The sequence below is a fragment of the Oncorhynchus tshawytscha genome, linkage group LG07 (assembly GCF_018296145.1).
Source record: "Oncorhynchus tshawytscha isolate Ot180627B linkage group LG07, Otsh_v2.0, whole genome shotgun sequence".
NCBI classification, from domain to species: Eukaryota; Metazoa; Chordata; class Actinopteri; order Salmoniformes; family Salmonidae; genus Oncorhynchus; species Oncorhynchus tshawytscha.
In genome coordinates this window covers 74300229-74372317 of record NC_056435.1, presented here as the reverse complement: position 1 = coordinate 74372317, position 72089 = coordinate 74300229, and the positions used below count along the sequence as shown (strand labels likewise).

Here is a 72089-nt window from a genome sequence, read left to right as displayed (position 1 = left end):
CCATAACATAATGTGCATTCCCACACGGAGTAGCTTGCATACACAAACAGACACAGAAAACTCGAGAGGAAGTTACTTACCCTCCAAGCAAACTACTTGATGCAAGTATGGAAAGTATGTACATGTCATGATGAAATCAATTGAAAATGTTCTGCATACCACCTCCTCTGGGTTAGACCTGAGGGACAAAGACATTTTGAGCAGTACAATAACACACAATTGTCTTTGAATAAATATTTACAATAAACCAGGGTCTATTCCTTAAAATCTGAAAACCGATCTTTAAAATCACTGGAGTCCATTCCACTGGAAAATAGTTCACTGTGTACTTCCCTCTGGCTTCAGTCTGTGTTTTCCGTCAATGATGCAGCTCGAGCTCCACCCCCTTTCCAGTTTCTCTATGTTTGTCTGAGATCCTTCCTCATTGGCTCCTCAAGCCGCCATTCCTTCCTCATTGGCTCCCCACATTCTGCAAGGCTATTGCTGCGTTCAAAACAACTGGGAACTCTATCTCTGACATCCGACTTCAGCGAGTTCAAAACAACTTGTAATGAGCTCCGCGTGGGAAAAATTGATTTGAACTGTTTATCCAACTCGGAATTCCAAATCGGGAACTTGGGCCTCTCTCTAGAGCTCAGACCTTCCAACTTGAAGATCACTGACGTATATGATTTGATATCGTATTTTTCAGAGATCCCAGTTGTTTAGAACGTGGCATGTAAATAGAGTAGCACAGTTGAGTCATAATACCCATGTGTTTCTAAAATTGCTAGGTTTTTATAGGTATTATGAAACCTCAACTATGAGGCTCTATACAGGCTTTAAAATGCAGTGAACAAATGGGAATACATCTGAATGATTGTACCTGCCTTCTCGCAATGGTGGTTCTGCCAATCGGGCCTCGAGTTGCTCCGGTTTCCTCCTGTTATTGCACTACAGTGATTATCGGCAATGCTCCTATGAATCCACATGGTGACCCTCCAAAACTAAACGTAAGCAAAATCACACAAAATACATGTAAAAAAGAGTGAGAGAAAGCCATTTCCTGGTAAAATGCATAACATTTTCATTTGATTTAGTCATATCATGACATACTTAACAAAAATGACAAATCAACTCAAACTTTATTTGTCACATGCACCGAATGGAACAAGTTTAGACCTTAACGTGAAACGCTTACTTACAAGCCCTTAATTAACCAACGGTGCAGTTCAAGAAGAGTTAAGAAAATATTGGACATGCGCATGCACTCCTTATTCAATCTGTTCAGAAACACTGTAATATTGCTTATTTCTCCACATTTTGCCTTGGTAATTAATGTGATGCCTTCACTTCACTCTGCCCCTTATTTCTTCCTTCCATCCATTTGGGTTACAACAATCGTACTTTATTCACCTATGTTACCATTAGAAGTATCAACTCTGTTACCATCAGAAGTATCAACTCTGTTACCATCAGAAGTCACAACTATGTTACCATCAGAAGTCTCAACTCTGTTACCATCAGAAGTCTCAACTCTGTTACCATCAGAAGTCTCAACTCTGTTACCATCAGAAGTCACAACTATGTTACCATCAGAAGTCTCAACTCTGTTACCATCAGAAGTATCAACTCTGTTACCATCAGAAGTATCAACTCTGTTACCATCAGAAGTATCAACTCTGTTACCATCAGAAGTATCAACTCTGTTACCATCAGAAGTATCAACTCTGTTACCAACAGAAGTCACAACTATGTTACCATCAGAAGTATCAACTCTGTTACCATCAGAAGTCACAACTCTGTTACCATCAGAAGTCTCAACTCTGTTACCATCAGAAGTCTCAACTATGTTACCATCAGAAGTCTCAACTCTGTTACCATCAGAAGTCACAACTATGTTACCATCAGAATTATCAACTCTGTTACCATCAGAAGTATCAACTCTGTTACCATCAGAAGTCTCAACTCTGTTACCATCAGAAGTCACAACTATGTTACCATCAGAAGTATCAACTCTGTTACCATCAGAAGTCTCAACTCTGTTACCATCAGAAGTCACAACTATGTTACCATCAGAAGTATCAACTCTGTTACCATCAGAAGTCTCAACTCTGTTACCATCAGAAGTATCAACTCTGTTACCATTAGAAGTCTCAACTCTGTTAAACTCGGAAAACCAATAACTAAAATCTCAAGTAATTGAGTCAGATAATTAATTAAGTTCTTGAGGGAGATCTATTCTAAAAAGATACTAGAACGAGGAATGGAAGCATGGCGGCAGCTCTACCCCCCTCTCTCTGCAAGTTTCGGCTGAGTCTATGGACCAAATGTCCCCTCCCTTTCCAAACGTCAAATATGTGCACACCTGCTAAATCGTGATTTGTTCAAATAACCAGTGATAAAAATACTGTGCACTTTTAAGGCGGGCACGAGCTCTAGGGGCCCATGCGCCTGTCATCAATGAACCCTACAAAAAAGTAATTCATTCATAAACCTTTTTAATTTCCATATGTACTAGAAGGCTAAGTGTTTGTTTCTTGGGCTTCAGGAATGTGGCTGACAAAGTACTTGAAAAATATGTTATTTTAACTGATTGGCGATATCCCCCTTATACTTTCAAACAAATGCTGTGGTCAAGGCTACGACGGCACCAGTGCAATGAGTGGAGCTTTACTCAGGTGTTCAAAAGCCATTTCAGAACGAGAGCCTCATGCTTCTTATAGTTCTTTATGAGCTTAAGTTTAGAAAACAATCTCTCTGCAGAAGCGATACTTACAGAGGTAAAAGCAGCTTGATTACCGTAGCAATGTCAAGGGAACTAGTCAGAAGGGAGGAGGGCTTCAAATACAGCAGTTCTGCAACATCTTTAATTGAGCCTCTCATTCTCCTTCATTTCCAGCCTAAATACATTATGGAAAGAGATGAACTGCAGAGGAAGCTTTGGGGACAGGTAGTCTGGATACTGAACAGTCAATACATTTCCATATGCAAACAGATTATCATATTTAGCGGACAACAGTTCTTGTCCCTTATCTCTGGTATTTCTTGGCATGCATCATTCTAGACTAATGCTAAATTGTGTTCATCGCAATGGACATATAATGCACAATGTCTCAGGAAAGACTGTCTGGGTTGGCAGTACTCAGTATAGAAAACAGACGGGCCTGCAAGCTGGACCTACAGGCCGTTGTGAAAACATTTGCAACAAAAAAATGGTCAACTTCGGGAGACCAGTGGAGTCTCTCAAGTTAGATTCAAATTGATTCGGCCTAATTTAATTTACCTTGAACATTGCAGCCCATTTATGTAGGCTATTAGCCAGAAAAAAAACCTGCTGAGTTTAACAGTAAATAGTGGCTGAATTTATCGTCAAGCCAACACATTTTTCCTCATTGTTAGGGTATTTGATGTGTAATTAGTTTATTTTTAATTTTTATTATAAATAGCACCTAAATCGCAGCTAAAGGCGGTATATACCTTCATATGGTACATTGCATAATGAAACAATCCCTAGTAAGCTAATGTTTTGAGGGTGTACTGACTATTATTTGGCATTAATAGACTGGTTTTACGCACAACAACATTTTAGCCAATCTGGGAGAGAGTGCGTTAATGGCTTGTTCAGGTAGCCTATACAGGAAGCTCTGCTTATTTTTAATTAATTTTTTATTTTTAAATGTAACCTTTATTTAACTCGTCAAATCAGTTAAGAACAAATTCTTATTTACAATGACGGCCTACCAAAAGGCAAAAGGCCTCCTGCAGGGACGGGGGCTGAGATTTAAAAAATATATATAAATATAGGACAAAACACACATCACGACAAGAGACAACACAACGCTACATAAAAAGAGACCTAAGACAACAACATAGCAAGACAGCAACATATGACAACACAGCATGGTAGCAACACAACACGACAACAACATGGTAGCAACACAACATGGTAGCAGCACAAAACATGGTACAAACATTATTGGGCACAGACAACAGAACAAAGGGCAAGAAGGTAGAGACAACAATACATCACGCAAAGCAGCCACAACTGTCATTAAGAATGTCCTTGACTGAGTCTTTGAATGAAGAGATTGCGATAAAACTGTCCAGTTTGAGTGTTTGTTGCAGCTCGTTCCAGTCGCTAGCTGCAATGAACTGAAAAGATGAGCGAACCAGGGATGTGTGTGCTTTGGGGACCTTTAACAGAGTGTGACTGGATGAGGGCTGCAGTAGATATCTCAGATAGGGGGGAGTGAGGCCTAAGAGGGTTTTATAAATAAGCATCAAACAGTGGGTCTTGCAAAGGGTATACAGAGATGACCAGTTTACAGAGTAGTATTGGTGGTAAATCTGATGGCCGAATGGTAAAGAACATCTAGCCGCTCGAGAGCAACATTACCTGCCGATCTATAAATGATGTCTCCATAATCTAGCATGGGTAGGATGGTCATCTGAATCAGGGTAAGTTTGGCAGCTGGGATGAAAGAGGAGTGATTACGATAGAGGAAACCAAGTCTAGATTTAACTTTAGCCTGCAGCTTTGATATGTGCTGAGAGAAGGACAGTGTACCATCTAGCTATACTCCCAAGTACTTGAATGAGGTGACTACCTCAAGCTCCAAACCCTCAGAGGTAGTAATCACACCTGTGGGGAGAGGGGCTTTCTTCTTACCAAACCACATAAGATTTGTTTTGGAGGTGTTCCGAACAAGGTTAATGGTAGAGAAAGCTTGTTGGACATTAAGAAAGCTTTGTTGTAGAGCATTTAACACAAAATCTGGGGAGGGCCAGCTGAGTATAAGACTGTATCATCTGCATATAAATAGATGAGAGAGCTTCCTACTGCCTAAGCTATGTTGTTGATGTAAATTGAGAAGAGCGTGGGCCTAGGATTGAGCCTTGGGGTACTCCCTTGGCGACAGGCAGTGGCTGACACAGTAGATTTTCTGACTTTATACACTGCACTCTTTGAGAGAGGTAGTTAGCAAACCAGGCCAAAGACCCCTCTGTATATTCTAAAACATCAATTGGTAGCTGATTGGTATTATATTGTATTGAAAATGTATTTGACAATCTACAATGTTGAATTTCCAACTTTAATTACTGAAAAAGTTATTACATTATTGCAGGCATTGCTACACCGTGTATAGCTTCATGAAATGTTCATGAAAGACTTAACCTGAGAAAATGACGGCCAAATAGGCCTAAAACACAGTAGGATTATTAAAACATACCTTTATGACTAAGCCTATTAATCTCCTATGAATTCCATTTATTTTTCATGCAGGCAACAGCAAATTAAAGCAATTCAATTCCCAATATCATAATTAAAATCCACATCTCCCTTCTTCTCCTAATCCCCCTCTACTATTTGAGCAGCTTTTTATATGTTATCAGACTTGTTCTTGGCCTCAGATAATGTGTGTCTTCGTGGCCTCTGACAAGCTTCTTTCCTCTGCCATTTGGAGCTTACTTCTCTGATATTTGACGGTTGACATTCAAAGGTGCTCTTTCTACCTGACTGTGGTAGGCTCTCTCGCTTGCTAATGTTATCTGTTTCGCTCCAGTTTAGAGGCGGAGAGGTGTGGAGGTTGGGGCACTGGAGGCAGAGAGAGATTTTCAAAGCATAATGACGGTTTTGCTGGGGCGCCAGCCTGCTTTTCTGCCTCTTCCTTTCACAGAGCACGGGGAAAAATTGCTTTCATTCTTTCAGTCAGACTGCAGAGAGCCTTCCTTGGGCTTGCAATTAATGTCGTTAAAGGGCAATTCCACCATTTTTCAACCTCATTTTAATTATATCTAGCACAATACCAGTGTCAACATATGTGAAACAAAATGTAAAGTTCTACATTATAACATAATCAAACATTTCAAAAACAGTGATTTTCAAATACTATGAGATTTGCGGTGACGCTCCCTTGGGATAGAAACTCAGGTTTTGAAAATCATTGCTTTTTACTTTTAATCCTACCATGTGATGTCACAGAGAAGCATTTTTAAAGACCTTCCTTAGATCATAGAAACACACCATTTTCTCATAAGTAGACACTGGTTTTGTGCTGGAGATAATGAATATTAAAAAGTGGCGGTAATGCCCTTTAAGCTAAGCCTCTGTTGTAGGATGAATATATCCATATTACTGCCGCAATTAGAATAGCACGCTTTTTTCTCTTTCTTTGCTTTTCTTAGTTTCCATTTAGTCAACTTTCCACACCTCTAGGAAGAGGGTAGGATTTCATGCTGCTTTCGACTTATTGCTAGCATGACTCACACACACATACAGCATATTCCCTTGTTTAACCTTGATTTGGTGTGCAGATGCCTGCCTGTATTTATGCATGTCAGTGTGCTTGAGTGCATGTGTACACACACTGTTTCAACATGTATATGAAAGTCTGCCGGACACAGTTTGTGAAGTCGCTCAGGTTGCTCCTCTCTGGTCCACCACCCTCTGGTTTTTAGGCAGGCGACCTCTTGGCCCCGCCAACAGCCTGCGGAGCTGGAAGACCTCTCACAGCCCAGTGGCTCGATGCCTCAGCTAAGGTGAATAAGAGTAGATATCCCGCCCTGCGTGAGGTCTGCACCTCATCAAAAACCGGTCTAGGCTGGTTTGTCCAGCGAATCAAATCAGGACCAGCCAGGCCAAACTATTTCAGTTTTTGAGTGGAATCCCTGGATACGCCTCAGTCATTTCAACACTGACTCCATTCCATATGAAATAGAACCTCCAAAACAATGATGTTTGGACATTGTGCATGAAGCCGACAGGCTGTGTGTGTGAGTCACCACCATGTCGTTACGACATCACCTGCTTCCGTGTGTTTGAGAGACAGAAGAACATGGCCATCGATAATATCATCTCTTCATAGTATTTTAAAGCACACATTCAAATACGAACACATATACAAAAGGTGCTTCATACACAATCGATAGAAATACAGTACAGACAGTGAAACCTTTAAAGTGGACACAAGAAGCACAGGGACATACTGCACAATAGGACAAACTAGAATAATGACAATAACATCAATGCAGAACAAACACACACACTCAAAGACCTGCTGACCATTGTAAGCAAGACAGTACATCACCACCCAAAGACATACCACAAAATCCAAACACATTAGGAGAAAAACAACATTAGTCAAAGACGTAGGTGTGTATCCAGGTGATATATATAGTCTTTAAGAAGTATGAATCAGTCAGTCAGAAGCTCTAACTATGCACCCGGAAAGGAGCTCAGGAGAGTTGATGACATCACTGCTCCCGCTGTGCTTATACCCTGGTCTATGAATAAATAATGAGTGTGTTTCTTCTCCGAGCGATCTAAGTAACGCCGAGTCCTCACAGTACTTGGCCTCTCTGCTCTCTGCTCGCTCTGTGGGCAGGCACATTTAACATTCATGAGGCTGATGTCATCCTTCTAACATCGCCACGTTACGTTAGACTACATCTGAAGCATCTTACGCAGAGCACGTCATCCAGACACAAAAAAAACACTTTTTGAAAGCATTCACCGCAAGTCTAGATATTTACAACAATAATTGATCCTGTGTGTTTTTTGCATATCCCAACTCCACCTGAAACACCCACAGGGAGTGGGGTCACAATTGTCCAGCACCCCTGGAGCAATTGGGGTTAAATGCCTTGCTCAAGGGCACAGCTTGTCAGCTTCAGGATTTGAACCAGTTAACCTTCAGTTACTGGTTCAGCACTGTAACCTCGAGGCTACAAGCCACCCCTCTTTCAGTACCCTTTGAGCTTTGAGTAGAGGGACACTAAGCAGGTTCTGAGTGAGTGCCTGTTTGCTTGCTTGTTTAATGTGTATTTGGAGACAGCAGGTGAGTCCACTTCAGAATGATTTCAGTCAGTTAGCTCAGTCAACTGCAGCTACTCTCAGCATCAGTGTGTGAGTGCTGACCTATAAGCTGATTGTGAATTAACACAGCCTCCATCCTTGGCCTTTGAAGGTTACAACACTAACACCACTGATTCTACTCACCGCTGCACTACCTGTAAACATCAACCTTGGTGGGGAAGAACAAAAAGGTCTATGTTCCTATGTTCCTCTCCAACGCACAACCTCCGTCCATCTCAGCATAGGTATCGGACTGTGGGGCTCTCGCTGTCTCTGTCTCTGTATCTGTGTCTATTTCTCTTCTGCCCCCTCTTCCCCTCTCTCTCTCTCTCTCTCTCTCTCTCTCTCTCTCTCTCTGTCTCTCTTTGTGCTCCATTGGTTTCCCTTTTCTCATGGCAATGGGCCACAAATATTGCCGCTGTGACCCTCTAACCCCTTCCGTTTGCCTTTGGGGCGGGGTCTCCATTTTCCATCAGAACCCCTCTCTGATAGAAAATAGGGATGACAATCAAACTGAAAATGATTAGCAAAACAATTAGAAGTGCTGATGGGACAGTGTGTGGTAATGAGATGGTGCGTGTCATTGTTGTGTATAATGGAGTGCAGTTTAAAGCTAGTTGAGGGACACATAGGACACTGGGTGGTCTCTGCCATGGTATTTTGCTAGGGAGCATAGGGATTATCAGGGAAATCACTGAACGCAGTATATTCAATTCCTTATCAGATTTAACCCAAACATAAACCAATATCAATTGGTTTAATAATGAATTTCATATTTCTTTCATTGGTTTAAATATGCGATTATTGGCATGAAGGGTCTTGCTGAGTTAAACTCTTCCTCTGCAGATTGCATGTTTCTAAAGTTTATAATGTAGCTAAAGTACTATACCCTCATTCCAGCTGAAAGGCTCCGTTGTAATACATGTATATTTATTCAACACATTAAGTTTGCCACTATGCATCTCTACAGTAGCAGGGACAGATCATTTAAGGTTTGTTTCCATTCTGTTGTCAGTGGGATAATTCCCACTGCCAGACTGAGAACATTTGCAGTTTCATGTCTCTGATTGTTTTCTTTCTGAGAGAGAAAGAGCACCACCCTCTGGCTAAATGATAAAATGACCTCCAAAAATCCCTCCGCTGGTGAGTCATTCTAGAATCCACGTGATATAGTCAGCAAACAGAGAGAAATATGAAAACACAGTGAAAAAATGTATGCATAGAGACACGCACACACATACACACACATAAATGCACAAGCAGGTACACATCCACACAAATAAGGATGCATTTGACTAGAACACACCATAACCTTCGGTCCACACCACACATACTATCCTATCACGCTTTAGCACCTTAAAAAAGGGCTTGCTTGTCGGGCTGTATTTCCTATTCATGCATGCTAGGCTAGTGGAGATGGGGAATACATTACATTGTGTTGAGCATGCTCTAATTCTCTCTTTCTTTCTCTCTCTCGGAGGACCTGAGCCCTAGGACCGTGCCCCAGGACTACCTGACATGAGGACTCCTTGCTGTCCCCAGTCCACCTGACTGTGCTGCTGCTCCAGTTTCAACTGTTCTGCCTTATTATTATTCGACCATGCTGGTCATTTATGAACATTTGAACATCTTGGCCATTTTCTGTTATAATCTCCACCCGGCACAGCCAGAAGAGGACTGGCCACCCCACATAGCCTGGTTCCTCTCTAGGTTTCTTCCTAGGTTTTGGCCTTTCTAGGGAGTTTTTCCTAGCCACCGTGCTTCTACACCTGCATTGCTTGCTGTTTGGGGTTTTAGGCTGGGTTTCTGTACAGCACTTTGAGATATCAGCTGATGTACGAAGGGCTATATAAATAAATTTGATTTGATGAACAGAAGAAGACTCGAGACAGAGCCCTGAGGGGCCCCTCTCCTCTCCTCAGAGAGAAGCTCAGTGTTTAAAAAAGACAGTTAAACACTACTACTGTATTGATCATGTCTCCCTGATAGGCAGTGCTGAACCACTGTACCTGTATTCATTACATTACCTGTTCAGCTGGGAAGGGGTGATGAGGTAAAGCGCTGATTGTGAAATGAAGTGCCATGAGCCGAACACCTTAGAATCACCTTAGAATTCAATGGAAAAGTGCCAATGTAGTGCTAAGTCACTAGGGAGGAGAAAGTGTATGTTATGACCTATTTGGAAGAGAAGAGGTGTTTTGGCTGATGACCAACATCACATTAATAGGAAACTGGCTCTTACCAGGCTATATATTATTATTGAATGAAAATCAATGTGTTCTAGCGCTTTATTTAAGCAATAAGGTATGAGGAGGTGTGGTATATGGCCAATATACCACAGCAAAGGACTGTTCTTAGCACGACGCAACACGGAGTGCCTGGATACAGCCCTTAACTGTGGTATATTGGCCAAATACCACAAACCCCCGAGTTGCCTTATTGCTATTATAAGTGGTTACCAACATAATTAACCCCGATTTGCCTTATTGCTATTATAAGTGGTTACCAACATAATTAACCCCGATTTGCCTTATTGCTATTATAAGTGGTTACCAACATAATTAACCCCGATTTGCCTTATTGCTATTATAAGTGGTTACCAACATAATTAACCCCGATTTGCCTTATTGCTATTATAAGTGGTTACCAACATAATTAAAGCTGTAAAAACAAATGTTTTGTCATACCCGTGGTATACGGTCTTCATAGCTCGAACCACCCAGTTTGTAATGCTTTATAACCGCCAAATAACGTATTCACCTTCAGCACTTCAAACTGTTGACACAGTCAGACCTGTGGAATAGAATACAATTGTCTTGTCTAATAGTAAGATGAATAGTCAATAACAGAAGTTAAAAGTTTAATGTCTTTTCATTTGTAATTATTGAATAGTCTGACTTTATTTATGTTACCGCCGATTTAAACTGTTTTGTGATTAGTTGACTTGGTCTACACTTCTACATTCTAGAGAGGTGCAGTCTGTCATCCTCCCTGGGCAGTGTTTTCTGATATGAGCAACTGCTCTCTTTTTTTCAAAATGAGTCTTTCATTGAAAAATAGGCCATTTCTGCAGTAGTAGAAGGATATTAAATGGTGAGTTCTGCAATATGTCTTTATAAATGTTGCAGTAACTTTAAACTTTTACTGTAGGGGGCTAAATAAACAGTCCATCTATCTACCTCATCCCCATACTGTGTTTATTTATTTATCTTGCTCCTTTGCACCCCAGCATCTCTACTTGCACATTCATCTTCTGCACATCTACCATTCCAGTGTTTAATTGCTATGTTGTAATAATTTTGCCACCATGGCCTATTTATTGCCTTAACTCCCTTATCTTACCTCATTTGCACTCACTGTATATAGACTTTTTCTTTTCTTTTTTCTACTGTATTATTGACTGTATGTTTTGTTTATTCCATGTGTAACTCTGTGTTGTTGTATGTGTCAAATTGCTATGCTTTATCTTGGCCAGGTCACAGTTGCAAATGAGAACTTGTTCTCAACTAGCCTACCTGGCTAAATAAAGGTGAAATAAAAAATAACTAAAATAAATTAGGGTCACACAGAGTGTTTCTTGGTAGACAAATCTACTCTATACTGTATGACAAAAAGTATGTGGACACCTGCTTGTCAGACATCTCATTCTAAAATCATGGGCATTAATATGGAGTTGGTCCCCCCTTTTCTGCTAAAACAGCCTCCACTCTCCTTGCAAGGCTTTCCACTAGATGTTGGAACATTGCTGAGGGGACTTGCTTCCATGGGGTTGAGGCCAGGGCAATGTGCAGGCCAATCAAGTTCTTCCACACTGATCTCGACAAACCATTTCTGTATGGACCTTGCTTTGTGCACAGGGGCATTGTCATGCTGAAACAGGAAAGGGCCTTCCCCAAGTTGGAAGCACAGAATCATCTAGAATGTCATTGTATGATGTAGCGTTAAGATTTCCCTTCACTGGAACTAAGGAGCCTGAACCATGAAAAACAGCCCCAGACCCTTCCTCCTCCACCAAACTTTACAGTTGACACTATGCATTGGGGCAGGTAGCGTTCTCCTGGCATCCACCAAACCCAGATTTGTCCGTCGGACTGCCAGATGGTGAAGTGTGATTAATCACTGTAGAGAATATGTTTCCACTGCTCCAGAGTCAAATGGCAGTGAGCTTTACACCACTCCAGCCGATGCTTGGGATTGCTCATGGTGATCTTAGGCCTGTGTGTGGCTGCTCGGCCATGGAAACCCATTGCATGAAGCTCCCGACCATCAGTTCTTGTGCTGGTATTGCTTCCAGACGCAGTTTGGAACTCGGTAGTCAGCGTTGCAACCGAAGAGATGCGTGAGCTGTGAGCTAGTGTGGCCTACCACTTTGCGGCTGAGCCGTTGTTGCTCCTAGACATTTCCACTTCACAATAACAGCACTTAAAGTTGACCGGGGCAGCTCTAGCAGGGCAGAAATTTGATGAACTGACTTGTTGGAAAGGTGGCATCCTATGACGGTGCCACATTGAAAGTCACTGAGCTCTTCAGTAAGGCTATTCTACTGCCAAAGTTTTATCTATGGAGATTGCTTGGCTGTGTGCTTGACATTGTATACCTGTCAGCAACGGCAGTTGCTGAAATAGCCAAAAATACTAATTTGAAGGGATGTCCACATGCTTTTTTATATATAGTATACTTTGAAACAAAGTATACACCTCACACATATGATTATGGCTTAAAAAAAGAAGACACCTGTACCATGTCAGATACAGAGTTGAAACGTGATCAAATTTGAATTTGCATCCCAATATTACACTTCATACACATCACGGAAGACTGAAATATAACAAAACGATTTGACAAGCAACACTTGATTTTCAGCGTGATTTTTTAAATGATGTTTATTAAGTATGAAATTAAGAAAAATGTTAATAACATTCCACCCATGAGGCCACTAGAAGGCGATTGGTAATTTGACTGCAGGAAAGGGCTCCAACCATAATGCTATGGATCCACTTTAGCAGTTATGCTAGGCTCAAACATAAATCTGCTGGTGCCTGGGTACAAATATTTGCCTCTTGTAGTGTATAGTAAGGAGCACAAGCCCTCACATGTCAATATTGGGCTCTTTTATTAAGAGCTTTGGGAGTTTTAGGGAATTCTAAATTTGTGAATCATAATATCCAGAAAAAGATGTAGACAAAACAGGAGAAACAAAGCTATCAACATACTGCTTTTAAGTCTTCCCAAACGTCTCCATTTATTCCAGTATTTTGTCTTAGACATAGGGAATAGGGACGAGAATAAGAGAGAAACAAAAAGTCAATAGAGCCAACTAGTAATGTCTGTGACATGAGGGAGAGCTCAACATCTGCCCCTAGAGAACCCACTGTTATCCATCACTCGTGACCTTGACCTGGCAGTGTTCTGTAGGAGTGGGTGTCCCGAGCCCTCTGGAGACTGGAGTCAGCGAAGAGAGAAGAGGGTTGAAGATATCCATATGCCACGCTTGACCTATCCCCAGATGAAAGAATGCTGTCTGGATTGATTTCTTAACAGAGGTGACCTTTTGGGTCTTCGCCTCATCAGGGGGGAGAGAGGAGAGAGAGATAGGGCGGAGGTGTGTCCATTAATGGGCTTGGAGTTTTAGAGAGAGGAGATGATAGAACGAGGGGGGAGGGCACACAGACTTATTATGTTGACATAGGTGAAAATTCACTAGAAATAGACCCCAGAGAACCAGATAAACGACTGTATAATGGTGCCTTCAGCTCAGACAAATACATTCTGTATGGTTTGGATGAGTAATTTCTTATATACAGTATATAAATGCAAAGAGCACTTTACATTTTATAAGGGAAAGTGGGGAAAGTCACACCATCCACTACCTATGAATAGCACCTGTTTTCAACATTAACCCTAACATTAAACTAACTATGGAGTACAACAAGGACAACATTAATTTTTTGGACCTCGACAATAGTAAAAATGACAAAGGTTGTTTGCACACATCAATCTTTAGGAAGCCTACAGATGGGAATACCATTCTGAGGGCAGACAGCTTTCACCCCAAAAGGCTAAAAGAGAATATTCCATATGGCCAATTCCAAAGTGTCTGCAGAATTTGTGATCAGGAAACAGACTACAAAGTCAAATCTGCTGAATTGGTGAATCGCTTCTTGAATCGAGGCTACAGCATTCAGGTCCTGAAAGATGCAGGTATAAGGGCTGGATTACTTGACAGAGAGAACTTGTTGCGAAGAGGAGTGCCTCGTGACACATCAGAGAGAGTGTATTTTGTTACAAAATATAGCACTGAAGCAGAGAACATTAAAAGAATCATTAAAAATAATTGGGGAATCATCCAAAGTGATACGCTTCTACGCCAAGTCTTTCCTGAGCTTTAAGAGATGTCCTGCCCTAAATGACAAATTAGTCCACAGTTATCTTCTGGGTGACTCTCAAAAAACTTGTCTTGACCACAAACCCAATGGCTCTTTTAAATGTAACCATTGCAACCATTGCAGTAATATTGTACAGAAGAAGTATTTTGTTGGCACAGCTTCCAAAATGGAGTATTACGTCAAGCATTTCATTAACTGTAAAACCACTCAAGTCATCTATAGATTGGAATGTCCATCGTGCAAGGTGTTCTACATTGGACGGACAAAGAGACACCTTCAAGACCCCATGGCAAGGCACTACAAGTCCTTACACCATGGCAACCCTGCCTCCCTACAAGCTATGGGTATTGATCATGTTCCGGCCTCTATTAGAAAAGGGGACCGTCTTAAACAGTTAAATCAAATGGAACGTTTTTGGATTTACAAACTACAGGCCACTAAATACCCTGATTTAAATGAAGATATGGATTTCTCACCCTTCCTGTAGGGTCGTGATGGGTCCATTTCCTGTCATCTAGTGGACATTTTGCTCAATTGCCCTCAGCTATGTTTAGACTGTTGTTGTTCATGTTTTGCTGTGTTCTAGTGTACTAGGGAATATATTGCTTTCTTACTCTTGACACTTCTCCCAGTCATATTTAAGGTTGGAACTACCTTTCTAAGTGTTCTGATACTTCTAGCTTGGAGTTGTATCTTTATGATAACATAGCTACAGCATTTCACCTTTTAATGTGTATATTATTGCTTATTAGGTGTGTCCAATCAATTTTGTAACCATTCCTTCATTCAATTAGGGTTAATTGGAAAAGCTGTTCAAAAGAGGACATTGTATTCCTTTTTTTTGTACTCCTTGATGAAGGCCATGCAGACGAAACGCGTCGGTTTTTTAATACTTTGTTTCTATTGAACATGCCATACTAATAAAGGCATTTTAATTAATTATATGAAGAGTGCCTTGGTCCTCCTTTCTTTTTGATGACCAATTTACCCCTTTTACCAAAGAGCACCTTCTACCAAAATGTACTATTGTGTACCTTAGTAGCGCTTCCCTCCCTCCTCTTTCTACTAGCACCTGTTTTCTGTTGGTTTGATTTTTATTGACTGAGTGGAATATGTTAAATTATATATTGCATCTCAAGTGGGTCCAGTTCATAGACTTATATAAGGTCCCATTACATTGAACAGCATGTTGTGTGGTCTTAGGGTGCCTTGTAAAGGAACGAGACATGTGGTACTCTTATCGTTCTGTTTCAATATCTTGTGCATTCCATTTATGTGTGTTTGAAAAGCCACATTCCAATGCCTGCTCGGGTGTTCTACTTTAAGCCTGGGTTGACACATTGTCACCAATGAGGAACAGGTAAATCAAATCAAAGTGTATTTGTGCGCCAAATACAACAGGTGTAGTAGACCTTACAGTGAAATCCTTACGTACAGGCTCTAACCAATAGTGCAAAAAAGGTATTAGGTGAACAATAGGTAAGTAAAGAAATAACAGTAAAAAGACAGGCTATAGACAGTAGCGTGGCTATAAAAAGTAGCGAGGTAGTATATACATGTAGATATGGTTAAAGTGACTATGCATACATGATGAACAGAGAGTAGCAGGTGCGTAAAAGAGGGATTGGCAGGTGGTGGGTGCAGGACACAATGCAGATTAGAAGTCGACCGATTATGATTTTTCAATGCCGATACCAATTATTGGAGGTCCAAAAAAAGCCGATGGACCAAAAAAAAGCCGATGCCGATTAATCGGACAATTTTTTATATTTTTGATTTATTTGTAATAATGACAATTACAACAATACTGACTGAACACTTTTATTTCAACTTAATATAATACATCAATAAAATCAATTTAGCCTCATAAATAATGAAACATGTTCAATTTGGTTTAAATAATGCAAAAGCAAAGTGTTGGAGAAGAACGTAAAAGTTCATTATGTGCCATGTAAAAAAGCTACCGTTTAAGTTCCTTGATCACAACATGAGAACATACGAAAGCTGTTGGTTCCTTTTAACATGAGTCTTCAATATTCCCATGTAAGAAGTTTTAGGTTGTAGTTAATATAGTATTTATAGGACTATTTCTCTCTATACCATTTGTATTTCATATACATATACATTCATATACATTGGATGTTCTTATAGGCACTATGGTATTGCCAGTGTAACAGTATAGCTTCCGTCCCTCTCCTCGCCGACAACATCCACACTCGAACCAGCGTTACCCATCGCTCCACAAAAGCCGCGGCCCTTGCAGAGCAAGGGGAACAACTACTTCAAGGTCTTAGAGCGAGTGACGTCACCGATTGAAACGCTATTAGCGCGCACCCCGCTAACTAGCTAGCCATTTCACATCGGTTACACCAGCCTAATCTCGGGAGTTGATAGGCTTGAAGTCATAAACAGCTCAATGCTTGAAGCACAGCAAAGAGCTGCTGGCAAATGCATGAAAGTGCTGTTTGAATTCATGCTTACGAGCCTGCTGGTGCCTACCACCCCTCAGTCAGACTGCTCTATCACATATCAAATCATAGACTTAATTATAACATAACACACAGAAATACGAGCCTTATGGTCAAATCCGGAAACTATCATTTCGAAAACAAAACCTTTATTCTTTCAGTGAAATACGGAACCGTTCCGTATTTTATCTAACGGTGGCATCCATAAGTCTAAATATTGCTGTTACATTGCACAACCTTCAATGTTATGTCATAATTACGTAAAATTCTGGCAAATTAGTTCGCAACGAGCCAGGCGGCCCAAACTGTTGCATATACCTTGACTCTACATGCAATGTACGCAAGAGAAGTGACACAATTTCCCTAGTTTAATATTGCCTGCTAACCTGGATTTCTTTTAACTAGATATGCAGGTATAAAAATATATACTTCTGTGTATTGATTTTAAGAAAGTCATTGTGTAGTTAACTAGTGATTATGTTAAGATTGATTGTTTTTTATAAGATACGTTTAATGCTAGTTAGCACCTTACCTTGGCTCCTTGCTGCACTCGCATAACAGGTAGTCAGTCTGCCACGCAGTCTCCTCGTGGAGTGCAATGTAATCGGCCATGATCGGTGTCCAAAAATGGCAATTACCAATTGTTATGAAAACTTGAAATCGGCCCTAATTAATCGTCAATTCCGATTAATCGGTCGAACTCTAATGCAGATAGCCCGGTTAGCCAATGTGCAGGAGCACTGTTTGGTCGGCCTAATTGAGGTAGCATGTACATAAATGTATAGTTAAAGTGGCTATGCATATAAGATAAACAGCGAGTAGCAGCAGCTTAAAAAGAAGGGTTGGGGGGGGCACACAATGCAAATTGTCCGGGTAGCCATTTGGTTACCTGTTCAGGAGTCTTATGGCTTGGGGGTAAAAACTGTTGAGAAGCCTTTTTGTCCTAGACTTTGCACTCCGGTACCGCTTGCCATGCGGTAGTAGAGAGAACAGTCTATGACTGGGGTGGCTGGGGTCTTTGACAATTTTTAGGGCCTTCCTCTGACACCGCCTGGTATAGAGGTCCTGGATGGCAGGCAGCTTAACCCCAGTCATGTACTGGGCTGTACTCACTACCCTCTGTAGTGCCTTGCGGTCAGAGGCCGAACAATTGCCGTACCAGGCAGTGATGCAACCAATCAGAATGCTCTCGATGTTGCAGTTGGAGAACCTTTTGAGGATCTCAGGACCCATGCCAAATCTTTTTAGTTTCCTGAGGGGTAATAGGCTTTGTCGTGTCCTCTGCATGAATGTCTTGGTGTGTTTGGACCATTCTAGTTTGTTGTTGATGTGGACACCAAGGAACTTGAAGCTCTCAACCTGCTCCACTACAGCCCCGTCGATGAGAATGGGGGTGTGCTCGGTCCTCCTTTTCCTGTAGTCCACAATCATCTCCTTAGTCTTGGTTACGTTGAGGGATAGGTTGTTATTCTGGCACCACCCGGCCAGGTCTCTGACCTCCTCCCTATAGGCTGTCTCGTCGTTGTCGTGATCAGGCCTACTGGTGTCGGAGTCGTGCCTTGCCATGCAGTCGTGGGTGAACAGGGAATACAGGAGGGGACTGAACATGCACCCCTGTGGAGCTCCGGTGATGAGGATCAGCATGGCAGATGTGTTGCGAACTATCCTCACCACCTGGGGGCGGCCCGTCAGGAAGTCCAGGATCCAGTTGCAGAGGGAGGTGTTTAGTCCCAGGATCCTTAGCTTAGTGATGAGCTTTGAGGGTACTATGGTGAGCTGAGCTGTAGTCAATGAATAGCATTCTCACATAAGTGTTAATTTTGTCCAGGTGGGAAAGAGCAGTGTGAAGTGCAATAGAGATTGCATCATCTGTGGATCTGTTTAGGCGGTATGCAAATTGGAATGGGTCTAGGGTTTCTGGGATAATGGTGTTGATGTGAGCCATTACCAACCTTTCAAAGCACTTCATGGCTACAGACATGAGTGCTACGGGTCTGTAGTCATTTAGGCAGGTTGCCTTTGTGCTCTTGGGCACAGGGACTATGGTGGTCTGCTTGAAACATGTTGGTATTACAGACTCAATTAGGGACATGTTGAAAATGTCAGTGAAGACACCTGCCAGTTGGTCAGCACATGCCCGGAGCACACGTCCTGGTAATCCGTCTGGCCCCGCAGTCATGTGTATGTTGACCTGTTTAAACGCCTTACTCATGTCAGCTATGGAGAGCGTGATCACACAGTCATCCAGAACAGCTGATGCTCTCATGCATGCCTTAGTGTTGTTTGCCTCGAAACAAGCATAGAAGTGATTTAACTCGTATGGTAGGCTCGTGTCACTGGGCAGCTCGTGGCTGTGCTTCCCTTTGTAGTCTGTAATAGTTTGCAAGCCCTGTCACATAAGATGAGTGTCGAAGCCGGTGAAGTGTAATTCAGTCTTAGCCCTGTATTGATGTTTTGCCTGTTTGATGGTTCGTCGCAGGGCATAGCAGGATTTCTTGTAAGCCTTCGGGTTAGAGTCCCGGACCTTGAATGCGGCAGCTCTACCCTTTAGCTCAGTGCGAATGTTACCTGTAATCCATGGCTTCTGGTTGGGGTATGTACGTACAGTCACTGTGGGGACGACGTACTCGATGCACTTATTGATAAAGCCAGTGACTGATGTGGTGTACTCCTCAATGCCATCGGAAGAATCCTGGAACATGTTCCAGTCTGTGAAAGCAAAACAGTCCTGTAGTTTAGCATCTGCTTCATCTGACCACTTTTTTATAGACAGAGTCACTGGTGCTTCCTGCTTTAATTTGAGCTTGTAAGCAGGAATCAGGAGGATACAGTTGTGGTCGTATTTACCAAATGGAGGGTGAGGTAGAGCTTTGTACGCATCTCTGTGTGTGGAGTACAGGTGATCTAGAATTTTTTTCCCTCTGGTTGCACATTTAACCTGTTGATAGAAATTTGGTAGAACTGATTTCAGTTTGCCTCCATTAAAGTCTCCGGCAACTAGGAGCGCCGCCACTGGGTGAGTGGTTTCCTGTTAGCTTACTTCCTTATACAGCTGGCTGAGTGCGGTCTTAGTGCCAGCATCTGTCTGTGGTGGTAAATAAACAGCCACGAAAAGTACAGCTGAAAACTTTCTAGGCAAGTAGTGTGGCAGCAATTTAGCACAATATACTCTACTTCAGGCGAGCAAAATCTAGAGACTTGTTTAGATTCCGTACACCAGCTGTTGTTTACAAATATGCACAGACACCCCCCCGTCTTACTGGAGTGCACTGTTCTATCTTTTGACATCACATTGTTGTTTTTAGATTATGCATTTACAAGGTTTTCAGTATTTTTTATGTTTTCAGACAATGCGATTAATCACGATTAAGGGCTGGATTCAATCCGTATTGCAGAAGATCCACGTTAAAATGTAAGGTAATTTCCAATTGAGCTAGTTAACGCTGATATTCCTCGGTGGTTTGAATCCAGCCCTAATACAAAAATAGTGCACTAAAATTACAAAATGTTAACGCAAATTAACTGATCGATATGATCATGATGAGATTTCATTTTGGGTTATCAATTGATTCGATATTCAGTTTCACAATTACATAACAGTAATTGTATCTTAAACATTTTTATTCAGATGAATAGATTCAGATTAATGGGCAGAATCATTTGTAAAATATTATAAAAACAGTATGTACTTTTGAGCTTTCATTTAATTTCATATCAGAAACTATGAATGTTTGCTAGAGGGACTAATTAATCAGAGTCAGTATAATTAATACAAATAATTTCGGTACGCATACCTCACAATTATATTTCAAAGACTGTAACCCCATCTAAAACCATACCACGCAGCAGAAAACATACTGTATCTGTACAGTCAAAGCTTTCCTTACATTTCTGTGCTGCACCAATTAGTAATGGATAAGAAATGTAGCTCACATTAGTGGCTCACTTCCTGACACCAATAACAATAATAATAACAATAATCAATTATCCTTATTCCCAGTCTGGTCCACACTTCAAGCATGAGAATTTGCGTCATACAGTCATCAGAGTGCCCTCCACCTGATTTGCTAGGTCGACTTTATAACTTGATAAAGAGACTAAGAAGACGGTTCAAGGCAGTGCTTGTCATGACTATTTGGTCACTCAGACCCATATCGATTGACAGCCAACACCCTTCCAAGGCATTAAGACTGGGCAAAGGGCAAGATTTGGCCGTTTTACCGTCAATCCATGGCCCAAATCCAGTAGTAAAATAGGAGGTGAATAATTAATTGGCTATATTGACAATATCATAATTACAAAATAGAAACTAAATTGTTACGTGGTTCCAATGACCAACAGATCTAAGTGGTCTCATGCAGGTAGAACCCAGTCAAAAGAGAATGTTCTAGATTTAAAATATCATGCTCTCTTGCTGTACTATTTTAACATGCTACTGTTCCTTACAACCAACAATGTGTTGGCATGCCTTAGCAACCATTAGGCTCCAAACTACAGAAAAATGCAGCCAGGCCCCATTAAACTACAGCCAGGCCCCATTAAGATGCTGGAATGTATTCTGATAAATTCCTGAGGAGGACACACCTAAAATGGATGTGTAGATAATCTGTGATCCATCTGTTGAGAACCATTATAGATTTCATTGATTCTTATACTGTACATACAGTCAAATCAGACTCTCTCTCTCTGAGGCGCCAACACACACATGTTATCAATGGAGCAGTTAAGAACAGTGTCAATATTTGTTTGTATTGAGAGAGAGAGAGAGAGAGAGAGAGAGAGAGAGAGAGAGAGAATAATTAGAGGGAGCATACTTAAGTTGACACAGGACACCAGATAAGACAGGAGAATTTCACCAGATATAACAGACTGACCCTAGCCCCCCGGGAATAGACTATTGCAGCATTGATACTGGAGGCTGAGACAGGGGGGGGTTGAGGGACACTGTGGCAGGACCAACCAAGCAGGATATAACCCCGCCCACTTTGCCATAGCACAGCCCCCACAACTACAGGGATATCAACAGACTACCAACTTACTACCCTGAGACATGGCTGAGTATAGCCCACGGAGATCTGTCACCGCACGAGCCTGAGGGGCCGCAAAACAGAACAGGAAGATCACGTCAGTGATTCAACTCACTCAAGTCGAGTATAGCGGAAAATGCCTGGCACAACGTGACGCACCACTCCTAGGGACGGCATGGAAGAGCACTAGTAAGCCAGCCCCCATAATAGGGTCAGAGGCAAAGAATCCCAGTGGAGACAGGGGAGAGAGAGGAGCCTTTTAGGCAGAGACAGCAAGGGCATTTCGTCACTCCAGTGTCTTGCCATTCACCTTCGCACCCCTGGGCCAGACTACACTTAATGATAGGACCTACTGAAGTGATGAATCTTCAGGAAAGTCTTAAAAGTAGAGACTTTACTGAATTTAGCTCTGTAGGAGAAAGCCCTGCCTCCAGCTGTTTGCTTTAGGGATTATTAGGAGGCCAGCGTTGTGTGACCGTAGCGTACGTGTAGATATGTACGTCAGGACCAAATCGCATAGATAGGTAGTCCATGTTATGCTTTGTAGGTTAGCAGTAAAACCTTGAAATCAGCCCTAGCCTTAACAGGAAGCCAGTGTAGAGAGGCTAGGACGGTAGTAATATGTTCAAATTTTTTAATTCTGGTCAGGATTCTAGCAGCTGAATTTTAGCACTAACTGAAGTATATTTAGTGCTTTATCCGAGTAGCCAGAGAGTAGAGCATTGCAGTAGTATAATCTAGAAGCGACAAAAGCACAGATTTGCTTTTCTGCATCATTATTGGACAAAATGTTTTAGATTTTTGCAATGTTACGAAGATTAAAAAAAGCTGTCTGAAACACAAACTTGCAGGGTAGGAAATTTTGGAGCTTCAACATGTTTCATTGAAATGTATAGCTGTGTGTCGTCCACATAACAGTGAAAGTTGACATTATGTTTCCAAATGACACCATCAAGAGACAGAATATATAGTGAAAACAATAGTGGTCCTGAAACGAAACCTTGGAACACCAAAACTTACCATTGATTTGTCAGAGGACAAACCATCCACAGAGACAAACTGATATCTTTCGGACAGATAAGATCTAAACCAGGCAAGAACTTGTCCGTGTAGACCAATTAAGGTTTCCAATCTCTCCAAAAGAATTTGGTGATTGATGGTGTCGAAAGCGGCACTAAGGTTAAGGAACATGAGGACAGATGCAGAGCCTTGGTCTGACGCCATCAAAAGGTAATTTACCACAGTGCAGTCTCAGTCCCTATGATGAGGTATAAAACCAGACTGGAGTGTGTTGTATACATTATTTGTATTCAGGAAGGCAGTGAGTTACTGCACAACAACTTTCTCTAAAATATTTGAGATGAATAGGCCGATAGTTCGATATAGGCCAATAGCTTTTTTTAATTTTCTGTGTCAAGGTTTGGCTTTTTCAGGAGAGGCTTTATTACTGCCACTTTTAGTCAGTTTGGTGCACATAGGAGGGCCAAGCACAGAAGTAGCTCATTCAGTAATTAAGTTGGAATAGCGTCCAGTAGGCAGCTGGAAGGTTTAGAGGCCATGACTATTTTAGTGAATGTGTCAAGAGATACAGGATTTTTTTAAACTTGAGGGTCTCCATTGATCCCGTAATTTGTTTTCTAATGATCATGATCTTTTCATCTAAGAAGTTCATGAATTCATCACTGCTGAAGTGAAGGCCATCCTCACTTGGGGAATGCTGCTTTTTAGTTAGCTTTGCGACAGTATCAAAAACACATTTAGGATTGTTTTTCTTCTCCTCAAATCAGGTTGTAAACATTTAGATCCCCGATATTTATTCCACGGGACAAAACTAGATCCAGGGTATGACTGTGGCAAAACCCACCCGAGTCAATGATGGCTCCGAAAGCCTTTTGGAGTGGGTCTGTAGACTTTTCCATGTGAATATTGAAGTCACCAAAAATGTGAACGTTATCTGCCATGACTACGAGGTCCGACAGGAATTCAGGGAACTCAGTGAGGAATGATGTATATGGCCCAGGAGGCCTGTAAACAGTAGCTGTAAAAAGTGATTGAGTAGGCTGCAAAGATTTTATGACTAAAAGCTCAAAAGACGAAAATGCAGTCTTTTTTTTCGTAAATTGAAATGTGCTGTTGTAAATGTTAGAAACACCTCTTCCTTTGTGAAATTTGCGGGGGATATGGTCACTAGTGTAACCAGGAGGAGAGGCCTCATTTAAGAAAGTAAATTCATCAGTCTTGAGCCATGTTTCAGTCAGGCCAATCACTATGGTTATGATCAGTGATTAGTTATTTGACTATGACTGCCTTGGAAGTGAGGGATATAACATTAAGTAGTCCTATTTTGAGATGTGAGATATTATCACAGTCTATTTTAATAATGACAGGAATGGAGGAGGTATTTATTCCAGAGATTGCTAAGGCGAACACCGGCATGTTTAGTTTTGCCCGAACTAGATCGAGACACAGACACAGTCTCAATGGGGAAAGCTGAGCTGACTATACTGACTGTGCTACTGGCACACACCACTAAGCTGGAAAGCTGGCTAACAGCCTGCTGCCTGGCCTGCACCCTATCTCATTGTAGAGCTAGAGGAGTTAGAACCCTGTGTATGGTGATAGATAAGATGAGATCACCCCTCCAGATGGATGGAGTCTGTCTCTCCTCAGTAGGTCAGGCTTGGTCCCGTTTGTGGGGGAGTCCCAGAAAGAGGGCCAGTTATCTATAAATTCTATATTTTGGGAGGGGCAGAAAACAGTTTTCAACCACCGATTGAGTTGTGTAAATCTGATGTAGAGCTCATCACTCCCCTAAACGGGAGGGGGCCAAAGACAATTGCTCGATGCCAACACATCTTTCTTGCTAAATTGAAGGCTTTGTATGGTCAATCCGACATCTGCATATTCCATGCAACATTTACAACATATGGCCTCTGTCAGGGCATTCATACTTCTTGCACTTCGCAGAGCAGCGCAGAGCTGTTGTAAAGGAAGTTGTCAAGGAAGTGAGTTTGTGTTTACACTGGACCTCCTACAACATCCCTATACCATCTACACTCGCCAGTTTTAGCCTCAGCCAGCACCATCTTCAGATGAGCTTTTACGTTAGTAGCCTTGCTCCCTGGTAAACAATGTATGATCGCTGGATGATTCTTTTTAAGCCTAATATTGCGGGTAGAAGAGTTGCCATTGACTAGGGTTTTCAATTTGTCAGAGCTAATGGTGGGAGGCTTCAATGGCTCAGACCCCTTACCTAATGTTCCCTCTAAACTGCGCGTGTGTGGGCATCTCCCCCGGGAATGCCAGCAGAAGAAATATGAGCACGCACAGAGAAGAACGAGATTGAACTTCACTCAACTTTCTAGAGATTTCACCGTTAGTTAACACTATCAACGTTCCCTTTTACTGTGGGAATTGTGATCAAATCAATGCAATATTAGCCACTTTTAGTGCAACATACCAAAACAAAACAAACTATGCAAGACTAACTATGGAAGTGATTTTGTTCTACCTAAGTACAACTAAGTGTATGTAAACTTCCGACTTCAACTGTATGTGTGATGATTGTGAGGCTCGATACAAATTCAATAGTCACAAGACAGGACTTCAAATAGGCCTATAGCACATCAAGGGAGCTGTAACCTACTGTTTAGATGGGTTAAATGGAAACTGAAATCTGGACACTGACTGTAGGTCTATAACCTCTCACATTAATAATAACTCCGGCAGAATTAAGCATTTATTGTAGTAAATTGATACACCAAATGCAGGCAAAATGTGGATTTGGGAACAGGAGTGGCGAAATATGATTCATTTATTTATGCATCTTGATAGAAGGTAATGCTCAGTTAGATACCATCTGCAGAGCTTCTATCTCATCATAAAAGCAACATAAAAGCTGATTGTATTTCAATCACATTTTTTCTACACATAAAATAAGAAATTGTTCTTAACTGACTTGCCTAGTTAAATAAAGGTTAAATAAAAAATCAATAAACATAAAATATGCGTTGAAGCCGAACTGAAATCTTATCAGAAACATGTTGGGTCGTTTTCAGAGCTTTCTTTTTCATTACAACCGATAAAACAGATTTTTTTTGTTGCATTGTTGTATTTTCTCCCCAGTCCCGAAACGTCTTTGCTCCGTGAAAAATGAGAGAGAAAACTGTCCCAATGTCAACTAGATTAAAGCATTCATTCTATCGATCTATTACATTATTCTGTGGAAAAAGGGTTTCTTTATTCTTCTAGAGCAACATATAATGGCAAAAGAAAAACTACATGTATCTAAGTATAGACAAGTTTACTAACACTTAGCCTACCAATGTGTCGGGAATTAGAAGCAGAATCATCTCAATCGTTCTGCTGTCTTTGACTGTAGCATATAGCGCATTTTCTATATTTGCGTGTTAGGGTTGGGTACGGGCCTCAGATTTTCACTTTATCAAATGCAGTCGGGTGGTTGCGGATGGGTTATTAGTGATTGCGGGTGAACAAACAGCTGACCCGTGCACCACTATTGCACATAACCGGTGGAGAGACCTGCAAAGGCTCGGGCTCTGACATCGACTCCTTGCTTAGTGGGGGAAATCGGCTGACAGTTTCTATCCGCTGAATGAGCTGAGCGTGCAGACAGCATTTCTTTCCAGAAGCCATGAGAAAATTGTCGGACTTCAGGGACTGTGCACTACTACCTGTATTTACTGGTGTCACAGACGCTTTATCATCCTTTCCTACACTTAAATTGCCTTTGCCTAACGATTGCGTCTGAAGCTGAGCTTGCAACTCGGCTGTCCTCACCATAAGGTGATAGTTCTCCTGTATACCGCGACTGCAATGAGAAGGCATAATGTCATGGGGGAAGGGGGGGTGGGTCCTGCATATCTATGTCCAGATAAAGCGTCCAGGTTGAAAAAGTCGTGTGAGGAAAAAAACTAAGACCTTGGGAAACTTGTTAGATACAGATATTCATTAAATAGTTATTAAGAGTAAACCTCGAAAACGTTTGGCAGGTAGCCAAGTAGCAACAAACAGTACAATAGTACATCCGTACAAAGACAAGGCGGAAGTACGTTGAGTCACCTGCCACTTTAGAAGGGAAAAAAGTAGGCGTTTATATTATTATATATACAGGGCAAACACTTGGTAACTTTGTTCATTGTGCATGTGATATTGATATAGCCCTATGTGTAAGCACCATATGGATGAATATATGGATAAATATATGGATAAATATGTAATGACACACGTTAGAAAATAGTATTTTGACCAAGTGTTTAAATGTCCATTGCCATTTTGTCGATGTAAAATGAATGTTTTCCAAAAGTAATTTGCTTTTATTGCTTACAGCTTTTCAGCCTAACCCATATGTATATTCAGGACATTTCATCAAGAGAGTTATTGATACTCCACGAATACTTTACTACATGACATATGGGAACATATTATTAATCAGATTAGTCCCTTACATAAAAGTATGAAACTGCAGTAAAAGTGCACTAACTGCAGTAAAAGTACACTAACTGCAGTAAAAGTACACTAACTGCAGTAAAAGTGCACTAACTGCAGTAAAAGTACACTAACTGCAGTAAAAGTACACTAACTGCAGTAAAAGTGCACTAACTGCAGTAAAAGTGTACTAACTGCAGTAAAAGTACACTAACTGCAATAAAAGTGCACTAACTGCAGTAAAAGTGCTCTAACTGCAGTAAAAGTGCACTAACTGCAGTAAAAGTGTACTAACTGCAGTAAAAGTACACTAACTGCAATAAAAGTGCACTAACTGTAGTAAAAGTGCACTAACTGCAGTAAAAGTGCACTAACTGCAGTAAAAGTGCACTAACTGCAGTAAAAGTGCACTAACTGCAGTAAAAGTACACTAACTGCAGTAAAAGTGCACTAACTGCAGTAAAAGTACACTAACTGCAGTAAAAGTGCACTAACTGCAGTAAAAGTACACTAACTGCAGTAAAAGTACACTAACTGCAGTCGACTGGGGTATTTTGGACGCAGTAATTGCAGAACAACAGCAATTATACTGCAATCTTTTTTCATAAGGTGCGCCATTATTCATGTCATATCACAGTTCCCTTAATGTGATTTTGTTGTAATTGTAATTGGCTTCCCTTATGGGTGCATTGTTATCTGGCTAGCAGCAGGTTCGCATGGTTTTAAAGGGTAGTGCCACCCTCTTCAGATAGATAAGAATGCATAGATCAATAGAGTAGTGTAGCATCATCTGCCTCCCTTTTGGGAAATGTTCAGTGTCTGGGCAAAGTATTTGCTTACATGCATTTACAGTGATAAGGAGGAGTTTTGTAATTTACATTTATGTCATTTAGCAGACGCTCTTATCCAAAGCGATTTACAGGAGCAATTGGGGCCTCTTACGTATTGTGGTCCCTGTACAGGAACCAAAATCAGCGGAAATTTCAGAGCGCCACCTGTAGTACTCGATAAAACTCAAACTTTCATTAAAACACACATGCAAGGTACTCAATTAAAGCTACACTCGTTGTGAATCTAGCCAACATGTCAGATTTGTAAAATGCTTTTTGGCGAAAGCATGAGAAGCTATTATCTGATAGCAAGCACCCCCCGAAATACCTGAACGAGACCTAAACAAAAGATTTAGCGGTAGCCGGCGCTACACAAAACGCAGAAATAAAATATAAAACATTCATTACCTTTGACGAGCTTCTTTGTTGGCACTCCTATATGTCCCATAAACATCACAATTGGGTCTTTTTCCCGATTAAATCCGTCATTGTATACCCAAAATGTCAATTTATGAAGGCCGTCTGATCCAAGGAAAATTCACCTTTACAAGACGCAACGTCACTTTTTAAAATTAAAAAAGTTGCCTATAAACTTTTACAAATCACTTCAAACTACTTTTGTAAACCAACTTTAGGTATTAATAAACGTTAATAATCGATCAAAATGATCACGGGGCGATCTGTATTCGATAGCAGCAAGTCTTGAAATCATCGTCCATTTTTTTAACTTCCTCGGTGCACCCTAAGACCGGAAGTGCCTATACGTCATCCCACCGAGGATAAACCTGCAATGAAATGCCAGTACTGGCGAAATCGTGTGGAAGCTGTAGGCATTGTAAACGGAACCTCATCTATTTTCTATCGCCTTAGACAATACAAAGACTGGCGGATGAATATTTTTTTTGTGTTTTTGGTGAACAGTTTTCCCTGGGATTTTTACTCCTAAACACGTTCTGTTATAGCCACAGACATGATTTAACCAGTTTTAGAGACTTCGGAGTGTTTTCTATACACACATACTTATCATATGCATATACTATATTCCTGGCATGAGTAGCAGGACGTTGAAATGTTGCGCGATTTTTAACAAAAAGTTGCGAAAAGCTGCGAAAATTTGCATCATCCCTAACAGGTTTTAAGAGCCTTGCATCAACAGATTTTTCACCCTGTCGGCTCAGATATTCAAACTGGCGACCTTCCGGTTACTGGCACAACACTCTTAACCGCCGCTAGGCAACCTGCCACCCTAATGAATGTCATGAATGCTCTCTAGACACACACTCTGTCACATAATATTATTCCTCCTTGAAGTCACTGAACTTTACTTTGCTTTACTCTCACTTGACTCGACTTTAATGAATGCACATGTATCTTCTGTAAATGTGCAATTTAGCTTAAAGGCTCATTTCCATTTGTAGTCCCTGGATTACAGATTAAGTTTTCATTGAGGAGGAAGTGGCTAATATGATACATGTTATAGTGCAAGTCAACAACCTAGAGTATTTCACATTCTGAACTGTTATATAGTACAGATGTAGGATCCTAATTTGAGCCAGTTTGCTAGAGAAAATGTAAATTATTATGTGGATTATAATAAATTGACATTTTTATAGACGTTGATACATTTTTCGTTAGGGAAAATCAAGTCTGACATTTCTAAATGGAAATGACCAATTTTAGAAGCCTTTTTAAACCTCAAATACACTGCAGGTTTGCATTTCCTGCAGTGCAGGAAAATTCTCAGCAACAAAATAATGATTGAATTAAGATCCTACATCTGTACAGACAATTTACCCTTCTGTTTCCAGTATGATTTTGCCAAGACAGCAAGCATTGAGTAAATACACTCCTTTTCTATGACCAATATGCAATAAAGTATGTTTTTTTAGGTTTTGCATGATTTTGTTTTACCATCATTGATTGAATGAACCAGGTTAATATTGATGAATATTGGTTATAAGAAAAGTGAAAGTTGTTAGCTACCAAGCTTGCTTATATCTGCATTGTTTGTTCCTGTTTATAAACAAACCCATTGTCAAACACAAGATTTCTATAAATGCCACCTTGTTTAAGTATTAATCTGCTTTTACTTTCTTTCAGTTTTTTGTTCATAGTGGAACTAAATACACTGCTTTACACTCACCTTTTACTTTTTGGATCATGAGGTATCCGAAATAAGCAAATAAACTCACTTTAGCAATGTAGTTTTCCAATAGAAAAAGGTCTAAGCCAGGCGTGGAAATGGGGGGGAATCACTCTGGGAACCCACCAATGTATAATACTTCAATTTACCTTAAAAAGCACAATTTTACTACCGTAAATTCACTCCCAGAACCCGATTCCCCTGAATTTCCCCTCATTTCCACTCTTGATCTTATCAATAAATACAGTTTTAATTAATTCTATAAAAAATGTATCTCAGTGATTGTCCTCACTTTTTCCTTGTGATTTTTATATGGTCCTATCTCCTAAGAAGTGGGGAAAAAAAGCATAATAAAACAGCATCTTTTGATTATCATCCATCTCTAATCAGCGTGGCGTAGTCTACTAGCCATGCCATAGCTTTGATCCTATACTAAATCCCTGACCTGGAGACTGACACACTTTATAGTAACTGTTTCTCAATCAATTCGTCAATTCAATGTCTGTTTGACGCCATACACCTGACCACCCCCATTTTCTACTTTACCCGCCCACTGCTCTGGGTTTTACCTTATCAGGTGTGTGCTTCCCCCTTATAAAAGCCTCCTCTTCCCAGTCAGAATCCGAGTGAGACCTGACAACACTCGGAGACTCAGTACTCTCCACTCTCTCTGTACAAAGAGTGCAAACAGTGTTTTATCTCTAGCCTCCATAAGGGACCACAGCAAGGAGAACAGCCATGCTAGGAGGCACCTACACTGGGTTGGTGGCTACAGCAGCCCTCCTCTGCCTGCTACAGGCAGGAACCAACGCAAGGTGGGTCTCACTATCATACTGTATCTCTTGGTCTAATGTCTAGCATCTAACATACTTTTACTTACTCTCTCTCACTCTATCACGTTCCCTTCTTCTCCAACACACTCCCTTCCTCCCTCCCTCCCTCCATCCATCCATCCATCTGCCTTGGCTTAGGTATCGGACACTGGGACTCTATGTGTTTGTGTGTCTCTTTTCTGCCCCCTCTTCCCTCCCCTCTGTCTCTCTCTCTCTGGCTGCATCTCAGTCTTCTCACTTCTATGATTACTGTCTAAGTCCTTATTATGTCCACATTAGTATTAATAATACTAATGCTGAACTTTTGTTTGCAACTTGTTCTCTGATAGCACCATGACATCGAGGTTAGGATGTTGATGTATTGACAGGCAAACAACGTGTTCTACTTTGATATCCATTTCTCTTCCAATGTTTTGATTTGATCCTGATGTTGTTTTTCTTCCTTCAGCATTGAAGGTGACAGCTCATCAGTTACCAGGACAGATGCAGGTGCGAAATAGTTTTAAAAACAAATAATGCTTAGCATTGTTTTGCTGTTTTTTTTTCTTCAAACAACACAATGATTGCAAAAGGAGAAATGGGTTTTGTCAGTAGAACTAGCAACCTATTCATCAGTCTGGCTCATAGGCTACACTTGTGTGCAGTTCACGTCCTTAATTCCAGTGTCATCCACACCACCAATTTCTTGCTATAGTAACTTTGGAGAAAAACACACCTTTATTAAAAGCCAAAACACAGAATAGTGTATTAAAATTTATACATTTTCTCTCTCTCTCTCTCTCTCTCTCTCTCTCTCTCAGGGACCTGCACTGTCCACAGCAACCCCCACTACAGCACCTTTGACGGGGCCAACTTCCGCTTCATGGGACCCTGTACCTACGTCCTGACCCGGGTGTGCGCGCCCTCTGAGACACCCCTGTCCCACTTCAGTGTGGAGGTGAAGAATGAGCTGAGAGGGAACTCCTCCGTGTCTGCTGTTCAGCAGGTCAAGGTGGAAGTGGAGAACCTCAGGGTCTCCCTGCACAAGAGACAAAACCACCGGGTCATGGTGAGTACCTTGTAGGTTGTTACATTGAAGTTATAATGGTTTATTGGTTATAATCACTTTCACATGTGATTTAGTCTTGCAAATTCCAAATGACCACTTTATAATGTTACATAATGTATCTTGACGCAGAAAAATATCCTGACTTGGCTATTTGTAATTGAGTCACTGCATAATAGTGCTAAACAAAGTCACTGGGTCTAAATGTAGATATACATTAAGCTTTTTGTTGTTGTTTTGGCTCTGTACTCCATCACTTTGGATTTGAAATTATACAATGACTACGAGGTTAAAGTGCAGACTGTTAGCTTCAATTTGAGGGTATTTTCATCTTTTTGTACATAGCCCCCCATTTTAGGGGAACAAAAGTATTGGGACAAATTCACTTCTATGTGTATTAAAGTAGTCAAACGTGTAGTATTTGGTCCCATATTCACACAATGACTTACATCAAGCTTGTGACTACACATTTGTTGGATGCATTTGCTGTTTGTTTTGGTGGGGTTTCAGATACTTTTGTGCCCAATAGAAAGTAATGGTAAATAATGTAGTGTGTCATTTTGGAGTCACTTTTATTGTAAATAAGAGTATAACATGTTTCTGAACACTTCTACATTAACGTCGATGCTACTATGATTACAGACAATCCTAAATGAATCGTGATTAATGATGAGTGAGAAAGTTACAGATGCACAAATATCATACCCCCAAGACATGCTAACCCTGTCACCATTACAATAACAAGGTTGTAGGTTGGTGGAAATCCCCATCGACTGAGGATGAGGGGTCACCATTATGTAGATGTATAAAAATTATCCAACCATTAAGTCGAAATTCTGTTTAATAATACTAAACTTACAGTCATCAATCTGAATCCAATATGATGTGAATGAATGCAACAGGCCCTGTGGGTCTCTGGAGGATATAGCAAGATAGCGAATCATTGCATCACCGACTCAGAATGACTATAATGTCTAACTTGCACCGTTATGCAATTATTAAGACTAGATTCAAATAACTAATCCTGGCAACCAATGTTCTAGCATTAAGTTATTGAGGCCAGCAGATCGGGGATGTCAAGGTGGTACCCAAGCATGTGATATGTGTTTAGTTTATATAACCACTATCAATAGACCTATTACATTATAGGCTTATAGTCAATCAAAGAGTTACTCTGTAAAACGAGGAATGCATTTACTCAATTCAACAATTAGAATGTATTAGTCACAAAATAATTGACAATCAAACAAGTACAGTGTACATGAAATACATGATACATTAGAGAATAACACAGAGTAAGTAACTATCACCAATAGGTTAAGACTTCAAGTAGTTACACGTGTCTTCAGGTCAGAATAACCCATAAGAGAAGAAAGGATGTGTGTCTGATACACACAGGAGCTTGGTAGCAAGTTCTCAAAGTATGAGCGAATTCACTGCCCTTTTAACCAAATTCAAGCGGGAACGCATCCCCAGCCTGAATTAACATTTCTGAGCTCTTTGCTAGTGAAAACAAAACGCAGGAACAACACACCCAGATTCTAATCTAATCAATTGAATTGGAATGTTCTGACCAGACAACAGGAATGTGCCTGATAACCAATCAACCTAACATACAATTTCAATCCAGTCACTTTAAAAATGCATCAACCAGAAAATATACAATGCAGTGAGACATATCCACATGTGCAGCCCTTTATGAGCTCTTGAAACAAACCAAACACGACAATTTAATTCACACAGTAACATTCATTTAGTCAATTCACATTTTCATCAGTCATCACACGTCTCCTTTTGTCAGTGACCCCAGGACTTCTGGGGGAACATCTCTTCATTGAGATTGCCACAGATTAGGTGTGTTTCTCTCCTGTGAAATGCAAATATGCAGCCATTTATGCAGATAATGCCAATGACCCTCTCAATCATCATTATTCACGATTCATTCAGTAATATCTGTAATCATGGTAGCATCCACAATGTAGAATGTAGAAATGTATAGAAACATATTATATTATTATTTACGATACAAGTGACTCCAAAATAACACAATACATTATTTACCATTCATTTCTATTGGGCACAAAATCATCTGAAACACAATCAAAACAAACAGCAAAAGCATCCAACAAATGTTTACAGTCACAAGCTTGATGTAGTCATTGTGTGCCATGAATATATGACCAAATACTTCGCTTTTTACTACCCTAAAATACATAGAAGTGAATTTGTCCCAATACTTTTGGTCCCCTAAAATATGGGGACTATGTACAAAAAGTACTGTAATTTCTAAACAGTTAATCCCATATTGATGAAATACCCTCATAATCATTATATTATTGCAAATCCAAACTGCTGAAGTACAGAGCCAAAACAATAAACCATTTCACTGTCACAATTCTTTTGGAGCTCACTGTATCTGCTGTTTCCATTGACTGATATCTTTAAAGGTATTTACAATACAACTAAGTTCAGATGAGTTCAAAGTTCTGTTACACAATAATGTACAATATATGAAACCTTATCAGGTTTTCAAAGTTTTATGGGCCATTAGGGCATTAGTAATTTGTCCCCTATTCCAAAGTATTGAACACCTTGATCCAGTAAATATTTACTACATAGATGTGGGAACGACCATAGATGTGGGAACGACCATAGATGTGGGAACGACCATAGATGTGGGAACGACCATAGATGTGGGAACGACCATAGATGTGGGAACGACCATAGATGTGGGAACGACCATAGATGTGGGAACGACCATAGATGTGGGAACGACCATAGATGTGGGAACGACCATAGATGTGGGAACGACCATAGATGTGGGAACGACCATAGATGTGGGAACGACCATAGATGTGGGAACGACCATAGATGTGGGAACGACCATAGATGTGGGAACGACCATAGATGTGGGAACGACCATAGATGTGGGAACGACCATAGATGTGGGAACGACCATAGATGTGGGAACGACCATAGATGTGGGAACGACCATAGATGTGGGAACGACCATAGATGTGGGAACGACCATAGATGTGGGAACGACCATAGATGTGGGAACGACCATAGATGTGGGAACGACCACCATAGATGTGGGAACGACCATAGATGTGGGAACGACCATAGATGTGGGAACGACCATAGATGTGGGAACGACCATAGATGTGGGAACGACCATAGATGTGGGAACGACCATAGATGTGGGAACGACCATAGATGTGGGAACGACCATAGATGTGGGAACGACCATAGATGTGGGAACGACCATAGATGTGGGAACGACCATAGATGTGGGAACGACCATAGATGTGGGAACGACCATAGATGTGGGAACGACCATAGATGTGGGAACGACCATAGATGTGGGAACGACCATAGATGTGGGAACGACCATAGATGTGGGAACGACCATAGATGTGGGAACGACCATAGATGTGGGAACGACCATAGATGTGGGAACGACCATAGATGTGGGAACGACCATAGATGTGGGAACGACCATAGATGTGGGAACGACCATAGATGTGGGAACGACCATAGATGTGGGAACGACAAAGACCAAAGTCTTTCAAGCACACTAATCTGTATCATGTTTTCAGGTCAATGGCATTTGGAGGAAACTCCCTCTGAGCCTCAATGGTGGCACTGTCAACATCCAAGGCAACGCCGCTTCCGTCGCTGTGGAGACAAACTTCAACCTTTTTGTATCCTACGACGACGCCGGTGCTGTCCATATCACCGTTCCCGTATCGTACTCCGGTAAAGTCTGTGGCATGTGTGGGAACTTCAACCACCTGAGAGACGATGATTACCACATACCTGGCAGTTCCGAGGCCGAAGACTCTGCCACATTCGGACAGAACTGGCAGAGTGAGGCCTGTGACTTGACCGTCCTCCCCCTTGAGTGTCAACCAACTGAGGAGGCGGAGTATGCCAGCGAGCCATACTGTGGGTCCCTGGTCTCCAGGCATGGGCCTTTCTCTGGCTGCCAGTCTGTTCTGGGAGCAGAGAGCTACTTCCGGAGCTGTGTGATGGAGATGTGTGGAGCGGATGGTGACCCAGAGGTGCTGTGTGAAGCCCTGCAGTCCTACTCTGATATGTGTCTCAAGGCCGGGGTGCTCGTAACAGCCTGGAGGACCTCGACTATGTGTCGTAAGTTGTTTTATGGTTTCCTCTTTTCACCTTCCTGTTGTAGTAAACAGTTTGCTCTTATTAACTGGTGAAGTTGGAGAGAACTGGATGATGATGACGATGATGATAATGATGATGTTGGTGGTGGTGATAGCCCTCTTTTACACCATGACCAGACTTTTGTCTCATATCTCTCTCTCTCTTCCTCCCCCAGCCCTGGAGTGTGGTGCGAACAGCCACTACAATGCCTGTGCTAAGGGCTGCCCTGAGGTCTGCTCCAGCATGGATAATCAAGGGGTGTGTGGGAGGTGTGAGGAGAGGTGTGTGTGTGACCCAGGCTTCAAGCTCAGCGGGGGAAGTTGTGTACCTGCAGAGGACTGCGGCTGCTGGATAAAGGGAGAACACTATGAAGTAGGGAATGTTAACACGCACACACACACACACACACACACACACACACACACACACACACACACACACAGACAGACAGACAGACAGACAGACAGACAGACAGACAGACAGACAGACAGACAGACAGACAGACAGACAGACAGACAGACAGACAGACAGACAGACAGACAGACAGACAGACAGACAGACACACTGCCCTAACCCATCTGGACAAGAGGAATACCTATGTGAGAATGCTGTTCATCGACTACAGCTCGGCATTCAACACCATAGTACCCTCCAAGCTCGTCATCAAGCTCGAGACCCTGGGTCTCGACCCCGCCCCTGTGCAACTGGGTACTGGACTTCCTGACGGGCCGCCCCAGGTGGTGAGGGTAGGCAACAACATCTCCTCCCCGCTGATCCTCAACACTGGGGCCCCACAAGGGTGCGTTCTGAGCCCTCTCCTGTACTCCCTGTTCACCCACGACTGCGTGGCCATGCACGCCTCCAACTCAATCATCAAGTTTGCGGACGACACAACAGTGGTAGGCTTGATTACCAACAACGACGAGACGGCCTACAGGGAGGAGGTGAGGGCCCTCGGAGTGTGGTGTCAGGAAAATAACCTCACACTCAACGTCAACAAAACTAAGGAGATGATTGTGGACTTCAGGAAACAGCAGAGGGAACACCCCCATCCACATCGATGGAACAGTAGTGGAGAGGGTAGCAAGTTTTAAGTTCCTCGGCATACACATCACAGACAAACTGAATTGGTCCACTCACACAGACAGCATCGTGAGGAAGGCGCAGCAGCGCCTCTTCAACCTCAGGAGGCTGAAGAAATCGGCTTGTCACCAAAAGCACTCACAAACTTCTACAGATGCACAATCGAGAGCATCCTGGCGGGCTGTATCACCGCCTGGTATGGCAACTGCACCGCCCTCAACCGTAAGGCTCTCCAGAGGGTAGTGAGGTCTGCACAACGCATCACCGGGGCAAACTACCTGCCCTCCAGGACACCTACACCACCCGATGCTACAGGAAGGCCATAAAGATCATCAAGGACATCAACCACCCGAGCCACTGCCTGTTCACCCCGCTGCCATCCAGAAGGCGAGGTCAGTACAGGTGCATCAAAGCTGGGACCGAGAGACTGAAAAACAGCTTCTATCTCAAGGCCATCAGACTGTTAAACAGCCACCACTAACATTGAGTGGCTACTGCCAACACACTGTCAATGACACTGACTCTACTCCAGCCACTTTAATCATGGGAATTGATGGGAAATTATGTAAATATATCACTAGCCACTTTAAACAATGCTACCTTATATAATGTTACTTACCCTACATTGTTCATCTCATATGCATACGTTGATACTGTACTCTATATCATCGACTGCATCCTTATGTAATACATGTATCACTAGCCACTTTAACTATGCCACTTGGTTTACATACTTATCTCATATGTATATACTGTACTCGATATCATCTACTGTATCTTGCCTATGCTGCTCTGTACCATCACTCATTCATATATCCTTATGTACATATTCTTTATCCCCTTACACTGTGTATGACAGTAGTTTTTTTTGGAATTGTTAGTTAGATTACTTGCTCGTTATTACTGCATTGTCGGAACTAGAAGCACAAGCATTTCGCTACACTCGCATTAACATCTGCTAACCATGTGTATGTGACAAATAAAATTTGATTTGATTTGATTTGATTTGATTTGATTTGATTTGATTTGACAGACAGACAGACAGACAGACAGACAGACAGACAGACAGACAGACAGACAGACAGACAGACAGACAGACAGACAGAAACACACGCAACACACACACAGAGAATGTTGGTGTTCATCACTCTTTTCTTCACCATTTTCTAGAGAGGAGAGACGTTCATGGAAGGTGAGTGTAATCGTGTGTGCCAGTGTATGGGTGGGGACAGACTCCAGTGTGCTGCTTCCTCCTGCGCGGCCGACGAGGTGTGCAAGGTCAAGGAGGGGGTCAATGGTTGCTTCCTCTCCAGCCCGGCCACCTGCCACGTCTACGGAGACCCCCACTACATCACCTTCGACGGCAAGGCATACACCTTCCAGGGGGGCTGCAGCTACACCTTGGCCAAGACTTGCTGCGGGGGGACACCCGTCCAGTTCTCAGTGACGGGCCAGAACTGGAATCCCAGAAACGAGAGCAGTGCCAAGCTGGGCGCAGTGGTTCTGGAGACAAGCGGTCTGCATGTGAAGATGCAAAACCACAGTGCCACAGTAAGCATGAAAACTACAAAATTGTGAATAATCTTTCTTTACTTGTTGTGATTACATTAGCATGCATTGCTGACCCACTGGATTCCCACTAGCCCTCCCCACTGTTCTGTATTGTTTTGGCATGACAGGTCAAATAAACGTTATGTAGACTAGTAGTGCAGAATCTAACTATGCCTATCCATTATGTCTTCATTTGTATTTGTGACAATTCAGTGTACTTTAGTGTCTACAATTTGTCCTGTGAGATGGTGGAGACATACAGTACCAGTCAAAAGTTTGGACACACCTACTCATTCAAAGGCTTTTCATTATTTTGACTATTTTCTACATTGTAGAATAATAGTGAAGACATCAAAACTATGAAATAACACATATGGAATCATGTAGTAACCAAAAAAGTGTTAAACAAGATTCTTCAATGTAGCCACCCTTTGTCTTGATGACAGCTTTGGACACTCTTTTTTTAAATTATTATTATTTTTTTTTAATTAGATCGTCTTTAATATTGCGGATAGACTGTTGCTTCCATTAATGTAATTGTCTGCATCATTTCCAATCACCCATATATTTTTGGGGTAAATCTATATATATATACACATACATACACATGTATATATACAGTTGAAGTCGGAAGTTTACGTACACTTAGGTTGGAGTCATTAGAACTCGTTTTTCAACCACTCCACAAATTTCTTGTTAACAAACTATAGTTTTTGGCAAGTCGGTTAGGACATCTACTTTGTGCATGACACAAGTCATTTTTCCAACAACTGTTTACAGACAGATTATTTCACTTATAATTCACTATCACAATTCTAGTGGGTCAGAAGTTTACACACACCAAGTTGACTTGGGTCAAACGTTTCAGGTAGCCTTCCACAAGTTTCCCACAAGAAGTTGGGTGAATTTTGGCCCATTCCTCCAGACAGAGCTGGTGTAACTGAGTCCGGTTTGTAGGCCTCCTTGCTCGCATGTGCTTTTGCAGTTCTGCCCACAATTTTTTTATAGGATTGAGGTCAGAGCTTTATGATGGCCACTCCAATACCTTGACTTTGTTGTCCTTAAGCCATTTGGCCACAACTTCAAAAGTACGCTTGGGGTCATTGTCCATTTGGAAGACCCATTTCAAATCAAATCAAATCAAATCAAATTTTATTTGTCACATACACATGGTTAGCAGATGTTAATGCGAGTGTAGCGAAATGCTTGTGCTTCTAGTTCCGACAATGCAGTAATAACCAACAAGTAATCTAACTAACAATTCCAAAACTACTGTCTTATACACAGTGTAAGGGGATAAAGAATATGTACATAAGGATATATGAATGAGTGATGGTACAGAGCAGCATAGGCAAGATACAGTAGCTGATATCGAGTACAGTATATACATATGAGATGAGTATGTAAACAAAGTGGCATAGTTAAAGTGGCTAGTGATACATGTATTACATAAGGATGCAGTCGATGATATAGAGTACAGTATATACGAAATCAAATCAAATCAAATTTTATTTGTCACATACACATGGTTAGCAGATGTTAATGCGAGAGTAGCGAAATGCTTGTGCTTCTAGTTCCGACAATGCAGTAATAACGAGCAAGTAATCTAACTAACAATTCCAAAAAAAACTACTGTCATACACAGTGTAAGGGGATAAAGAATATGTACATAAGGATATATGAATGAGTGATGGTACAGAGCAGCATAGGCAAGATACAGTAGATGATATTGAGTACAGTATATACATATGAGATAAGTATGTAAACCAAGTGGCATAGTTAAAGTGGCTAGTGATACATGTATTACATAAGGATGCAGTCGATGATATAGAGTACAGTATCAACGTATGCATATGAGATGAACAATGTAGGGTAAGTAACATTATATAAGGTAGCATTGTTTAAAGTGGCTAGTGATATATTTACATAATTTCCCATCAATTCCCATGATTAAAGTGGCTGGAGTAGAGTCAGTGTCATTGACAGTGTGTTGGCAGTAGCCACTCAATGTTAGTGGTGGCTGTTTAACAGTCTGATGGCCTTGAGATAGAAGCTGTTTTACAGTCTCTCGGTCCCAGCTTTGATGCACCTGTACTGACCTCGCCTTCTGGATGGCAGCGGGGTGAACAGGCAGTGGCTCGGGTGGTTGGTGTCCTTGATGATCTTTATGGCCTTCCTGTAGCATCGGGTGGTGTAGGTGTCCTGGAGGGCAGGTAGTTTGCCCCCGGTGATGCGTTGTGCAGACCTCACTACCCTCTGGAGAGCCTTACGGTTGAGGGCGGTGCAGTTGCCATACCAGGCGGTGATACAGCCCGCCAGGATGCTCTCGATTGTGCATCTGTAGAAGTTTGTGAGTGCTTTTGGTGACAAGCCGAATTTCTTCAGCCTCCTGAGGTTGAAGAGGCGCTGCTGCGCCTTCCTCACGATGCTGTCTGTGTGAGTGGACCAATTCAGTTTGTCTGTGATGTGTATGCCGAGGAACTTAAAACTTGCTACCCTCTCCACTACTGTTCCATCGATGTGGATGGGGGGGTGTTCCCTCTGCTGTTCCCTGAAGTCCACAATCATCTCCTTAGTTTTGTTGACGTTGAGTGTGAGGTTATTTTCCTGACACCACACTCCGAGGGCCCTCACCTCCTCCCTGTAGGCCGTCTCGTCGTTGTTGGTAATCAAGCCTACCACTGTTGTGTCGTCCGCAAACTTGATGATTGAGTTGGAGGCGTGCATGGCCACGCAGTCGTGGGTGAACAGGGAGTACAGGAGAGGGCTCAGAACGCACCCTTGTGGGGCCCCAGTGTTGAGGATCAGCGGGGAGGAGATGTTGTTGCCTACCCTCACCACCTGGGGGCGGCCCGTCAGGAAGTCCAGTACCCAGTTGCACAGGGCGGGGTCGAGACCCAGGGTCTCAAGCTTGATGACGAGCTTGGAGGGTACTATGGTGTTGAATGCCGAGCTGTAGTCGATGAACAGCATTCTCACATAGGTATTCCTCTTGTCCAGATGGGTTAGGGCAGTGTGCAGTGTGGTTGAGATTGCATCGTCTGTGGACCTATTTGGGCGGTAAGCAAATTGGAGTGGGTCAAGGGTGTCAGGTAGGGTGGAGGTGATATGGTCCTTGACTAGTCTCTCAAAGCACTTCATGATGACGGATGTGAGTGCTACGGGGCGGTAGTCGTTTAGCTCAGTTACCTTAGCTTTCTTGGGAACAGGAACAATGGTGGCCCTCTTGAAGCATGTGGGAACAGCAGACTGGTATAGGGATTGATTGAATATGTCCGTAAACACACCGGCCAGCTGGTCTGCGCATGCTCTGAGGGCGCGGCTGGGGATGCCGTCTGGGCCTGCAGCCTTGCGAGGGTTAACACGTTTAAATGTCTTACTCACTTCGGCTGCAGTGAAGGAGAGACCGCATGATTTCGTTGCAGGCCGTGTCAGTGGCACTGTATTGTCCTCAAAGCGGGCAAAAAGTTATTTAGTCTGCCTGGGAGCAAGACATCCTGGTCCGTGACTGGGCTGGGTTTCTTCCTGTAGTCCGTGATTGACTGTAGACCCTGCCACATACCTCTTGTGTCTGAGCCGTTGAATTGAGATTCTACTTTGTCTCTGTACTGGCGCTTAGCTTGTTTGATAGCCTTGCGGAGGGAATAGCTGCACTGTTTGTATTCAGTCATGTTACCAGACACCTTGCCCTGATTAAAAGCAGTGGTTCGTGCCTTCAGTTTCACACGAATGCTGCCATCAATCCACGGTTTCTGGTTAGGGAATGTTTTAATCGCTGCTATGGGAACGACATCTTCAACGCACGTTCTAATGAACTCGCACACCGTATCAGCGTATTCGTCAATGTTGTTGTCTGACGCAATACGAAACATCTCCCAGTCCACGTGATGGAAGCAGTCTTGGAGTGTGGAGTCAGCTTGGTCGGACCAGCGTTGGACAGACCTCAGCGTGGGAGCTTCTTGTTTTAGTTTCTGTCTGTAGGCAGGGATCAACAAAATGGAGTCGTGGTCAGCTTTTCCGAAAGGGGGCGGGGCAGGGCCTTATATGCGTCGCGGAAGTTAGAGTAACAATGATCCAGGGTCTTTCCACCCCTGGTTGCGCAATCGATATGCTGATAAAATTTAGGGAGTCTTGTTTTCAGATTAGCCTTGTTAAAATCCCCAGCTACAATGAATGCAGCCTCCGGATAAATCGTTTCCAGTTTGCAGAGAGTTAAATAAAGTTTGTTCAGAGCCATCGATGTGTCTGCTTGGGGGGATATATACGGCTGTGATTATAATCGAAGAGAATTCTCTTGGTAGATAATGCGGTCTACATTTGATTGTGAGGAATTCTAAATCAGGTGAACAGAAGGATTTGAGTTCCTGTATGTTTCTTTCATCACACCATGTCACGTTGGCCATAAGACATACGCCCCCGCCCCTCTTCTTACCAGAAAGATGTTTGTTTCTGTCGGCGCGATGCGTGGAGAAACCCGCTGGCTGCACCGCCTCGGATTGCGTCTCTCCAGTTAGCCATGTTTCCGTGAAGCAGAGAACGTTACAGTCTCTGATGTCCCTCTGGAATGCTACCCTTGCTCGGATTTCATCAACCTTGTTGTCAAGAGACTGGACATTGGCAAGAAGAATGCTAGGGAGTGGTGCACGATGTGCCCGTCTCCGGAGTCTGACCAGAAGACCGCCTCGTTTCCCTCTTTTTCTGAGTCGTTTTTTTTTTGGTCGCTGCATGTGATCCACTCGGTTACACTGGTTGTGAGGCAGAACACAGGATCCGCATCGCGAAAAACATATTCTTGGTCGTACTGATGGTGAGTTGACGCTGATCTTATATTCAGTAGTTCTTCTCGACTGTATGTAATGAAACCTAAGATGACCTGGGATACTAATGTAAGAAATAACACGTAAAAAAACAAAAAACTGCATAGTTTCCTAGGAACGCGAAGCGAGGCGGCCATCTCTGTCGGCGCCGGAGCGCGACCAAGCTTTATCTTTCTGACTGATGTCTTGAGATGTTGCTTCAATATATCCACATCATTTCCTGCATCATGATTCCATCTATTTTGTGAAGTGCACCAGTCCCTCCTGCAACAAAGCACCCCCACAACATGATGCTGCCACCCCCATGCTTCACGGTTGGGATGGTGTTATTCGGCTTGCAAGCCTCCCCCTTTTTCCTCCAAACATAACAATGGTCATTACAGCCAAACATTTTCCATTTTTGTTTCATCAGACCAGAGGACGTTTCTCCAAAAAGTACGATCTTTGTCCCCATGTGCAGTTGCAAACCGTAGTCTGGCTTTTTTATGGCGGTTTTGGAGCAGTGGCTTCTTCCTTTCTGATCGGCCTTTCAGGTTATGTCGATATAGGACTCGTTTTACTGTGGATATAGATACTTTTGTATCTGTTTCCTCCAGCATCTTCACAAGGTCTTTTGCTGTTGTTCTGGGATATATTTGTGCTTTTCGCACCAAAGTACGTTCATCTCTAGGAGACAGAACGCGTCTCCTTCCTGATCGAGATGACGGCTGCGTGGTCCCATGGTGTTTATACTTGCGTACTATTGTTTGTACAGATGAACGTGGTACCTTCAGGCATTTGGAAATTGCTTCCAAGGATGAACCAGAATTTTTGGAGGTCTACCATTTTCTTTCTGAGGTCTTGGCTGATTTATTTTGATTTCCCCATGATGTCAAGCAAAGAAGCACTGAGTTTGAAGGTAGGCCTTGAAATACATCCACAGGTACACCTTCAATTGACTCAAATTATGTCAATTAGCCTATCAGAAGCTCCTAAAGCCATGACATCAACTTATGGAATTTTCCAAGCTGTTTAAAGGCACAGTCAATTTATTGTATGTAAACTTCTGACCCACTGGAATTGTGATACAGTGAATTATATGTGAAATAATATGTCTGTAAACAATTGTTGGGAAAATTACTTGTGTCATGCACAAAGTAGATGTCCTAACCGACTTGCCAAAACCATAGTTTGTTAACAAGAAATTTATGGAGTGGTTGAAAAACTATGTTTTAATGACTCCAGTCTAAGTGCATGTAAACTTCCCACTTCAACTGTATAAACATTCATACATATACACATATATACACATACACATGTACATATATACATATACTCACTTTTTCTAAGAATATACCTTCCTTTATTATTCCCTGCAAATCCTACCACCCCACCCCCAATCGGAGTAAACTAACCAACAATAACACTTAGGCTTCTACTTCCAGCTTTTTTATACTATATAGATTTTACAGACACAATCTATTTTTACAGTAGTTATATTTTCTTTGTTTTTAGTCCTGACCTTCCTCTATTTCTGATGTCCATCCAGTTCTATTTGCCATATATTTGTAGCTGTGCTATTTCACAAATGTTCTGAACCTATATACATTTTACATACCCCGTATGTTTTACATTGGTTATCTTGTTGTTATTAGTCCCACCCATCAGCTCCATCCAGCCCCTCCCATATATCTCTTAAAACATATATTTACCAACTGTGCTGTGATGTTTCACAAAAGTACTGAACCTTTCTATTCTCATAGTTTCTACAGATTGTAAATTAAAGATACAAATTTTTGCTAAAATAATGATTATATTATTGATCGATTGACTATGACTTTTCAAATCACCCAGTATTGCTATCTGCAGCGTTAGCTCTTGGTAAATGTTGCAATTCTTCAGCCATTCCTGGACCTGTGACCAAAAACGAGCTACATATGGACAGTACAAAATAAATTATCTAATGACTCTGCATCCTCGCAGCAAAATCTGCAGAGCTGGGAAGATTGTATCCCCCATATATAACACATTCTTGGCATTCTCTCAACGAGCTTCACCTGGAATGCTTTTCCAACAGTCTTGAAGGCGTTCCCACATATGCTACACACTTGTTGGCTGCTTTTCCTTCACTCTGCGGTCGAACTCATCCCAAACAATTGGGTTGAAGTCGGGTGATTGTGGAGGCCATGTCATCTGATGCAGCACTCCACCACTCTCCTTCTTGGTCAAATAGCCATTACACAGCCTGGAGGTGTGTTGGGTCATTGTTCTGTTGAAAACAAATGATAGTCCCACTAAGATCTAACCAGATGGGATGGCAAATTGCTGCAGAATGCTGTGGTAGCCATGCTGGTTAAGTGTGCCTTGAATTCTAAATAAATCACTGACAGTGTCACCAGTAAAGCACCCCCAAACCATCACACCTCCTCCATGCTTCACGGTGGGAACCACACATGCAGAGACCATCCGTTCACCTACTCTGCATCTCACAAAGACAAGGCTGTTGGAATCAAAAATAGCAAATTTGGACTCATCGGACCAAAGGACAGATTTCCACCCGTCTAATGTCCTTTGCTCGTGTTTCTTGGCCCAAGCAAGTCTCTTCTTGTTATTGGTGTCGCTTATTAGTGGTTTCTTTGCAGCAATTCAACCATGAAGGCCTGATTCTCCTCTGAACAGTTGATGTTGAGATATGTCTGTTACTTGAACTCTGTGAAGCATTTGTTTGTGCTGCAATTTCTGAGGCTGGTAACTCTAATGAACTTATCCTCTGCAGCACAGGTAACTCTGGGTCTTCCTTTCCTGTGGCGGTCCTCATGAGAGCCAGTTTCATCATAGCACTTGATGGTTTTTGCGCCTGCACTTGAAGAAACTTTAAAAGTTCTTGAAATGTTATGGATTGAATGACCTTCATGCCTTGAAGTAATGATGAGCTGTTATTGCCATATTTGAGCTGTTCTTGCCATAATATGGACTTGGTCTTTTACCAAATATGGCTATCTTCTGTATAACACCCCAACCCTGTCACAACACAACTGTTTGTCCCAAACGGACTAATTAACTTTTAACAAGGTACACCTGTTAATTGAAATGCATTCCAGGTGACTACCTCATGAAGCTGGTTGAGAGAATGGCAAGAGTGTGCAAAGCTGTCATCAAGGCAAATGGTGGCTACTTTGAAGAATTTAAAATATATTTTGATTTGTTTAACAATTTTTGGGTTACTACATGATTCCATATGTGTTATTTCATAGTTTTGATGTCTTCACTATTTTTCTACAATGTAGAAAATAGTAAAAAATAAAGAAAACCCCTTGAATGAGTAGGTGTGTCCAAACTTTTGACTGGTACTGTACATTACTCCAACAACAATTCAATTTAATTCAGTTCAGTTCTACTGTCATCTATTTTACTTGGCTCCACTCTACCTTACTCTACTCTACCCTTCCCTACTCTCCGCTGTAGGTGAACCATGTTTGGCAGCATCTTCCTGTTACAGTAAATGGCACATACGGCGAGGTGAAGCTGTACAAGAAGAAGCAGTACACTGTCATGGAGACGACGTTTGGCCTTCGGATGCTGCTGGACGACCAGAGCAGGCTTTTCCTGCAGCTAGACGAGCGCTACAAGGGTGAGATGTGCGGCCTTTGTGGTACCTATTCCGATGACCAGGGGGATGACTTCCTGACCCCTAACGGCACCAAACCCGAGACCAACGTGGTCACGTTCGCCAACAGCTGGAGAGTGAATAGTCCGGAAGACGATCGGTGAGTGGGTTAATTGTTTTAAACCATAACGGTAACGTACAATGGTCATTTGGTTCGTAGTTAATGACCATATCCGGTGCATAATCTGAAATGCGGAACCATAGTTGTGTCATCAACACTATTCTATGAAATCCAGTCCACCACTGATCTCCTCTCCTTTCCCTTCTACCCTAGATGTGTTGCCTCCCCCCCTGCCCCCCAACCATGTGATTCTCATTTGGACGAACAGGGCTACCGGGAGTGTTCCAAACTGCTGCGCGAAGCCTTCAAGCCCTGCCACCCCTTCGTCCACCCCACACCCTACATCGACAGCTGTATGTCCGACCACTGTGCCTCCGGCGGGAACATGCTTGTGACATGTGACTCCCTGAGGTCCTATGTGACCACCTGCGAAGTGGCCAATGTCACCCTGCCTCCCTGGTGGAACGACACCGCCTGTGGTGAGTGTTTTTTGATGGTGTTGTTCTCATAATGATGATGATGATGTATTGAGTTTAGAGGCAATCTCCAGGTTTTAATGTAATTAATATTTGGTTATGGACCCACTACTACGGTGAAGCTATCCTAATATGAACACCGTACCATGATTGTATGGAGTTTGCTCACCCCATCCATCATCGTACACTTAGCTTTTTGCTGTAGTCTTCAACTTGGATCCTTTATTCCTTACTCCATTTTTCTTTTCCTTCCCCTCTTTCATCCCTAATTCCTGCCCTTTTTTCCCTCCTCCCCTCCGCCCTACTCTTACATTGCCCTCCCTCACATCCACCTGAACCTGAGGCTTGTCCAATGTGTTCCTGTGAAAATCCTTGCTGTCTGTCTTATCATTGTAGATAGTCTCCCTGGCCCTCCCACAATACCACCAGTTACTACACCAGACATGGAACGTAAGAACCTTGACCACATTATTTTTGTATCAAATTGATCAATGGCAGCCTTTCCATGCCTTTTATACGATCTGGTTCATTTGATGACAGATTTTTCTATGGTTCTGCCTCCTACAGTTTGTCCTCTAGACTGCAACTTTGACAAGAGCGAGTGTGGGTGGGAGCAAATTATTCAGGACAGTTTTGATTGGAGGAGACTGAGAGGCCCAACCCCATCTGACCTCACAGGGCCAACCCAAGACCATACCACAGGAGGTGAGAGGTTACATGGTTGTGACAAAAAAATATCTGAAACGACCAATATCTTACACACCCAGATCCAATCTCAATGTTCAAATGTGCATCAGTCACTGTTATTCAATGAATGCATTATTCAATGAATGCGTCAATACATGGTTGTAGCCTATCGACTTGTACAGGTAGTTATATATATATATATATATAAATACCTGACTACATAGAAGATACCATAGACACCATGGAAGCAAGCCATTTCAGAGCTAATATGCTGTGAGTTGTGATGTTCAAGTGTGTCTGCGGTGTTTGTTGGTCAGGTGGATCCTACATGTACATTGAGGGTGACGGTGTTTACCACGGAGACTCTGCACGTATGATGAGCCCTAAGTGCCAAAACGGGCCGGGCAAATACTGCCTGCGCTTCTGGTACCACATGTACGGACAGGCCACAGCCATGGCTCTCAATGTCTACCAGCTTGACCAGCACAACAGAAACAAAAAACTGTGGTCCAAAGCCAACAACCAGGGCTCCACATGGTATCCGGCAGAAGTGGATATTATAATCGATGGGTCATTCAAGGTAGGAGAAGGTCACAGAGGTTTAAGAGGGTTAACTAGTGTGAAAAGATTGTGATTTTATAAAGAGAGGGGAGATTGTTTTTCATCCAACACAAAAAGTCTCTGTTTCAGATCATCATGGAGGGAATACGAGGCTCTGACCCTCGGTCTGATGTGGCATTTGATGACGTCTCCATCCACTATGAATCATGCTCAGGTGAGTTTTTAATTATCATAGGGACACATGCTTTATCTAATCCCTGAATGTCAGATAAGAAAACGTTCACCATTTATGACCAATGCCATTCCTTTGCTTCCTCTGGCAGGTTCTTCGATTGGTGGTATTAGTGGAGCTTCAGTTCCTTCCTCAGTTGATGGAGGAGTTGCCCCACACCCAGGTACATAACATCTATAGACACATTTTCTTATGGAAAGATATTTCAGAATAATATGTTAAAATTTTAGACTCATGTTGACATTTACAAATGTTCCCAATGTTCCCCGTTCAGTCTGCAACCTTGATTGCGCTTTCGAGCAGGACCTCTGCAGTTTTACCCAGCTAATGACAGATGTTTTTGATTGGACAAGGCACAGTGGCTCCACCCCCACTGCCATGACTGGGCCATCAGCTGACCACACAAAAGGAAGTAGGTGTTCGTAGGATGTGTTTGGCTTGACAGTCACTGGACCCAGGTTTCAGTCCCGGTCGGGGCTACCGCCTGAATGTGCGCCAATATGCTTATTGTTGGACATTGCAATGCTTTTTAATGCATTGTAATGGTTGCTAAATCTCCGAAACTCAAACAACGGACCTGAAAGTCCAAATTGGATTGAAAGACTTACCCTCAACTATTCTTTTTGCTCAATTAACCTCAATGGCTATATCGTTAGACCTACACCCTTACATAAACAATCTGACCTGTCCCATTGCTGTTAGAACCCCTAATAAAATCTAAAGGAATTTCATGTGACCCCACCTCTTTTTTTTCTTTTTTTTTACCCCCTTTTTCAATCTTGTCTCATCGCTGCAACTTTCCAATGGGCTCGTGAGGCAAAGGTTGGGTCAATGGTCCTCTGAAACATGACCCGCCTAACCGCTTCTTAGCACCCGGGATCAAATCCGGGTCTGCACCACTCAGGAGGCCCTGTGACCCCATCTCTAATCTTATTTAATCTACTCTCACCTATAATCGGCAGGTCCATTTGGTCACTACTTATACATCGAGGCCAACAGTGTGTCTAACGGAGACACGGCTCGCCTCCTCAGCTCTGAGTGTTCTGACCCCGGTCCTCAGTGTCTGCAGTTCTGGTACCACATGTCTGGCTCGGCCGAGACCATGGGTCTGCACGTCTACCTGCTCCAGGGCCGCTATGTGGATGGGGTGTGGGGGAAGAAGAACAACCAGGGAGACTCGTGGCAACGGGCTCAGGTGGATCTGATGACCACTGGACCTTTCCAGGTAGTGGTGTGACCTTGGTCTTGGTGTAGCCCCTGGCCTTTTCCACCCTGTATGTTGTAATTTAAAGACTAGCTCGTTCATCCAGAGGTCCTTTTGATAAAATGTGTTTACTTTACCTGTTTGTTATATATCAATTTGCTATTATGAATTTTTCCCCTGAATGAATTTACTTTGATCTCAGATCATCTTCGAGGGCCACAGAGGCACCACTGATCAGTCCGACGTGACTATAGATGATGTTTCTCTGCATCGTGGGCGATGTGCAGGTAAGGGTCACTCCCTCTATAGTTCATATTGGTCAAAAACACAACCATGTTTGGGGTCATTGTCATAATTTGGATATTATTTTATCTTCTAGACTTGATTAAGCCACCAACACCAATAGAGAAACCTGTTCTCCCTCCAGTGGACAAGTCCACCACTGCACCAGCTCCAACTACTACAAGACCTGAACCACCCACAACAACTAGGCTACAACCACCAACAACTGATAGACCAGAAACACCAAGACCAACAACTGAAAGACCAGAATCACCAAGACCAACAACTGAAAGACCACAACCACCTAGACCAACAAATGAAAGACGAAGACCACCTAGACCAACAACTGATAGACCAGAAACACCAAGACCAACAACTGAAAGACCCGAAACACCAAGACCAACAACTGCAAGACCAGAAACACCAAGACCAACAACTGCAAGATCAGAAACACCAAGACCAACAACTGAAAGACCAGAAACACCAAGACCAACAACTGCTAGACCAGAAACACCAAGACCAAGAACTGCAAGACCAGAAACACCAAGACCAACAACTGCAAGACCAGAAACACCAAGACCAACAACTGCAAGATCAGAAACACCAAGACCAACAACTGAAAGACCAGAAACACCAAGACCAACAACTGCTAGACCAGAAACACCAAGACCAACAACTGAAAGACCAGAAACACCAAGACCAAGAACTGCAAGACCAGAAACACCAAAACCAACAACTGCTAGACCAGAAACACCAAGACCAACAACTGAAAGATCACGACCACCTAGACAAACAACTGATAGACCAGAAACACCAAGACCAACAACTGCAAGACCAGAAACACCAAGACCAACAACTGCAAGATCAGAAACACCAAGACCAACAACTGAAAGACCAGAAACACCAAGACCAACAACTGCTAGACCAGAAACACCAAGACCAACAACTGAAAGACCAGAAACACCAAGACCAAGAACTGCAAGACCAGAAACACCAAAACCAACAACTGCTAGACCAGAAACACCAAGACCAACAACTGAAAGACCACAACCACCTAGACCAACAAATGAAAGACGAAGACCACCTAGACCAACAACTGAAAGATCACGGCCACCTAGACAAACAACTGATAGACCAGAAACACCAAGACCAACAAATGAAAGACCAGAAACACCAAGACCAACAACTGCAAGACCAGAAACACCAAGACCAACAACTGCAAAACCAGAAACACCAAGACCAACAACTGCAAGATCAGAAACACCAAGACCAAAAACTGAAAGACCAGAAACACCAAGACCAACAACTGCTAGACCAGAAACACCAAGACCAACAACTGAAAGACCAGAAACACCAAGACCAAGACCTGCAAGACCAGAAACACCAAGACCAACAACTGCTAGACCAGAAACACCAAGACCAACAACTGAAAGACCACGACCACCAATGCCAACAAATGATAGATCACAACCTCTAAGACCAACAACTGAAAGACCACGACAACCTAGACCAACAACTGAAAGACCACGACTACCAAGACCAACAACTGAAAGACCACGACCCCCAAGACCAACAACTGAAAGACTACAACCACTAAGACCAACAACTGAAAGACTACGACCACCAAGACCAACAACTGAAAGACCAAGACCACCTAGACCAACAACAGAAAGACCACAAACCCTACAACCAACAACTGAAAGACCACGACCACCCACCACAGCAAGACCAAGTAAGTCTTTGTGTCCTTCGATAACACAAAGTTACAATCTTAATTCATCACATACCCCTCCTAGAAGTTTTATACAATCTGTCTTTTCAAAATGGAAAAGCACTAAGTACAAGGGAAATGTAATCTCTGTACTTATACTTGCAGTCAGTGTGATACATATGTGATACATATTCTTTACACTCAACATCGTATTTGTTATTTTCTCTCTAGCACCATCTTGCCTAAAGAACAGCCATTACATCTCCTGCATCTCCGCCTGCCAGCCCACCTGTAAGCACCTCCACGGCCCTCCTGACTGCCGTGCTGATGAGCCCTGTGTACAGGGTTGTGTATGTGACGACGGCTTTGTTCTCAAACAGAGGGTGTGTGTGCCCATCCAGCAGTGTGGCTGTGTAGGCAGCAATGGCAACAGTCATAATGTGAGTAACCCAGTATAAAATTCTAAACTGTTTTTAGATGTAGCTACCTAGTTATATGTGTAACATGTGCAGTGTAATTACTTTAATGATCTATTTGATTTCAGTTTAAAGAGAACTGGTACACTGAGCACTGCCATCAAAAGTGTGAGTGTGATGAAGGCGACGGTGTGGGGGAGATTGACTGCGACGATGAAAATGGGTGTGATGAGGATTCTGTCTGTTTTCAGAATGAAGCCGGACAGTATTTCTGCAAGTCAACAGGTATAGGCCACACTTGACCTGCTCAATGGGCTGTACAAATGTTTTCCCATGCTACAGATGGCTATATCTTACTCCAGGCCCAGTGCACTACTTCTGGGATTCATTCATTCAGTTATATTTATATATTTAATTGTTTTTATTGTGATTTTTAGGGGGTGCTGCACCCCTACTTCCCACGGCTATGCCTATGCACTAATGATGTCCCTACTGTTGCCTTCCAGACTTCAGCGAGTGCTCTATCAATGGAGAGCCAGAGTACAGAACGTTTGACAACATGAAGCATGACTTTGACAGCAGAAACTCCTACATTCTGGTCCAGACCACAGGCCTGTCCAAGAACCAGCAAGACATCTACATCGAGGCCATCATTGAGATCGTCAACCAGGATGGTGTGGACAGTCATGGGGACAGTAGACATGGTGGCAGTCGTCATGGTAACAGCAAGGATGAGGATGACCAGCATAAAGACAGCAAGGAAAGGGACAGCAATGAAGACAGCCATGATCACAGCAAAGAGAACGACAACCGTCTGCGATTCAGAGGACTGAAGATCAGAGTCTATAACCACACAGTGGAGTTCAGAAACAACAGGAAACTTGTTGTAAGTATTCTGGACATATACATTACGTAACATGACAAGTACACTATAAGGCAATTCATAGCCTGTACTTCTCTTTATTCATTATTTATAGCGGTCTTTCTAGGGTTTTTCATCCTCAGCGTTTTGTTGAGGATCCTCAGTTGCCCCATGTCATATTGAACACCTCTCTAAAACATTATCTCTGTCTAGGTGTTAGAATTGTTACAAATCAAAGTTAATTGGTCACATACACATGACTGGTTCCTCTCTAGGTTTCTTCCTAGGTTTTGGCCTTTCTAGGGAGTTTTTCCTAGCCACCGTGCTTCTACACCTGCATTGCTTGCTGTTTGGGGTTTTAGGCTGGGTTTCTGTACAGCACTTTGAGATATCAGCTGATGTACGAAGGGCTATATAAATAAATTTGATTTGATTTGATTTGATTAGCAGATGTTATTCCTGTTGTAGCGAAATGCTTGTGCTTCTAGCTCCAACAGTGCAGGTAACAGGTAATATCTAACAAATTACACAACATACGTCAGCATTATTAAGTGAATGAGATAGCGTAGAATAGAAAACTGTAAATACACATGAGATGTGTGAGCGCGTGTGGCAAAACCATGCACAGCCCATTGGGAGGGCAGGTGCTCAAAATAAAGAAAGGCAAACAAAAACTACATTTGATTTGATTTCATTTAAGTTTGTTCTGTTGCTGACATCTATCGCTGAAGTTGGAGACTTATATCTCCCTCACCAACTTTAAACATCTGCTATCTGAGCAGCTAACCGATCGAAGCAGCTGTACATAGTCTATCGGTAAATAGCCCACCCAATTTACCTACCTCATATCCCCATACTGTTTTTATTTATTTACTTTTCTCCTCTTTTGCACACCAGTATTTCTACCTGCACATGACCATCTGATCATTTATCACTCCAGTGTTAATCTGCTAAATTGTAATTATTTGCCTACCTCCTCATGCCTTTTGCAGACAATGTATATAGACTCTTTTTTTTCTACTGTGTTATTGACTTGTTTATTGTTTACTCCATGTGTAACTCTGTGTTGTTGTCTGTTCACACTGCTATGCTTTATCTTGGCCAGGTCGCAGTTGTAAATGAGAACATGTTCTCAACTAGCCTACCTGGTTAAATAAAGGTGAAATAAATCATAATAATAATATCTTACTAACAAGCAGTCAGATTGCCTCATTGTTTGTCCCTAACAGTGGGAAACAGACCCAACTCTAAAGTAGCCTCCTACCAGTATTCAAGTCTCCCCGTCTGGTGCCTGCAGCCGGTAGCCACTGCATGCAAGTCAGACGAGTGCAATCTGGGGCGGGAGGGCGGGGAGGGGTATAATATTCTGAGATTCAAGAGTTTAAGGAATTATCTAGATTGATGTGCAATTTGTTGCATTTAAAAATGTTACTAAAAATGAAGAGACTCAAAATATAATTCAAAAGTAATTCCTAAAATTCCAAAAATCCACAAGCTGCAAGGGCACTTTGTCATAGGAGGGCAAAAGAGCAGTCGCTCGGGCACTGGTTGAGCCTTTGTGCAGTATCAAATAAATGGTTCATTACAGGGTTGTAGTACACTCTGAACTTCAGAGGAATGCATATTATTTTGTTCATTAATATTTTCACTTCTTCGCTTGTTCTCTTTCTCTCCCTCTCTCTAGCTGGACGGTAGGAGCACCCGTGCCCCTGTCTCACCAGCAGGTGGTCTGAGGATTCTGGAGCGTTCCTCTCGTATCTACCTGAAGACAGACTTCGGCCTCTCCGTGGAGTTTGATGGAGACAGCAGAGCAGGTAACACCACTGTTATAGTACAGCCAAAGGAGAGTTTAAATAAGTGGTATCTCAGTAGTCTCTCTATTGATAGGACAGTAAGACAGCTGTACAGACCACACAATATGGCTTTATCTGTGGACAGATAATATAATCATACTATTATCATAGCTGACACCTTTTTTCATATTTTGGTGAAAATGTGGTAACAAGACAACATATCAATCCAAACACATCTGTGTAATGTTTACGATATGCTATAGATGTGCAATGTATGCTTTATGATATGCAGTAAATTGCTTTATGATATGCAGTAAACTGCTTTATGATATGCAGTAAACTGCTTTATGATATGCAGTAAATTGCTTTATGATATACAGTAAACTGCTTTATGATATACAGTAAACTGCTTTATGATATGCAGTAAATTGCTTTATGATATACAGTAAACTGCTTTATGATATACAGTAAACTGCTTTATGATATGCATTAAACTTCTTTATTATTTGCAGTAAACTACCTTATGATATGCAGTAAACTGATTTATGGTATGCAGTAAACTGTTTTATGATAGGGGTGGCAGGGTGGCATAGTGGTTAGAGCGTTGGGTTGCAAGTTCAAATCCCCAAGCTAACAAGGTACAAATCTGTTGTTCTGCCCCTGAACAGGCAGTTAACCCACTGTTCCTAGGCTGTCATTGAAACTAAGAATTTGTTCTTAACTGACTTGCCTAGTTAAATAAAGGTAATATAGTAAACTGCTTTATGATATGCAGTAAACTGCTTTATGATATGCAGTAAACTCCTTTATGATACACAGTAAACTGCTTTATGATATGCATTCAACTGCTTTATGGTGTAAACTGCTTTATCACATGCGGTAAACCTCTTTATGATATAAACTGCTTTATACTATACAATAAACTTCTTTATTATATACAGTAAACTGATTTATGATATGCAGTAAACTGCTTTATGGTATTCAGTCAACTACTTTATGATATGCAGCAAACTGCTTTATGACATACAGTAAACTGGTTTATGTATTGCAGTAAACTGATGTCCATGTGCTTACTTTCTGTAGAGATCATCCTGCCCCACACCTACAAGAGGAGGGTGGGCGGCCTGTGTGGCAACTTTGACGGCAACAAGAAGAACGATATGATGAAGCCCGACAGTAACCAGGCCAAGAGCATCAAGGAGTTCAGAGAGAGCTAGAGAGTGACAGAGGACAGACTGAGCATAACATGGAAGTATGTAGTCACAGAAACCAGTACTAGCTACCACTGCCATGTTATTGTCTGCCATATCGTGTGTGGAGTGTAAAGTACGGCATCCATATTAGGAACTCCCCTCCTTATTTAACTTTTTTAGAATTTCAAGTTCCACTTTAATTATCTCTCTACCAAGCAGAGAGATTTGATTTATTGGGGAACAATGCTAGTCATTCTTATTTTTTATTGATTGCATATGTTACATATTTAAAGAGCACCAAAACCAAGACTGTCTGCTCGTTCTTTTATGTTTTCAGAGGATCATCTTCCCTTCGTAACATTGTCTATGGCCAGTGACCTGACCTCCATGCATCAAGACCATTGATTGTGTAATATTCTTCTCATCGGCAGACACTTTCCTTCCTACAATGGACACAGCATATTTGAAAGTACTTGGGTTAAACAAAAAAAAGCTTGGGTTTTTGTGGACTGTATGGAGAGGAGATCAATGAAGTATTCTACTCCTTCAATATGACTGTTGGTTTAAATCCTGTTGTTACTGCGTCTTATGACCCACCTGTGTGCCTTCTGAGATCTCTTTCAGTCTTACTGTAGGTTCTTTGCACAGTTCACCTAGTGTATGAATCAATGTACACAAGTTACATATTTGTGTATTACTGCTAATGTGTACTATATATTCAAAAGCCCACATTCCTTTAGCTTTAGGCTGATGTCCAATAGTTCAGTGACTGTAATGTGCAATATTACTGTATGATAATAGAAAACGATGTAAACAAAGGATGCAAGTGTTTTAGCTGATGTTTTATCCCACTGAATGTATGTTTTATTTCTTGAATTATATATCTAGGATTGATAGGAGTTTTATGAGATCTTATAAATAATACAAAATTATTCACACTGCGCCGATTCTGTATGTGTTGAAAGCAGTAGGGAAGTCCAGTTTAAAGAAGGGATAACAAACAAGCAATGGTTGTAACTCACGTGGCTTGAAAAACTTGAAAAACTCTGGGCCCAGGTTATGGTGTATTATTTATTTCCTTATTAATCAGTCTGGTCATATGTGTCTCCATTGGTCTAGTCAGAGGAAATACACACCATTCCTTATATGTCAAACATTAACCAATAATGAAAAGAATGTTCTTGTTACTAAACGATTAGACGCCACTGTGACTTTTAGGGAAACAGATACGACTGTGGTGTCAAGTCTGAGGTAATAGTATATTTCCAAACTTGAAGGAAAATATGTGTTTGTGCACCTAGCAAACCATGGGATTACTCACTCTGTGTTTGTCTGCATAAATGAATGTTCACCACATTTGGCTGTAAGACAGTAGGATGGATGGGTCTACAGTACACATCGTGCTTCTGATGCTGTTTCTGCTTCCCTGTACAAATGGGACCTTGTCAACAGGTAGGGAACAAAGAGAAAGGACAGTTATTGACATAATCTATTTGATGTTGTTTTTATTTAGAATATTGGGTTATATTAGACATCATTTTGAAATGTTTATTGTTTGTTGATGGATCCTCCTAAAGATCTGATGGGTGTGGGCAGAAAGTATGATTTAATTTGATAGCCAATGTTGAAATTCTAAAAAGATTGATATGAACCTACAAGTCCAAGATATACGAAAATCACATATCAAAAGTGTAGTCCATTATTGCATGACGTAAGATAATATCGCTTTGTGTTATAACAATAATATATCACTTTTATCTTACTGATCAGATGTATCTGTCACCATATCTATATAATTTACTAGGCAAACATCTACAGCGCTGTGAAAAAGTATTTGCCCTCTTCCTGATTTCTTTTTTTTTCCACATTTGTCACACTTAAATGTTTCAGATCATCAAACACATTTTAATGTTACACAAAGGAAACCCAAGTAAACACAAAATGCAGTTTTTAAGTGTTCATTTTATTTATTAAGGGAAAATAGCTATCTGAACCTTCATGGCCCTATGTGAAAAGTCCAATTTCACTAGCCACACCCAGGCCTGATTACTGCCGGACCTGTTGACTCAGGAAATCACTTCAATAGAACCCATCTGACAAAGTGAGGTAGGCCAAAAGATCTCAAAAAGCAAGACATCATGCCGCAATCCAAAGAAATTCAGGAACAGATGAGAAAAACAAAGTAATTGACATCTATCAGTCTGGAAAGGGTTACAAAGCCAGTTCTAAAGTTCTGGGACTCCAGCGAACCACGGTGAGAGCCATTATCCACAAATGGAGAACATTTGTAAGAGTGGTGAACCTTCCCAGGAGTGGCCGGCCTACCAAAATTACCCCAAGAGCGCAGCGACGACTCATCCAAGAGGTCACAAAAGAATCCACAACAACATCTAAAGAACTGCAGGCCTCACTTGCCTCAGTTAAGGTCCGTGTTCATGACTCAACCATAAGAAAGATACTGGGCAAAAATGGCATCCATGGCAGAGTTCCAATGCGAAAACCACTGCTGACCAAAAAGAACACAAAGGCTCGTCTCACTTTTGGGAAAAAAGATCTTGATCCCCAAGACTTTTTGGAAAATATTCTGTGGACTGACGAGACACAAGTTTAACTTTTTGGAAGGTGTGTGTCCCTGGCGTAAAAGTAACACATCATTTCAGAAAAATAACATCATACCAACAGTCAAATATGGTGGTGGTAGTGTGATGGTCTGGGGCTGCTTTGCTGCTTCAGGACCTGGACAACTTGCTATGATTGATGGAACCATGAATTCTGCGCTCTACCAAAAAATCCGGAAGGAGAATGTCCAGCCATCAGTTTGTGACCTCAAGCTGAAGCGCACTTGGGTTCTGCAGCAGGACAATGATCCAAAAAACACCTCTGAATGGCTTAAATAAAGTGTGACCTAGTTTTGGAGTGACCTAGTCAAAGTCCGGACTTGAATCCCATTGAGATGCTGTGGCGTGACCTTAAAAAGGGGGTTCATGCTCGAAAACCCTCCAATGTGGCTGAATTAAAACAATTCTGCAAAGTAGAGTGGGCAGCGATGTGTACAGCGATGTGAAAGACTCATTGCCAGTTATCACAAACGCTTGATTGCCGTTGTTGCTGCTGAGGCTGGCACAACCTGTTATTAGGTTTAGGGGGCAATTACTTTTTCACATAGGGCCATGAAGGTTCAGATAGCTTTTTTCCCTTAATAAATAAAATCATCACTTAAAACTGCATTTTGTGTTTACTTGGGTTATCTTGTGAGTTTTCATCTTCAAAATATGACATCATAGTGAAGGTACAAATCAGTGTAAGGAATGTTGACTAGTGAGTAGCTTGATACTTGAGACCTTACGTCTAGACGGAAGAATGTCACTATAACACTGAACTTGTTGTTGTCACATCTCTTTAATATCGCTTGTGTTGTGTGGGTGTCTGTCTGGATGTCAGTCAACTGCCTTACTATACAATGGGCACACACTACTAACACAAGATATGATTTAAAGGGATGTGTCATCATTTAGATTGTGAACACTGTCTTCTCTCTTTAGTTACAGCTATCTCTCCAACCCATACGACAGCTACTCAGACTGACTACAGCCCTCTGAACGCATCCCACCCAACTACCCCTTCTACCCCCACCTCTGCTCGACCCAACATGGCTACTTCCACCCAGGACCCCAGCAGTAGTCTGACCAGCCATGTTTCAGGCACCACAGCCAGGCCCCAAGAGGGTGACTCCACCTCTAATACCACCATCAACACCTCAAGCCTACCTACCACACCAGCCCAATCGACCCTGTCACAGGGTGAGTAAATACCCCACTTGCCTGTTCAACGGGAGTCCCTAAGTGATATTAACGCAATAAGAAGGCCTGCAGTATAATGATCACTTGTAAGAAGTATGGCTAGCTTTTTACAAGGTGAAGCATCCGTGTTCACTATTCCATTGTTTTTCAGACAGATGCTCGTCCCCTCCAGTTCAGTGTTGTTTGGGGCAGAGTAGCAGCTGTAGAAGAAGAAGCTGTTTCTGTGACCAGGCCTGTGTGCTGTATGGAGACTGCTGCCATGACTACAGGACCACCTGCACACAACGTGAGGGACAGATAGAATACCAGTCCTATCAGAACATACAAAAGCAACCAGTTGAAATTATACTTATTTCATAAGTTCTCAACAGTCGGTTGTTTGAATTGTGACTTTCTAACTGCCATCCTTTTCCTTGTTTTCTAAAGCGTTCACCCCTCCAAAGGCAGTCACACAAGAGCCAAGAACAGTAGACAGCAATACTACACCTAAACCATCTATCACAGTAGACAGCAATACTACACCTAAACCATCTATCACAGTAGACAGCAATACTACACCTAAACCATCTATCACAGTAGACAGCAATACTACACCTAAACCATCAATCACAGTAGACAGCAATACTACACCTAAACCATCAATCACAGTAGACAGCAATACTACACCTAAACCATCTATCACAGTAGACAGCAATACTACACCTAAACCATCAATCACAGTAGACAGCAATACTACACCTAAACCATCTATCACAGTAGACAGCAATACTACACCTAAACCATCAATCACAGTAGACAGCAATACTACACCTAAACCATCTATCACAGTAGACAGCAATACTACACCTAAACCATCAATCACAGTAGACAGCAATACTACACCTAAACCATCTATCACAGTAGACAGCAATACTACACCTAAACCATCTATCACAGTAGACAGCAATACTACACCTAAACCATCAATCACAGTAGACAGCAATACTACACCTAAACCATCTATCACAGTAGACAGCAATACTACACCTAAACCATCTATCACAGTAGACAGCAATACTACACCTAAACCATCAATCACAGTAGACAGCAATACTACACCTAAACCATCTATCACAGTAGACAGCAATACTACACCTAAACCATCTATCACAGTAGACAGCAATACTACACCTAAACCATCAATCACAGTAGACAGCAATACTACACCTAAACCATCTATCACAGTAGACAGCAATACTAAACCTAAACCATCTATCACAGTAGACAGCAATACTACACCTAAACCATCTATCACAGTAGACAGCAATACTACACCTAAACCATCTATCACAGTAGACAGCAATACTAAACCTAAACCATCTATCACAGTAGACAGCAATACTACACCTAAACCATCTATCACAGTAGACAGCAATACTAAACCTAAACCATCTATCACAGTAGACAGCAATACTACACCTAAACCATCTATCACAGTAGACAGCAATACTACACCTAAACCATCTATTACAGTAGACAGCAATACTAAACCTAAACCATCTATCACAGTAGACAGCAATACTACACCTAAACCATCTATCACAGTAGACAGCAATACTACACCTAAACCATCTATCACAGTAGACAGCAATACTACACCTAAACCATCTATTACAGTAGACAGCAATTCTACACCTAAACCATCTATCACAGTAGACAGCAATACTAAACCTAAACCATCAATCACAGTAGACAGCAATACTACACCTAAACCATCTAACACAGTAGACAGCAATTCTAGTAGTACTACACCACAATCAAACACATTGGACCTCAATACTACACCTTCACCATCTAGCACAGTAGACAGCAGTACTACACCTTCACCAGAAGATGGCAGCACACTAGAAGTCACAACATCCACTCCTGTTGGTGAGTGTATGATGATATCCAAGTATTCTATTCTGGCAAAAAACGACAGAACAACAGCACCAATAACAGGAGACAGCATTTACCACACCGTCACCAGTAGAGGGCAGTACAGTCACAAAAGTCCCAGCCTTCACTACTCTGGGTTAGTATCAGTACTGAAAAAAGCAACCAATTGTCATACTTGAGTAAAAGTAAAGATACCTTAATAGAAAATGACTCAAGTAAAAGTGAAAGTCACCCAGTAAAATACTACTTGAGTAAAAGTCTATTGGTGTTCAATTTTAAATATGTAATTGCTAAAATATACTTAAGTATCAAAAGTAAAAGTAAAAGTACGAATAATTTAAAATTCCTTATATTAAGCAAAACAGACAGCACAATTTTCTTGTTTTTTAAATGTATGGATAGCCAGGGGCCACTCCAACACTCAGACATCATTTACAGATAGCCAGGGGCCACTCCAACACTCAGACATCATTTACAGATAGCCAGGGGCCACTCCAACACTCAGACATCATTTACATATAGCCAGGGGCCACTCCAACACTCAGACATCATTTACATATAGCCAGGGGCCACTCCAACACTCAGACATCATTTACAAACAAAGCATTTGTGTTGAGTGAGTCCGCCAGATCAGAGGCATTATGGATGACCAGGGACGTTCTTTTTGTAAGTGTATGAATTAGACCATTTTCTGTCCTGCTAAGCAATTAAAATGTAAAGAGTACCTTTGGGTGTCAGGGAAAATGTATGGAGTTAAAAGTACATTGTTTTCTTTAGGAATGTAGTGGAGTAAAAGTAAAAGTAATCAAAAATATAAATAGTAAAATACAGATACCCCCAAAAAATGACTTAAGTAGCACTTTAAAGTATTTTTACTCAAGTACTTTACACCACTGTTTAGTATCTGAACTGTCAAACAACATCTAGTCACACCTATCCTCTAGTTGTATGGACCAAGAATTAATACAGCAGTTTCATGACAAGGTGTTAATCATATACATGGTTTATTTCAGAACTTGGATCAACATTGACTCTTCAAGCCACACATACCGTCCCTGCTGTGTCTAACCTAGTACAGACCATTACCAGTCATTCTGACGACACAACTGGTAACACAACACCACCAGTCACAACAACCTTAATCCAGAATACTGTCTCCAAGGAAACAACTGAGACAGACCATAAGAACATCATAACCTCTCACAAAGGTAGGCTATAGTTCCCACTACCAAGTTGCTCAAGAATCATGGCATTAACATGATTGATTTTGTAAAGGGCATCATTTACAGCTCAGTATGGCTAGGATCATCATCTCAAAATGGATCATGTTACATTGTGATTTTTCCAATCAGATACCCAAACTCTGATCGCCCATTTGAAGGTCTCTATAGTTTCGGCTGGGGACATAAGTAAGGAGGAGATCATTGAGGCGTTGCATCATGTAAGTGAAGCTCACAATTATCAACTCACACTTTTACACGGTTTAATGTTTCTAAAACATTACTACATGACCAGTATCAACCATTTAGAAGTAGGCTTCTAGGCTATATTATATCAACCTGTTGAGATAACAGGCAGGAGAGACTTTGTTCCTTGCCTGATTCTACTCTTCCTCTCCAGTTTGCAGCGCAGGTCCAAGCCTTTCTACAGAGAGAGTACTGTAACAACTGCACACTGCGCATCAGAAACGTCAGAGGAATATGAGACCAACATTTAATCCAAAACATGTCTCTACACTAACCCAAAGAATCTTATGAGATTCCTGGAACTAACCCTCTTCATATAACTCTAATATAGTCTGGACCCCACAGAAAAACCTACATCTGAAAATCAACAATGCCAGTTTAAGCTTTTCAGTCATTTTGATTTTGGTTCAGTCTTTTCAGAAGAATTAAATCTATGGTCTATTAATTGTAGCCTATATTTATATTTAACTTTATTTAGGAATGTTGGTCAGTTTAGCATATGGACATATTGTATTCTAGGTTTATAATGCTGTTCAGTCATTTGTCACAAGGAGGCAGTATAACTGTTTCATTATCCAACAGAAGCACAGTAAAAGAGGCTTTCCAACACAGTCAAAAATGCACTTTCATAAGTGACTTTCAAAAAATGTGTTTTTGTCACAATAATATTTTCCATCTAAAAACACCAAAAAAGCTGTAATACAACAGCTATTTCCAATTTATATACTAGACATTGTTTAAAAACAAATAGGTAAAGATGCCTCTAAAGGGGCACTATACACCTGTTGGCTGCAAAACAAAAGTTATTTTGGAAAATCTGCGCAACAACGGATTGTCAATATATATCCTGTATATACTGTGTGTGTGTGTATATATATTAGTGTATATATATATATACACACACATATATATACACATACAGTGGGGAGAACAAGTATTTGATACACTGCCGATTTTGCAGTTTTTCCTACTTACAAAGCATGTAGAGGTCTGTAATTTTTATCATAGGTACACTTCAACTGTGAGAGACGGAATCTAAAACAAAAATCCAGAAAATCACATTGTATGATTTCAAGTAATTCATTTTCATTTCACAAATCACCTTAATAATGTTTACATATTTTACATTACTCATCTCATATGTATATCTTGTATTCTATTCTACTGTATTTTAGTCTATGCCACTCCGACATTGTTCGTCCAAATATTTATATATTCTTAATTCCATTCCTTTACTTTGGATGTGTGTGTATTGTGTGTATTGTTGTGAAATTGTTATATATTACTTGTTAGCTATTACTGCACTGTTGGAGCTAGAAACACAAGCATTTCCCTACACCCACAATAACATCTGATAAACATGTGTATGTGACCAATCACATTTGATTTGATTTGATTTGATTTGAGAAAGTGATATTGACTCAGAAAAGGTTGGTGACCACTGGCTGACGGGGTAGCCAATATGTAACTTGAGTGAACTATCCCATGAACACATAATGGGGGTCTTTAAAAAGTAATCACCTAATAGCAGGAACAGCACCATCTAGTGGTCAGAACTTGGTAACATTAGGATGTGGGATGGGACATAAATCCAACAACTTCAATGACAAATTTCTCTGAACAGGGGAAAAAAAACATCACCAAATTCACTGAGAATACATTACACGGGATGAAAAGACAATACTCTGAGCCGCAGCTCCATACTACTTGTCAAACATAGAGAACTGATACTCATTGTTTGGGTGGGATTGGCTTGGGGGATTCCGTGGGGGGCTTTTGACAATTTCTTTGGATTCCTCCTGTCTAACTCATTGTTAGAGACAAGTTTGGCCCAAATCAGATGTTACATATTATATTTATTCAATTTTATATGAATCCTGTAAATTAAAATGGCTAATTTGGGTGTAGTCAATTAGTTTAATTTCTCAGAGATTAAATTATATTTCAACAAAATAATGTTGTTGCAATGCTAATCTTATCTGTTTCTAACAACAGAAACGATTTCAGAACAATCTGAGATGTTGGGTGTTGAAATCATCTTTCTTGTGCTTTTTCAGGTGAAACGACCCCTGTATGATTTGGCACCTCAAATGCAATTACTCTTTATGTCTTTATTGTTCTTTATTTCATATGCACATATTAATTGCTGTATAATGATAGCAAACTGTGACATAACTGTCTAACCCAAACAAACCTCATCATATTGTTGAATAAAATTCCCAAAACATTGTTACTTTACCCATGCTTGTCTTCATAATATTCAAGATTATATATACAATTATTTAATGGTTTGTCTCTTTCTACATACACACATATGGTCTCACACACATACACACACACTATCTGTTGCACCGGGCAGTTTAAGTGTCCCTTATGTTCTGTGGTGTGTGCCATGTAAAAGGCCCTTCTGGAATGTATCCTGATAGGGCCTCACAGGAGAAGATTCTGAATTGTGATGACCCACAGTTCCCCCCCCACCCCCCTACTGCTCCCCCCTGATCCCCCTCCTGCTTTCAGTTTCTCATTTTTGAATGGAGGAGAAAAAAAATAACTTTGCAGCTAAAGGTTTTGCAAAATCACTAGCAGGTCTGTGAAAAGTTCGTATTGACATTTTCCTGGCTTTGGCAACTGTCAAAACATCTGCATGCAGCATTGCCTCACAGCCAGCCCACCAGCCAACCCAACTTCAGGACTCAGAGTCCGCTCTCCTCCTCTGCTCTACTCTTCAAAGTTAAACCGCCCCATTGTCGTTCAAATTCAAGTCAAAATCATCTGCACTCAATTTTTCCTTCCCTCCTCCTCCTTCGCCCATGAACTCCTCATAAGGGTCCTTCTTCTGTGAACTGTTGACGAAGCTCTTGAAGAGGGCGATAGCCAGGAAGGAGTAGAAACCCATGACAAAGAGGATGTAGAAGTAAGCATTGTCGTAGGAAGTCCTGGGATCCACAGCCGGCTGGCTGGGGGTCAGGATGGGCATTGGGAGGGATGATGACGATGTGGTGTTGGTGTTGAGGTGGTGGACACTGTTGCCACTGTTGGATTCCAGTTCCTCCAGGATGATCTTCCTGCATCGGGGGAGTAGTGCAAGAAGCAGGGTTCGGTTCATGGCGAAACAGATAAAGAGGAGTTTGGAATGAGGCAGAGAGACAAATACAGATGAGGGAGAGGAGACGGAGAAAATAAAAATGGTATCCAAAAGTATTCAACGATGGAATGAGAGAGACGATGAAGAAATGGAGTTCTAGAGAGAGAAAGACATTGGAGAAAGATGTGTAGAGCCAGATTGAGAAAGGGAAAAATGGAGCCAGAGAGAGAGGGAGAAGTGACGACACTGAGCCGCATTGGGAAAGGAATGTTGTCCCTAACCTAGCAACTATCTGACAATGGATAAAGAGACATTGCTGAGATAAAGACCACTTACCACCCTTACCAGTAAAAGGCCATGGCAGCTACAGAGCAAAGATACTCTCTGCAAAATATCAGAGAGAGTTCAGTCTCTCAACGAAGTTATAAACATGGTTGAAATGTCATACTGATAAAGTTAATGTCACCAGGCTAAAATAACATACATGCACCATTGTCTATGCAGACAAATCATGTGAGCTCAATTCATACTTTTCTACTTTTTGCCTTGAATCAAAGCTGTGCATTACCCAAAACATATTTTCTCTTTTGCCCTCTTCTCTAAAATCAACTATTTTTCACACCTCCCTCACTCCTTTTCTCTCTCCCTCCCTCTCTCCTGAAACACCTCCTCCCCTTCCTTCACTTTCTATTGGAGGGCTTGGAGGCTGCAAGAGACTGGGGTTGTTGTCAGCTCTGGTCAAGTAGTCTACTCATTTCAAAGAGTGTTGGGTCAAGGGTTAAGTTGTCTCCAGTTTGTGGCTGCTTGAGTGGCACTTTGCTTCAGAGGAGGCTTTTTTTCTCCTACTTCCATTGTGTTCAACAAGTTAAGCACTTTAAAAGGAGTTTTCTGAAAGACTTAGAAAACAGTGAAATGATATCTGGCCTTGATCTCTCAACGTTTACCTCAGAGGTCAGACACACAAGCAAACATCAACACACAATCACACAAACACTATTGCAAGTAAATACACAATGTAGGAACACATGCACACATATAGAGGAAGATGTATGAACCAGTGGAGGCTCCTCAGAGGAGGAAGGTGAGGACCATTCTCCTCAGTGAATTTCATTCTTTTTTAAGTTAAACATTAAGAAAGTTATCCTTTTTAGATAAAAATCTACCAAATATATTCACCTCACCAAATTATTGATTAAAACACAACTGTTTTGCAATGAAGGTCTACAGTAGCCTCAACAACACTATGTAGGGTAGCACCATGGTGTAGCTGGAGGGCAGCTAGCTCCCTTCCTCCTCTGGGTACATTAACTTCAATACAAAACGTAGGAGGCTTATGGTTCTCACCCCCTTCCATAGACCTGCCCAGTAACTATGACATCTTACGGAAGACGTCCTCCAAACGATCAGAGTTCTAGCAGCATGAACTGACATGTTGTCCACCCAAGTCAAAGAATCAGAGAATGAATCTAGTAATGAAAGCATAATCTACAGCTAGCTAGCAAGGCAGTGCATAAAATATGGTGAGTAGTTGTCTCAAAGAGAGAGAAAGACAAATTGATATCTTCAAAAATGGAGAAGCAAGAGAGAGAGAGAGAGATTTTGTCATTTTTTTTCACTTTCAGTTTCACTTAGCTAGAAAATGCAGCTAGCTAGTTTAGCCCACTCAAATGCCCTGCTCAAACAGAGGGATGCTATGTTAGCTAGCTGGCCATGACTATCCAACACAAAACTGGAACACTTCCAAGTCAAGGTAAGCTTTTGGTTTTACTAATTTATTGCCACCGGGGCCCGCTTTGGTAACTGCTAAACTGCTTACTGACTATACACTGTAACATTACTGCAGGAATGAAGCAGGTTTACTATGGTGCTAGTTTTGTTAGCTGTGTTGACTATGACCGTACTTTAGCTAATATGGTGACATCTATGTAGGCTGTGTGTAGAGGTTATGACATGGTTTGGCTTGGAACATATTTTTTCTCCTGGTCACATACAACTGATGGGTTGTGAATTGAAGTACCCAAACGAAAGGAAAAGGTGAGAGGGCGATAGCACATAGATGCGAGAAGGAATACAACGTGGCTGCTATAAAAGTGAACTGTGTTTATACGTGATCGGGGATGTATTTATTCTGCCGATTCTGTTGAAAAACGTTTCTAAAACAGAATCAAATGGAATGAAACGGGGATAAACATACCTGAATTTGTCACATAAAAACTCTTGTTTGCAACTTTTAGACTAATGATTACACCCTAGATCAGCTAGATGCAGGCAAGAGTGTTCAAGGCAGTATTGAATGTGTCACTGTCTGTCCATGTGTCACTGTCTGTCACCTGTGCACCTATGTTGTAAACTTTCATTCATAGGCTAGGTTGTGCAACCTCATGATGGGTATAGAGAAAATGAGAGTATCGTTTAGTAGTCTAAACCTATCGATGTTACATTGAACTGAGTGAATGGAATATGAATGACAGTCCTCCAATAGGAAATAAGACCATGCTTATGGAGAAAGAAAATTGTCCTCCCTCATCTTAAACGGCTCCGACCGCCACTGGTATGAATTTATACATGGATACACACACATACACACTTACACACACCATATAAAATGAGTGACACTACCAGCTGCAAACACCTGATCCCCAGGTTCCCCCCTTCACAAAGAGAAAAAAATAAGGAAAGAAGAAGAGAAGAATGAGAGAGTGATAAAAACACAGATACCCATAACTTGTGAAGTGTCAGACAACTGGCTGAGTGTTTTTCTTTCTGCCGGGGCGCTGGGATCGGAACGTTTAGCCCTCTGAACCCCAGGTGTGTCGCAAATGGTGCCCTATTCCCTACATAGTGCACTACTATTGACCAGAGCCCTTTGGGCCCTTTGGGACCTAGTCAAAAGTAGTGCACAATATAGAGAATAGGGTGCTTTTTGGGAAGCAATTCCAGTCTGAACCCCAGAGAGACAGTGGCAGTGACTAATGTCCCAATGTGTCTGTGGTGTTGTGTTTAGATCGTTTACAGGGAGATCTGCTTTAATCATTACGGGTTTGAAGGGTCCCCCGGGGAGCAGGAATTTGTCTGGAAGCAGTGTTTATGAAAAAGGATATATTTATGAATGAGTCTTTAAAGTGTTGGGGAGCCGCTGGGCTGCAGCGAGAGAATACATGAGAGGATGAGAGCACCAACGGTCCACCGTCAGTCATGGCAAATGCTTGTTCTTAGGAAGACCACAATATGGTTTACTTCCTGAAATGACTGGAACTGAAATTGAATTGACCCCAACCCTGGTGAGTGCATGAGTGTGTGCTTACAGTGATGGGGTTGGTGGATGGCAGATTCAGTTATTTCAGTTATTCAGTTATTCTCTTGGAAAACAAACACATCCTATTGCAGGGAAAACATTTAACCTTAAACATGGATCTTTGATTGGAAATTTGAAAAGAAAGAAATATTATCTTTGTTCTAAATTTGGGGTAAAGATGTGTCATTTTCCAGTAAGTCATCCAGTGGATGGTCACTTGGGACATTGCCATCTTGTCTTGTCTGTGTCATTGCTCTTTTGGCTGCCTTTCCCTTTCCCTTTGTTTAATGCAATTACGGTATCTAATTTAGATCTAACTAATGTAGATGTCCTGAATGAGCTAGTAATCTGCTCTCATCAAGTATATTGCCCCAAGTTCAGAACTGGTTCATAACTTATCCTAACTCATAGTTAACTCAAAGCTAACATTTTCCATTTACCTTTTTCCATTTCAGTAATTTAGCAGACACTCTTATCTAGAGCGACTTACATTACTCTTAAGATTTTTTTAAAAAGTACGTTAGTACATAATCAAGATTGTAAAGACAGACACACATTGGTTTTAAATCAATTAAAACACTTCAGCCTGTACACATTTTTATTTTATTTTATTATAAATAGTAAATAGTGCTGCATTTGACAAGACATATTCCAACAAAAATCATTTTATGCAGTCATAAATGAAAATTATATATGTTTACAAAAGAAACAAGGCAGAAAAATATAGGTGTACAGATGTAGGATCTTAATTTGAGCCAGTTTGATACAGTTGGAAAATACTGCTGCAGCAACTGCAAATGTGAATTATTATGTGGATTATAATGAATAGACATTTATGTAGGGGTTGATTCATTTTTCGTAATGAAAAACAAGTCTGAAGTTTCAAAGTGGAAATTATAAACTTCAGAAGCCTTTAAAAAAACAAAAATACCCTACAATTTCCTGTGTTTAAGATCCTAGATCTGCTGTTTAAGATTTACGGGTCAGCACCACTGAGTATTAAGACCAGGGATACTAACAGAGGTGGACTGAATAAATACTAAATGAACAGGAGTGGTATGTTTCATCAGGTCCAATTAACACTTGACTGGACTATGTGACTGGTAGCCTGGTCCCAGATCTGTACGGGCAGAATCTTAACTTGAGTGTATATAACTCAGATTTATACTCCATCTGCAAAAATCGAAGTTACCTGTACATGCATGGATCTTGTGTTAGGATTCTTATTGCTTTAAAAGTGATCCGAGCCTTCCAGTCTCCAAAGTGCCCTTTTCAGTGGTGACATATATTATTCTTTTTGTATACATTTGTCGTTGTTGTTCGCTCAAATCGGTGGTAAATTCTCATCTATGCTTCAGAACCAAAATGTTGTGCTTCTTGATTTTTGACCAATGACCAGTCATCAATCAGCATTGGCACGCAAAGGCAGGCGCGCATATCCAGATTAATGACCAGAACACTTGTTTCATTTCCTCCAATTCTACGTGCCAAAATACAGAGTAGGCCTACATTTATCATCCATATAAAATACAGTTTAGCAATCTACTACGGACTCATATTTGCCCGAACAATAGGCTAGGTGGCGATTTGATTGGTAATTTCCAAATTTCAGATAGGGCTAATTTGGGTGGCTACTGCTGGCTATATGTCTAAAGATAAGCAGCTGTAACGTCGCACTGCTTTCAATATTATGGAGTGAAGATGTAACATTTTCTGGTGAATTTGTTACAATAGTTGTAACTAAGAACCGGGCTACAGGGCTGA

At 41.6% G+C, this 72089-nt stretch overlaps 1 protein-coding gene across 1 annotated transcript; it reads left to right on the top strand.

Annotated features, from left to right (window-relative positions):
* Window positions 1–30777: 30777 nt before the first annotated feature.
* Window positions 30778–58653, top strand: LOC112227386 (zonadhesin-like). The gene is made up of 23 exons (XM_042324970.1): window positions 30778–30954; window positions 31421–31461; window positions 31773–32020; window positions 35617–36169; window positions 36363–36559; window positions 38441–38821; window positions 47083–47384; window positions 47559–47824; window positions 48218–48271; window positions 48389–48526; window positions 48826–49088; window positions 49199–49283; window positions 49393–49464; window positions 49576–49713; window positions 50264–50526; window positions 50708–50792; window positions 50885–52519; window positions 52730–52938; window positions 53043–53199; window positions 53421–53800; window positions 55461–55590; window positions 56653–56821; window positions 57100–58653. Exons 1-22 carry the CDS (start codon window positions 30878–30880, stop codon window positions 56784–56786), a joined length of 5808 nt encoding a protein of 1935 aa, XP_042180904.1. The 5' UTR covers window positions 30778–30877; the 3' UTR covers window positions 56787–56821; window positions 57100–58653.
* The last annotated feature ends 13436 nt before the right edge of the window (window positions 58654–72089 follow it).

Coding starts and splice junctions, on each gene's coding strand:
- LOC112227386 (XM_042324970.1), top strand. CDS start 30,878: ATGCTAGGAGGCACCTACACTGGGTTGGTGGCTACAGCAGCCCTCCTC. Junction 49,465..49,575: donor AGGAGTTGCCCCACACCCAG/GTACATAACATC, acceptor TTCCCCGTTCAG/TCTGCAACCTTGATTGCGCT. Junction 52,520..52,729: donor ACCCACCACAGCAAGACCAA/GTAAGTCTTTGT, acceptor TTTTCTCTCTAG/CACCATCTTGCCTAAAGAAC.